The sequence below is a fragment of the Lonchura striata genome, chromosome 9 (genome assembly GCF_046129695.1).
Source record: "Lonchura striata isolate bLonStr1 chromosome 9, bLonStr1.mat, whole genome shotgun sequence".
NCBI lineage: Eukaryota > Metazoa > Chordata > Aves > Passeriformes > Estrildidae > Lonchura > Lonchura striata.
In genome coordinates this window covers 12,473,669-12,542,998 of record NC_134611.1, presented here as the reverse complement: position 1 = coordinate 12,542,998, position 69,330 = coordinate 12,473,669, and the positions used below count along the sequence as shown (strand labels likewise).

Here is a 69,330-nt window from a genome sequence, read left to right as displayed (position 1 = left end):
CATTCATTTGTTATAATGAACCAGTACTTAATTAACAGCTGGTACTACAGGAAAATGCCTTTAGTCCAGCCAAACACTTTAGAGATTTTTCATTCTTTCAAATAAATGTTTTTTTTTGCCCTGCAACTCTACAACCAAAAGAGTTTCTGGAGACACAGAAGGACAGTGGGCCTCAACCATTCAAGCAATGCTGAGGTGTTCTGCATACTGCAGGAATGCTTCTGTGCAGGGACGCTGTGGGCTCTGGGGCAGCTCACCCTGCCAGACAGAGCTCAGAGACTGGATGGACTGCTCTGGAGGGAATGGCCTGTGGACACATCAGGTCCAAGGTGAGTGTCTTCAAATTCTCATCTGTCCTTCTCCAGTCAGATTAGGATTATTACTCACAGGATAATGTTACCAGTAAAATCCACACTGTAAGTAAAATGAGAGCAAGTTTCTGTCTTAGCTGCAATTTTGTTGAAGCCCCTGAATTTTATTACCATCATCGTAACTCAGCGTTGAGGCAATATTTAACACACACACACACACTATTCAGAGCCTGGGGGGAAGGCAGTTACAGGCTTTCTCTTTTGCTGTAAAGAAAACTTGCAAACAAAGCCAAGATAAGAAGAAAAGGAACAATTACCATAAGTTTCACTTCATTCAGACCTGAAACGTCTTTCGTCTTGCTTCCTAACACTCCATATATGAACATGCCAAAATCCACTACCCAGACCTAACTCCCCTCTCATTCTAATCTTCTTCCCAGAGGAAGGAAGAATATATTTGGAAAACAAGCACGTGTGTGTAACAGGAAGCACTTGGAGAACACAGAAGAGATGTCTTTTTCTAGTATGAACAAAATACCTTGTTTGTGTGTTTGAACTCAGTGGAAGACAGCAGAGTTCAGGACAACCACCTGCTCCAAAACTGGGTCTTGCTTGAGCCAAGTTGTTCTGGAGCTGGAAAGAAACACCATCACATTACCACTCAGAAATCTTTAAAAAGTTTATCCACACATTTAGGTAGTACCCAGAGCCTGAAGACATTGCAAGGACCTGTTGTGCTGAGCTTCACTGTGAACACACAGCAAAATCACACCCCTACAATTTCACTGGAACAAAATGAAAACAGACTTCAGTCCAGTTTTCCTCCCAGCTCAGTGTCTCACATTGTTCCTGGACCCTTCCTCCTTCATCAACACTGATTTCTGTAGATGTGGCTCATAATGAAACTGGACACACTCAGCAGATGCTGATTCTGCAAAAACCATCCAGCTGCAGGAAGCTCAGAACCCAAGCTGCCTCTATAGAGTAGCTACATAGTGATTAATTGTATTTGTAATGTTACACAATGAATACTACACAGTGATTAAATATGTTTGTAACATTACACAAATTGTATTAAGACATACAATTTGAAGAGGAAGAATGTGCAATGATGTATGACAGTCCTGTGTCAAATCAGAGAAATTATTTTAGTCTCATTCTGTATTAAGTATATTAATTTCAAATTGTAAAAAGTGAATACTCTTACTTGATTTTTGCACTAGTTTTCCACAATCATTCTTAGCTGTCAGAGTCACCTTCTCATTCCACCTACAGTACAACTTTTAGTTTCATTTAATCTGAGTTATCCACGAAGGGAGAGGAACTTAAAAACATTCCATCATATTCTCAATAATATACAAGAGCATTAACATTTCCAAATGAACTGCCAAAAGTTCACAGGAAGCCCAAGCAATCCAATTTCATGAAAGAGCAAGTCTGACAAAAAATATTGATCCAGCCTTATCACAACATTACTGCAACAACCCACAGTGTCACAGCTGACACCACCTGCCTGAAACCCTTCATACTGGGGAAAAGGTTACAGCAACCTTTCTCTTTACATCCATGCTTCCCCCTGCCATGCCCTCTGTCACACTTCCAGAAGATCAGTGTCACACCACCTCCTGCTTGAGCAATTTGCAGAGTAACTTTTTGGTACTTTCACTTAACACTTCCTTTGCAAACTAAGAGGTGTTTTCTGAGGTTCCCAGTGAAACCCTCCAGCAATGGGTGGATCTCACTTTTCAGGACAGCACATCAAGTTATTTCAGATAGATTCCTCCCATCCCAATTTCTTACTCACCAGGATTACTGCTGGGGAAACAGGGAGAACCTTGTGGAGAGGGGAGCACACAGCTCTCCTTTCCCTCTTATGTTGGAGAAACAGCCTATTTTGACACACATACTGCAGATATGAGACTTGCTGAAATCAACCTGTGTTTCCCCAGGCACACATGCATTGCTTTAAAAGCATTAGTTATCATTCAGAATGACAGCAAAAGAACAGTTATCATCCCCACTGGAAAGACAAAGGCAAACAAGAGAAGTGTCCTGATCCAGCTAAAGGAGAACAAATTAGACTGCATGGGGCTTAAAAACACTATAATCTTTTTAATTTATTGTTCAAGGACAACATGTCTCCAAGGCAGCCACAAGGATGGGAGGATCTAATAGGGTGTATTTCACAGGACTAACACATAATTGTGAATGGTGAGCTCTCTCAGGAACAACATGGCACACATGCTGGTTATTGCACTGAAGAACATCCTCTGTCCTTCCACACCCAGCAGAACAGTCAAACAGAATATTTACTGCTACTGACCACTGGCAGAGAGCTCATATTTAAGGCTTGCCATCACAGGGCAGTAAAAACTTAGCAGCAAAGTTATTTTAAACTCCATCACACACATTCTAAATGAGAAAACTCCTAGCAATAGTGCATTGACTCAACTGCTTAAAGGTTCTCCAACCCCTAGAGCACTTTTAAATTAAGGAGATATCCAATATAAGTAAGTTCTGAGGACCCCTTACTAAATAGCAAGCTGTTTACTCTCGTCTACATCTGATGGCATGAACAACTCTCAGAAGACTGTCTCTGCATTACCAAGTAGTTCCTCTAATCTCCCTCAGCTCCCTTGCTAGTATAAACCAAAGAGGAAAACTTCTTAGAAGACAACTTTTCTCTTCATACAGATACAAGATAAACATTTCCTGCTCTTGCTCCACACCCTACAAATGATCAATCAGATAATCACATTTGTCACTGGAAAAAAAAGCTACACAACATACACCTACACCAGCAAGCAGCCTTGTTTGGAGAAGCTAATCTAACTTAATGTTTCTCTAAACCTTGAAGCAAGACTGATTTTTCTTTATCTTCCCTTCTCTGTCCTGTCAGCTCTAAAATTAAGACATTAAACTCCACTGCATTGTCACATTTGATGTCACATAAGATTTGTACCAGTGTTCTAACATTTGTTACCAGGAAGGTACTAGAAGAAGAGAGGAAATTCCTCACAGCAGTAAATACTTTTTTTTGAAAGCATTACAATACTGGTACCATGAAATAATATCATAGGTTGAAAAAGACCTTTAAAGAACCAAGAAAGATTCAGATGCACAAGGCACCCCACTTTACCTGGAAGGCTGACAATACAAAACACCTTTAGAACTGAAGTGAAAGAGGTTCAGCTCTGCAGGCGTGTTTTGCCTTGCTTCCATCCAGCATCTGGGAGGCATGAAGAGGAGCTCTGTTTAGGTAAAAAAAAAAAAAAAAAAAAAAAAGGCAAACAATAGTTCTTTGAAGTCATCAGAACATACACCAATCTTCCCAAACCCAATTGTGAGTCATAACATTGCATGATAGAGGCTTTTAGAAGACAACAGCTTGTAAATGAAAAAAAAAAAAAAAAAAAAAAAGAAAGAAAAAAAGAAAGAAAAAAAAGGGCAGTGGCTTATTTCTCAACACATCCGACACTCCACAGAGAAGTGCCAGCGGTGTCAGGCAATGGGCTGACTTTTGGCTATCACAAGTCCTGCTGATGCCAGCAGCCGAGCTGTCACCCAGGGCTGTCCCGCTGCTGCTCTCTCCTCAGAAGGTCACCCTGCTCGAACTAATGCCATAAAGCACCCATCAGGCAGATTTGCAGTGTTCCTGGGGGTTCACAGCTCTCGTTTTATGCCAGAGGAAAAACACAGGAACGAAAAGATTTCTCGTGATCACACCTAGAAGTTGGTTCGTTCGCCCTTGCCTGCTATTTTCCCGCTCCAGCAATGTCCTCAACAGAGAGCAGCCCCCGTGGGAGAGTACATACACACTTACCACTCTTTATTGAAAAACGCACTAGGTGCGAAACAAAGCACTTTAAACCTTCGGGGAATAAATTTCCAGCTCCAGACACGAGGCAGCTCCCGCGTTCCTTGGGGAGGGCCCCCAGACCCAAAGCTGCCGGCCGGAGGGGCTGAGGCACCTTCCAGCCGTCCCCGAGCAGCCCGAGCGCTCTGCCCGCCGCTCTCCCGGACGAGCCCCTGCGGGAGCCCCTGCGGGCACGGAGCGAGCCCCTGCGGGCACGGAGCGAGCCCCTGCGGGCACGCAGCGAGCCCCTGGGGACTCCCCTCCCCGGCCGAGCCCGGCAGAGCCCGCAGCCCCCCGCCCTCACCTCCATGGCGCCGCGGTCCCTCCTCGGCGGGGCGGCGCCGTCCGCCCCTTCCCCGAGCCCGGGGCAGCGGCGGGAGCGCGCCTGCGCGCGGCACCGCCCCTGCCGGGAGCGCGCGGGGCGGGGCCGCGGCTCCCTGAGGGGACGGAGCGGGGCACGGCAATGGGGCACGGCAATGGGGCACGGTCCTGACCCCCTGGCTCTGACCCCCCGGCTCTGACCCCCCGGCTGCGCTGGCTGCTTGCCGTCTTTCTCCTTGCCCCATGAGCCATATCACAGAATCCGAATGATCGCCGCGGCCGCTCTGTGAGGGAACGCCGCTCTGTCCGGGGAGCGCCGCGTCCCGCCCGTCCTTAAACTCCTCACCGCCTTTCCTTAAACACCTCCAGGCAGACTAAGAGCGGAAAGGAAAAGTAAAGCGGCAACAGCCAAGAGGTTGGATGAAGCTAGGGAGGCACAGCACGGAAACCCTGCTGCTGGACAAAGTGTCCGAAGGACTCCGGGAAGGTGGTGCTGAAAACCTCAGCAGCAGCTCCGTGTCCCACCCTCACTTGCTCTGTCCCCTTTGGGATAATCAGTGTCCTTCTGCACTTTTTCTACTCTTCCTTGGATAATTTAGAAGCAGCCTAGTTTTCTCCAGCTAATTCCTTACCTTCCCACAACTGATCTCTTTTTATATTAGCAGTGAAACATGTTCCCTTTGTGTCCCATACAGCCACAGAAGCGAGGCAGCACTGTAAGAGCAGCGGAAGAAAGGAAAACATGCCATTCAAATACTTCAAAAAATATTTTTTAACAACTACGATTGAATTAGGCTTTTAATTTGTCAGTTTTATCCCTTTTTAGGTTGGCATTGCCAGAATATATATTTGATTGGAAAAACAATCAGGTTTTCTTCTCAGCAAAGACACAAGGCACCTGCTTTGTACAATAGCTCCAAGAGAAAAAATACCAGAAACCTTACTTTGGAGTTTACAGATGAGTCCAGTCTCTCAGTTTTACAAAGAAAAGTTCTGATTATTTCACAGGTGTTAAAAAGGCTCAGGAAGAGACAGTTGTCAGTGTTATTTCCCACTGCTGGTTTGAGCAAGAAGGTGGAATCATTTGTGGAGAGGGTGGCAAGAAGTAGCTCATTTCCACATTAACTCAGATGGGCATTTTATAAGGTTATTCTCAGTTTGGGTGACATTTCAGCTCTCATTTTAGTAGAACAAATGAAAATATGTAAACTTGGTAAATTTAGAGTTTGTGCTAGAAGGAAGAGTAGATGAACTCCTGTGAGATACTACTCCCTGCCTCGTTTGTGATACAGATAATTTCCATAAGGATTTCAGACATCCATGGAGATGCTAGTTTGGAAGTGAAGATGGAGATGGAAGTGGGAGATGTTGATGCCTGGAGACTGCAAGCATTGCACTGTGTGGCAGCAGATATATGAGCAATAATGGGAAACTTTGAAGCAGAACCTGAGCATGCCTGGAAAAAAAAAATCCAAATAAATTGCAAGTTATCAAGTTATCAGGGCTTTGGAAATCATGTATAGATGTTCTAGCTCATTTTAGTTTCCATTTGTGAAGATCTGGGAATTTTCACACCGTGTTACCTCATTTCACCTGGGAGATGGAAAATGTCAAATAGAAAAAAGCCTGTAGGAAAATGGATGGCAAAGGGAAAGAGTCCTTTTTACCTATAGAGCACCAGAAACCATCTTGAAGGTCCCACAAAGTGAGAACAACTTCTTTCAGCTACCCTGGCCCAAACCTTACAACTCTGCTGCCCCATATGGGGTTAGTAACTTCTTGATAATAATGTTTTTCACCCAAAGCTCTTCAATTCCAGTAGTGTTTGCTGTTGTGTCACTGTCGAGGCAGGACAGGAATGAATAGACTTGACTCAGAAGGCTGCTGAGAGTAAAACTCCGATTTATTCAAAATACACTGCTCTTTTATACAGAGCTTCGCAAGGATCAAATCCTTTGGTTCTGAAGTGAAAACAACCCACACCATCAGTGCAGAGTGCTTGACACACAGTGATAGAACTTAACTATAAACAATGTGAAAAACAAGAGAGATAAAGAATTATTTACATTCTTTCCCAGCTCATTCGCAGGCCCCTGCCTGGCTAGAAACTCTCAGTTTCATTATTTGAATCTGAGACCCACACTGTTGTTGAAATGGCTCAGATTGAAACACAAAATCCAGATTAGTTAATGAATTACAGCCTCAACCCATGAGCATCACAGCACTGCAGTTTGTGGATATGCAGCTTGATATCCTCAACTCTAAAGCAAGTTCAGACATGTGTTCCCTGCTCTTGCTGCCTTCTCTGCCAAGGGAAGATGCAGCACAGTTTGACAGAGCTGCCAGTTCCTCGCCTGGCTTTGAAGGACACACTCGGAAGCAGAGCAGTGCCTGGGACAGCCAAAGCCTGCAGGTCCCAGGACGGGCTGGGGTTAGTGGCCAGCAGTGGTTCCTCTGTGGGATCCTCTCCCAGGATGAAAGCTTGCTTTGTTCTTGCCACCAAGCTGGCAGTATAAACAGCAGAAGCATTGAAGCCTGTTTTCTGAGGGGTGCACTCCTGCAAGTTGGTGCAGTATCTGACGTCTAAGAATGTGCAAGCCCAGGAATATGTCTCCACAGCCCAGCAGCTGCTCCCCACAGGGATGTCTGGTAGCCCATCCAGGATGAGGATGCTCCTGTTTCCCTCTCTCCCCTCAGGGAAGGGATTAGTAGGTTTTGCTCTCCACTAGCTGCCCACCTATTTCCACAACACCTCAAAACCTTTTATCCTTGAACGGGTCAGGACTCAGGTCTGTACAACTTGTCATGTTAATCTCCACTTGAACAGAAGTAAAGGGTAGACTGTGGGAGTAGCTCAAATCCAAGCAACCACATACAGACTCTCAACATCTAGAACAGTATCAATTCAGAGAAAGTAATGTTAAACTTCTGTAGAGTATTTACAAATTGAATTCATTGTGATTTTTGAGTCCCATTCATTGCTTCTCGTTCCACCTTTTTCTGCTGGGTTAAAGGATTCTTACACAAAACACCATCTTCTTACTGTGAGAGAAGATGTCTGTTCTCAAAGCAAGGTGTATATACTTGAGTTTTTGTTTTTTCTGTCCCTTTTATTCTTTGCAAGATATCCCAGCTGCATGACATTCTTAACCAGAGGGCAAATCTTATTTCAATCTAGTCTGTTATAAAGCGGGAGGGGAAAATAAAATAAAAAATAAAAAGTGTTTTGGATTTCATTTTGTTGTTTTTAATAGAATATGCATGGTATTTCTGGGAAATGTTTATGCTAATATTTCAGGGGTAAGTCCCATGTAAAGTGAAGAAGAAAGCTCCTCCTCAAATGGTATAATTAACTTATTAACTACAATAAGTCGTTATTCCATGTGACTTTTCCTTTTATTTTTTAATAGCTTTTCAAGTGCATGGCTGCTTTTTACCCATGCAGCATATGCAGCAGAGAAGAGAAGAAGCCATCTGTGTTGGCTGTTAGGCAAAATAAGAAGTAATTACCAAAGCTAGTTTTTATTTAGCAGTTTTACAAATGGATCACAGTACTCTGGCCTATGTTTTCCTGCTGAAATTATTTCAGGCCTTGACTAGAATTATTCTGCTCTTATCTGCCCACAGCTAAGCACCTGAATCTATATTTAAGCACCTGCAGTCTATGCTGATTTTCAGGACACACAGCATGTACTGTTCCCTCTGCTGTTTAAGGAATCTGTACAGGCTCAGTTTCTCTGAAAATTTAGGCAGTTAAACAGAAAGAGGTTTATGCAATCACATTTGCCAAGATCAAGCTTCTGTGTCATTCCTTTGTGTGAATGTCCCTCCTTCACCTCCACCCCCTAAAAAAACACCAGGAAAAAAGAGAGAAAGCACTGCTCCTTGGAGGAAACCTTATGATTCACATGAAGTGTATCAGTAGCGTGGGATATCTCTGCTCCTAGGGACCAGGTTCCAGTGTTCCATCTGCAAAGCTTTTCACATCAGGGGAAAAGGTAAAATTCTCAAAATGGGCACTAAAACTTTCCATGTGGATGTGAATGCCAGGCTGGAACCTGCTTTTCCTGTAGCCAAATCCCTAAGGAGTACCCATAGCTTCACACAGTGCCACCCCACTGCCCTCTGCGACAGAGACCTGAGCTGACTGTTTAATAGAGAGTAACACAGGACCTGGAAAACATGCAGCCTTCTGGAGAGCAGCAACTCAAACCTTTTGGACACAAGCAGCAAACAGCTTGTGTCCACTGTACAATCTGGTCATCAGAAGCTGTTACTGTGCAGCCTGACCTGCCCCATCTACCCCCAGCAGCTTCTCAGCAGCAGCAGGGACTTCTACCAGTCCAGACTGCATTTCATCCTCAACAGTTCCTCACAGGACAAAAGGCTTGAGATCCAGTGATGTTACAAGTGGTGTTTTGATGATATATTCCTATTAGCATGAGCAAGGCTAAACTGTCTCATGTCCTTGGGCTCCCTGGGATATTACCCAGATGAGTAATAACCTCTTTGGCCAATTTTTTCGGATGCTCTAGTTTTATCCCATGACACTGTATGTGCTGCATCTCTCTGATCTGTGCAGAGGTTTAGGCAGTATTTGTACATAGTTAAATTCTTGGGGCCAGGGACCAACAGTACAGAAAGTCAATTTGATAAGTGGGGGTTGATAACTTCATCCTACCCAAGTGTGTTCCTCAGATGTGAGAGATGCAGCTGCACAAGTGATCAGCACTGAAGAGGGAGGCTTTCAGAGTTTTCTTTTTTGTGCAGAAGGAGCTTCTTTAATCCTCCTATTGCTATGGGCTTGTTACAAGATAGTGTAATATAAAAGTATCTGTGAGCTTTAATGAATTTGTAAGTCATAACACAAAAAGGGTATCTTGGGGAGAAGATTGTTGTCGCTGCTGGAAACAGAAGTGGGAAAATTATTTTCCCTTCTGAGTGGTGACATTTTCAAATGCAGCATCCCAGTTTCATCTCATGTTCCTCATCTAATTAGGTATTTCTTTTTGCATCAGTGAGCAAGTAATACCCAGCAGATTGCTGCTGGAGGATTACCCAAATAGCAGTGAAGCTTCTCCTTCTAACACAGGGGATATGGATCCTCTCGCCTCAAGATTATTGTTCCTGGCAGCAGATTGTAAAATGCATAGAACCATTTGCTAAATATGGAGTAACCTTTGTCCAGCAGACAGCATCTGGACCCAGCTGTTCTGTAAGAAAAGCCCTTCAAACCAGGATTCCTACAAAGTCCCAAAATTGCTTTGAGCATCATTTGGGAGAACAAGTGCCAAATAAATTTAAAAACAGCAGTTGTGGAGCTGCTGTACTCAGTACCCCGTGGGTATTGCCTGAACAGAGCTATCCCAGTTATCCTGGCTGCTGCTGAGGAAGCTGTGGCTGACCCCACCGGTGAGCCAGCTTGGATGGGTGAAAGGTTGGGGGAGCTCAGGTGTTGGGAGAGACCAGAGATGATGGAGCAAAGATGATGGGGCAGTCAAAGCATGGCCAGCACTGAGTGACTACACAGGTCCTGCCCTGTGGGTGTCAGTAGCAGAGGACATCACCTGGAATCCCCAATGGATAAAAGTAAGGTAGCTTATTGGGGATGAATGGATTGTATTCCACTGAAACCTTCAAGAAATTTTCAGGCAGACCATGCTTCTGTTTCCCTCACAGCCACCTCTACAGCAAGAAATTCTCTTGTGTGAAAGACCTCATGGTTCTCTGTTCTCCATGCAGACATGGCATTTCAGGGTCTCTTCACAACAAGGACCTGGACACTGCACTCTTGCTTCAGGGTTTTCCTAACATTTATGAGTCGCTTGTCCTTCCCTGACCTGCATGAGGGAACCTGTCTGACCAGGCTGTGTTAGCAAAGTCATCACTCCCTAGAAAGTAAAAGTTGCACACATTCAAGAGAAGCACTCTTGTAGCTAGTTGTGAAAGTCTTTTGAGTCACGTTAGCCCGGTTCCAGAAGAGTGAGCAAGGAATTAGAAGTGTAGTAAGAGGAATTAACCTTACCTAGTGTTACTAACCCATCTCATCCCTTTCTGATTCTCAGTGGATTCATGGTCATCTTCCAGCATGGACAGATTTTGAACCCTTGGAAACCACAGATTCCAATTGTCTCCTTTTTCACTCTTCCCTAGACTTTTCTTACATTTGACAAACTTTTATCAGGAGAGAAATATCTCAGCCCAGATCTTCTCATGGTTATTGTATTTATCCAGGACTGTCCAGCCTCAGCTTGGGCAGGTTTAAACTCAGGAGCCACCACCCAGATCAGCAAACCCTCCACCACCACCCCATGTCCTGTCAGGGGAGGTCAGCCTTGATCCCTGCCTATGCCTGGCCATTTGCTTCACTGGCTGAGTCCAAGCCTTCTCCCTGCCACATCCCTGTGGCAACTAGGCCAGCAGCCATTATGTTCCACAAAGCCCTTTCTTTCCCATCCAAAGCTATTCCTAAATTCCTCAATGTCTGCAGATATTGCCTAGCACAATCTGTCCCATGCCAGACTCTACCTGACCTGCTGACCAGCATAACAGCCTTTTGATCAGTTCCAAAGGAAATGTTGGCTGCGGAGATGAAAACCAAAATCCTGGCAGTAGCACATCTGTCCTTCATCACATGAACCCAGGAATTCTGCACAGGGACAGATGAGTCCAAGCACCTGACAGGCAGCTGAGCAGATGAGTCATTTGAGGAGCTGGGGCTGGTATGTGCAAGTGATAAATGCATATTTAATGTATTCCAGGATTCCTGTCTGCTTTCAAATTGCTCAGGGATGTTTGTTGAGGCTCTGGGGATGCTGGAGCTTCACAGGCACAGTTGAGACTCCTAAAAGGAGCAGTTTGACTCCGATACTTATCTCAGCACTTTCTGCTCCAGAAATATCTCAGGCCTTAAAGTCTCCAGGCTGGGAGGCACTCGGATGAGGAGATGGGGAATTGTTCAGTGTCTTGGGGAGAAACAAAAAGATCTTTCTGGCAGTGAATGATCTCCCTGTCTCCTTTCCAAACTGCTTCCAGAGTTACTGAAGACAGTTGTCACAGCATAATCATGAGCTTTATTTCTTTGGGTAAACTAGATTAAAAAGGGAGAGAAATGAAAAAAAAAAAAAAAAAAAACAAAAACCACAAGACCTTTGAAATTCTTTGTAAATTGGTTGACCAACTCATAGGCTTGCGATGAGCCTATGAGTTGATCTTTAAAAATAGTGTTTTCTGTTCCACAGGAATCTATATGAGCTCCATGGTGCAGAGGAGATAAACCAAAGCAGTAAGGTTGAACTCCTCTGGCATGAGTTTGAAGTATACTTCCCTTTTGCAATTCATAGTAAATAAATTACTTGGTGGAACTCATTGCCTCAGGACCATGGACAAAAATAAAAGCAGGCTTCTGTGCTTTATTTATGGAAATTATTTACACCAAATCCTGTCTAACCAAGGAAGGTTAACACTTTCTCTCTGGGCACCTATTCGCTGACTGCACCATTCCCTTGGATTTTGTTTTCCACTCTCTAAACTGAACCTCCCAAGTTGCAAACTGTTGCTCTTGGTCACTGTCGCACAATATTTCTGTTGAGAAGAGCTTGACTTTGTCATCCTTGTACCTCAGCTGCAAGTAGCTGTAGGCTGCTATCAGCTCATGCCTTAGATCCTGCTGTTGAAACAGCTTCTCCATAATTCCCAACCTTCCCAGTTCCCAGAGGGTGCTGTGCATTGAGTCCAGCCAGGCTTCACTCCTCAGGAAAGCAGAAGCTTCTTGACAGAGCTGTTGTCGACTCGTGCCTCACAAACCATTTGTGCCTGCAGTTCTGATTTATGTGAAGAGGCAGGAACACAGATTCCAGGGCCTACATGCCTTTGCAAAAAATAGTGAGTAAAGCTCACCCCCATGAATGGCTGGGAAAATGCCTTCAGGGGAATTCTGATGCAAAGCCTGCAGGGGAGGATGCTGGCCAGCAACACTGGCCTCTGTTAAGCCACTCTCTGAGATGCAAGCTGAGGTCTCAGCGTGGCATTAAGATCCATCAGTGCTGCAGCTCTCAGGGAAAGACCACTCTTCAAAATATCCTTGTTCATTGGGCCTGTTTAATACAGATGGATCAGGGAAGAATAAAGTACAGCAGGCTTATTAATGTTTCTTTAATTAGTAACAGAACAAATATGTTTGGACTTTTACTGATTATTTTACACATTATTTTACAATATTGGAATGATGCATCAAGAGGTTTGGTGTCCATTTTCCTCTGTTTTATTAACATGTAAAAAAATACATCTGGTACACAAGATTTAAAAAAATATTTTCAGAACAAAATAAGTGCTTTGAGCACTAAAAGTTCACTTGTGCACTTTAACGTTGGCCTAAACATTTACATTTTCTAGCCACATCCCCTCCCTACCCCAAAAGTGGGCAAACCCCAGACTATAAATATTATCTGTGTCAGATACAGAAAACTTTCCCAGGAAAAGAACAAGAAACACAAACATAACAATTCTGTGGCTCAGAGAAATTGATTTTCACTCTCCCAAAACAATAAAAAAGGAAAAATAGAAGTATTTTTATCAAAATTAAAATGGCACAGGGAATACGACAGTAATTGTCAGACACTGCAAGCAAAAAGGGAGGAAATTTTGAGACATGATACCTTTCAGGGGAGTAATGGTACAGACCAGGAAGCAATAGTATGCTTGCAGATAGTCAGTTTCTTTTCACCAGTTTTTGAGACTTTCTCAGGTAGTCTGTGCTGATCACACTGAATAGTGACCTAGCTCACCTCCTTGGTCAAGGGGGCACTTGCCATTAGTCCAATCAGTATTGGTTTCTTCTTAGAACATCATCAAGTCCTCTCTTGCAAATGTGAAAAATCCCTTGAAGGGAAAAATGGTCCCTTTGGTAAAGCATGAATTAGGGCAGAAGGAGACATTCACAGCTCATGGTTAAAAACAACACATCAACAACTAACCACATGAAGGCAGTGGGATGAAATGCCACCAGCTTTGCAGCTGATCTCAGGTGTCACCACAAACCCACTGCCTGTGGGAAAGGTAACACCTGGTAGCCAAGGTCACACCTGCTCACAGGCATGAATTGCTAATAAAATATTTGGAGATCAATATAGCTGAGGGCAAAACAAGAGGGAAGGTTGCTGCAAATTTGATGTCAGACATGGGATTGAGTCTTAGAAATCAGAGTGTGCAAAAGTAAACCAGACTTGGCTCATTCTCCTGTGAGTCAGTGGCTTTCTAAAACAGGAACCATACAACAGAGATTTGGATCTGTTAGAAGAAGAAAAATCTGTCCAGAGGTTCTTGGAAAACTTAGGATTCAGTCGTGGCCTGAAGAGGCAGTTTTGCAGTGTTTGTAGGTCAGTGAGCTGGAATGCCCAGAGCAGGTCCTAGGGAAGAGGTCTCCCACCACAGGGTGTCTTGTCCCACCGGGCTCTGAGTGAGCCAGCTGAGTTCGTCTGCCAGAAGATTTCAGTGGCAAATTCGTTCTGTCATTTCTTTCTGCATTGAAGGGGGAGAGAAAAGAAAGAAACAGTAAGTGCAAAAGACAGGTTTGAGTAGCGTGATGTATCAGGCAGTTTGGGAGATGTCCAAAACCAACCCAGGGAAGCAACTGTGGGAGTCCTGGGGAGCCTTCTTCTGTTTCCCATGACAGCCCTCCTGGGAACTCGGCTGCCTCAGCAGCTCCATCCTGGCACTCTCCCTAGTCTCTGTGGCACAAGGTTATTTTGGCTGTGCCCTAGCCTTGAGAGCAGTCCAAGCAAAGAGATTTGGCTGAGATATTGAAAGATGAAGGTGCTGCTCCTGGGTCAGCTGCAAAGCAGCTGGACAAGGTGATGCCACCCTCAGAGCCCCTCTTTGCAGCCTTAGGAGATGGGATATGTAGCTGCTCCCTGCTGTCACTGCAGGAGCTAACCACAGTTCACCCAGAGGACCTGTGGTTTCAGCTAGGGATTCCACAGTCACACTGCAATGCAAATGAGTGCTAATAACAGGGCCACAGGAAACCTCCAGCTTTGTTTAGGATTACAGACTTTTCTTTAGCCAGAATAGCATCACGCCAGCCACATTAGGAAGGTGTCCAGCTTTCAGCTGGTGGAAGATGGTATTTGTCCTTGCCTTGAAAAGCTCAACTAGCATCTTGTAAATCCTGCAGTGAGAAAAATGTGATTATGGTTCATTGGGTTAATGGCTTGTGAATCTCTGTGCCCAGAGGTCCCCTCGTGCACCCCAAAGTAAGGTTTGCACATTAAAAGCTACTCCCGAAATAGGTTGGAAGTAGGACTGGTCCGTGGAGAAGGAAGAATGCAACTCTGAAAGAAGAAGAACTAGGAAAGGATGATGACCTTTGAGTAACCCTATAAAAGGCCCTTCAGTTATACAACCAAGGGAAGCAGAAGCAGCAAACTCTGATCTTCAGTGCTGAGAACTTTGTTTTTCAAATCCATTAGGGACAGTGGCAAAGAGACGGTTTTCCTGTAGAAGTAACATGCAAAATCACTTGAGTGCAGAACCTGGCCATCAAACGAAAAGTTAGTGCTCTGCCACAAAATCACATTGCAAACAGGAAATGTTTGCAAACATCTTGGAAGGAAAAGAAGAGGGTGAAAGGACTGTGCACATCCTCTTGCAACAGCATTGCACCCACCCCAGTAGCACAACAGCAGCCATGAACAGGGAGGACTGCAGTGACCAGTGGGCTGGTAAGTCACCAGTGAGCTCCTCAGACCAGCTCCAAATGTCCAAGGCTTTCCTCACATCCAGGAAATCCCCCCAGCTCTGCTTTAGTGTGTAACCAGTGGACCCCTGCCAGTGCTGCAGCCCTACATCATGAGCTGCCCTCATCAAGGAAGAAAGTGCATGGCTTCTCTCTGGCCCCATCTTCCTTGATTTACTGAGAGTGAATCACTGCCTTTTGCTAGTTCTGCCATCCAGAGGATCTCATTCTCAGTTCCCAAAATTTGCTGCTAAGAAATCACATCCCACAGAAGCTTGACAAAAAGGAAATTGAAGCAGCTAAGGGGGATTCAGCCAGAGGAAAGCTTAAAAGTCTGTCATGGGATTCATGGGGACAAACTAAATGCAAGGTTAGGACAGCTGTCTGGGCTGATGAGGCAGCCTGGCTGTAGGACACTCATACACACCTAAAGCAACTCACTGCCTGAGGGAAGGAGGCCCTTCCTCCTCCCTTGTGGTTGGGTCTGCTTGAGGTTTAGATGGCAGGCAGTGAGACACAGATAGACCATGGGCAGATGTATCCCATTTCCTTGCAGTTTGACAGTGGTTGCATCACAGGAAAAGAATCTGTTCACCAGAGATTTATGGAGACTCATCAGTCACCTCATGTTGCATGTGAGTCACTGGCATTGAAAGCCTGTTTAGCAAAGTCAGCCTCTGCTTTGGCTGGCAGGTGTTAATTATTTACATTACCAAGCAGCTGAGGGGATGACACTACTATGGACTGTATAGCAATGCTGAAGAGATTTGTCATGAGGAACAGTGACAGAAGACAGACTGATGCTGAGCTGCCATTTTCTGGACCTGAGGGCCATTGTGATAATATGTGTTACAACTGAATTCTACAAAATAATTGAAGTTAATGCTGTTGTCATTCAAGTCTCTCCTGATTAAATCATGATCTCTCCATCCCTCTAAATCATAATTAGAGCAGATAGGCAGAAAATTGACTGAGACAAATTAAAGCAGTAAAGTGCTTAGCACTTAGAGGCAGGGGCATCTCCCCCACCTCCAGATCCTAAGCAAGCAGCTGGGACTCTTCTCAGCTCATTCTCAGATTGTATCCTCTTGGTCTTCCCTAACTCTGCTTCAGAACATGGCCTTTTCTGCAACCCAACCCTTATCACAGCATGCAAACTGAGCTTCCTATTAATTATTTTCGCACTGCAATATCCTCCCTAGGTCAGACTACACTCAACCTTGTCTGTGACAAACTTGCTTCCTTTACAAAACCAACTATGTGCATTTTCTACTTTATGAGCCCTGGGCTGTCTGGCCTCTGCTTCACACAAATCCTGCTTTGTCAAGGGCTCTCACCTTCTGCCTGGCTAATTGCTTCCCAAGGGAGGCTGTAGGGAAACTGGGAGATCCATGAGGCCTCTCCAGCATGGCCATGACAGCTGCTGTCTGAAGCTGTGTGTCCTATCAGGGCTTGCCTTCCCTGCAGCCTCAGTGTAATTCACACTGGGATCTCAAGCAGGGAATGCTAAAAGAAAAACTGTGGAGAAGAGACTGGCTCAAATCTGACTCCTGAAAGCCATGTGGGCACAACGGGCTGGAAACAGTTTGATATGCAAATTGCATTAGAGCTACCAAGTCACTCTGGGGACACTGCTGTGTGGTGGTCCTAAGGGTACTGAAGTTCAATTCACAGACATGACAGCAGAGGCAAAAGTTAAGAAAGGATCAGTGGTTTCCTTGGTGCTGCTGGGAATTTCTCTCTCAGAGCACCAAGGCTGATGGTTCCAGGACAGAAAACATGACTGTGTGTCTGAGGCAGGGTGGCCAAAAGAGTCCAGAGAGGTTCAGCACTGGTGTGTCCAGCCCACACCACTCACCCTCCACCTCCCCATCCCCAGGGCAATCCTTACCAAAGGCTCCAGCTCCCGGTGGTCAATGAGGCTGAACTCCCTGATGAAATAGTAAAAGTGCTTGTAGCAGGTGTTGACATGAGCCTCAGCACCCATGTTGATGATGCTGTCAAAGTGGTGGATGTAGACATGGACAAAGACACGGAAGAGGCGGGTGAGGATCTTGGTGCAAACTTGCTGGAACTGCTTGGGGAAGGGAACACCTGCAAAGCAGAAGCAAATTGGAAGCCATTTGAACATAAAAAAAAAATAAACCAGTTAGCATTTAAATGTGTCTGCCATGCTTGACAGGCAGTCATAGATGACAAGGAAGGACATCCTTGGCTAATACTGAGACTGACACTGGGGCAGTGTGCCATTGAGCTCTTCCCACACATTCCCTCATTGCCCAGGTAGAAATTTCACATGGGCATGGGCTCAGGATTTGGAGAGTTGCTACAGGAGAGAAAAAAGAGTGGCTTTTTTTGAGGACACTGCACTCCACATCTGGCTCAATCCAGAGATCTGGTCCTCTCTCCCTGCCTTTCCCCTACAAGCCTGCCCAGGCACGTTGTAAGTCAAATTGTATTTACCCGGGTCCATGAACGAAGCCAAACCATCTGCCACCAGAAAAGATACCTTCCTCTGAACCCAAAAGTATGGCTTGTACTGTTTTCCTTCCTCCTCACACCCTCAAACATCACCTCTGATGCATCAGCAGAAATGGGTGGGTTTTCTACTGTTTTCCTGATCCTTATTTCAACAAAATGTCTCACTAAATCAGGAAGAAAACCACCCGTGTTAATGATGTTTGGGTTTCATTGTGCCTGTATAATCCTGAGATACCCTCATAGGATAAGGCCCACCACACCTGGCTCTATACTTTCAGCTTTGTCTCATGCAAGGACGCAGTGTGGGATATTTCCATCCTTTTCAAAATATGCTGCTATCACAATGAAAATTTCAGTGATACCATCAGTGCCTGTAACCTTGGGGTAAATCTCTAAAGGAAACATGGCTTTGAAACACAAAACTTTTTGTTTTGGTTGGTTTTTTTTGGTTGGGTGGTTTTTTTTTTTTTTGGTGAGGAGGAGAATGAAACAACTGATATTTGTTTTCCTGAGGCTTCTTCCTCTCCCCAGAGCAATTCAATGCAAATACACAAAGAACAAAATAAAAACCTCCCTTCCCACGGTTATACCAGCCTCCTCCCTTAGTTTCTTATTAATGCAGCACATAACCTCTTGAAAATCCTTCCAAACAAACTCTGCTCAACCATGGCCAGTTCACACATTTTGTGCACAGGAAAGCATCAGCAAATCTCTTAGCTAAAAAATTAAAAATGGTAATTTTATCTTTGAATCTTTCTCACCAGCCTTGCTAGGCAATTAAAACTGTTTATTTCCCCAAAGGCTCCTGGCAGTTTTGTTTCCCAGCAGCAGTGCTGAGCCCCTCTCCTCCGTGGGTGGCAAATGCAAAGGTTCTGTCCTTCCGACATCACGTGTGGAGCCTGTTTTCAGTCGCCAGGGTTGGGCAGGTGCTGGGTTTGGAACTCATAAGAGAAAATGAATTTTGGTTTAAAGCAGAGTCACCCTGAGCACAGGTCATGCTCCCTTTCCTGCATGCAGAGTGTTGGAGCCGAGGGCAGGGCTGAAGCGTCTGTGTTCGTGCCACATCTGGATGTCCCAGCCACCCCTCGGAGAAGGACACAGATCTTGGCTCAGCATCACACAGAGGTGGTTTTGAGACTGATGTGTGGCCACTGCTCTGCATAACCATGAGCACACTGCAGCCCCAGGGCTGCTCCTGCCACAGGGATTTCAGCATGACCTGTTTCACCTCCAGTTCTGACAGATCCCATTAGGATTTTTCAGGAAAGGTGTTCACATCTGGCAAAGTACAACCAAGCTGTCCCTATGCCAGCACCTTAGAGATGTGACTGCAGATCTGCTTCTGCCCAGCACCCTTGGCTACAGAGCTCTCCTTGCCTGCTAGTCTGACACAGGCAGGGATCAGAGAGCTCTCCATGCTCCCCTGCAGGCAGGAGGGACACAGCACTTTATGAATGGCTTCATTTGAGCTTTCTGCCCTGAGTGAGGATTTGCTGAGCAAATAAAAGCTGGAGTCACCCAGCTGGGGACTCAGACATGCCATTAGGGTGGGCCCTACAGACCAGCTTTGAAGAACTGGTTAAGAAACAATTTTTTTTTAATTTTTTTTTTTAAATAAAGCTCATTGCAGCTGATGAATGCACATTTCTGGGCAGTGGGCTGGGGAATACACACTGTCCTGGACAGCCTGTCATCTCCCTGGGACCAGAGGTAGCTGGGATCTCAGCAAGTGCCCAGGACCAGGCAGGAAGGCATTTGCTGCCTTCAGTTTCTCACCCATCCCAGTCACCAACTGCCTCCTCAGCCAAAGCAGGCAGTGAGGGAGAAATCCGACCTGACCATCCCTGGGAATTTATTGCCAAACTGCAAAGAGTGATAGCGAAGGAAAGCAGCAACCCTCAACCCGGTCCTGAGCTGAGAAGGAAATAAGCTCAGAGAGTGAACGGCAGATCAAAGAGATCTCAGGCTCCCAGGGCTGACAGCATCTATGGTGCAGATCCTGCTGTCAGATGGGCCACCTCCAGACATGGCAGATGGTGACAAGTGGCTTTCCACAGCTTTTGTCCTGAGGTTAGCCAGGAATTGTCTTATACATCTGTCACCAGCAAGTCCTCATGGACATGCTGGCAGCAGAGAGACTTAGAGAAGAGACATTCTGGTCTCTCAGAAGCAGCTTTTGCATCAGAGAACAGAGATGTAGCTTAAATTGCGGAATCAAAGAATAGTTTGAGTTACAAAGAATCTTCAGAGGTTAGCTAATTAAAAGCTCATGGTCATCAGCAACTATGGGAGTTGTTGAACTCCTAAACCTAATGATTTATAGAAAGATACCATCAGGCTGCCAGGACCTCCAGGCTCTCCTATGGACTACTCAGCCACGGTTTCACATGAACCAGGAGCATCGGAAGCTCTCCGGAGCCGAGGCGGAGCTGCCCTTCTTTGTGTCCATCACCAGGTGTCAGTGCGTGGCCGTCTCCTCCAGGCACGGCCAGGCTGTAGCGGTGGCTGCGTGTCACTAATGGATCTCTACAGCTCAGGACGCCCCTCTTTAGGTCCTTTGGGATGGCTCGGGTCCGGCTCTGACTCTTTCTCCACGAAACACCCTCGCTTGCACACCTGCCCAGGGAGGCAGAGCAGGGTCCTGATTCCTGTCCCCCTGCTGCAGCCATGTCTGTCCTGTGCCAGGACCCTCGGTTCAGGCTAGAGATGCTTGACTGGACCCCGAGTCTGTGCCAGCGGATCAGAGCACTTCCCCTCGGGAAGGAAGCAGGGCGGATATCTGACGTGCAGATTGCCTCTGCCAGCAGCGGTGCCTCGCTGCTGATCTCCAGCGACTTGGAAAGAAACCCACGGCAGCCCCAGCAGGCACCGGCCATGCTGGTGGGGAGCTGGAGAAACACCCCCTCCCCTTGGCCAGAGCTGAAAGAAGAGGCTCTGCAGCAGAGGCTGCATCCGAGAGCAGCAGATAAAGGCGGCTTGCCCTGGGTCAGCGCTGCTGGCGCAGCGGATGTCCGGCAGAGGACACAGGCGACATCCTCCCCGCACGGGAGGGGACACAGCCAGGACAGGCTGTGCCTCCTCCCTGCAGGGCACACACTGCAGCCAGCACGCCCCAGCCAGGGGACAGCCGTGGGACAGGGATCGCTGGCCACACGTGCCCCTCCTGCCCTCGCAGGCGCTCCGCCTTCACTGAGCTCGCTGCCAGTCCCACCGGGGCTGCAGGGAGGGGACACTGCAACAGCGCCTGCGGAGCCATGCGGCCCTTCCCCACCCGTGGAGGGGCAGCTGCTCCCCCAGGGCTCCACCTCCCTGCCAGGCTGGGCCCGGCGGGTCAGCCTCCCAGCACAGACACCGACCAGCGGCCAGTGCACTGATAAATGGCATCTGGGAGGGGGGCACTGGTGGCCTTTGCTTAGGGAACTTGCCCCATCTCGAAGGTGGCACATCGTGGCACAAACCAGAAACAGTAGCAGATGGATGAGACAGCGGGATGGCTCCGGAGGGACAGGCCCTGCATGGCTGAGATGTCCTCTTAGCAGAAATACAGCAGGCCAGGGGAAAGTCAGGGTGGACCTCCAGGTTTGACAAATCACCCCAACAACTGCTTGGGTTTGCTTCACCCTCCCCAGCCCTGCAGACCTGCAGGGACCAAAAAACACCATCCTAGTTCATCCCATTGATGGTGGTATAACTGCCCCAGGGGGACAGCAGAACATCACAAAACCCACCTGGGCTGATTTAAAAGCACTGAAATTACATTTACATTTAGTTCCCAGCAACCTTGGAGAAAGCAGCAGCAGCTCACAGTCTGGCAGGCAGCAGCCACCCTCTGACTCCTCTTGCATGATGTTTAGTTTAGATATTAGGAAGAATTTCTACTCCAAGCCAAGGCAAAAGCTGTAAGTACAGCAGGTACCATTTCACTCCAAGCAGAGTGACTCACGTCCCTGAAATGAATTGGCACCTTTAGTTTTTCTTGGACATTTTGCTTGAAAATCCCAATATATGATTTAAAGCTCCAAGGAATCTGTTTTCCCCACTCTGGACTGATTGATTCAAAACATAAGGAAACCACGTGGAAAAGGAAATTAAAATGAGAGTTAAAAAGTGCCTGTGCTTAGGGTAAGGGACTGCCAAAGGGTCCTGGATCTTTCCTGCCATCTCCTATTCCCAACACTTGTGCACCAGCCAATTTAATTTTTTCACGATGAATCAGTACTGGGAAACTATTTTGCTTCTTGGCAATTGTACTTTTTTTCCTCTGCAAATGCAGTAATTCAGTGAACTTCGTGATGAATTGTTGTTGTTATTTCTCAATTTCATTTTGGCCACCGTGGTGTTCAGTGATTCATTTTTCCTAAAAATAAGTGTTTAAAGCCCAGTTTAAAACTAATGGCATGATGGCAGCTGCAAGCTGGTGTGGAATTAATTTTGGAAGAAAAAAAGCTTGGGGGAAAAAGCCCAACAAATTATGTTAAAAAGAGCCAGCTGAGAGAACACCAATAATTAGCTGAATTCTGAACATTTTTCTCCTGTTGTTATGGCGAGAACGTATCGGATCATTTCGCAGCAGGTTTTCTCTGGTTTTGGGACTATGCTTGAACGACAGGCTTGAGTTTTGAAACGCTTTCCAAGAACTGTTATAAAACCTCCTGTGGCCAGTGCTCTGTCGAGCCACGGGCAGATCTGGCGGAGAGCGCGGGGTGCTTCCGGCGCTGGGGCTGCTCCAAACCCTGCGTCTGCACTCATCTAACAGCAGCGAGGCTTCAGCAGCACCACGGGGCTGGGGGGGGACACCTGGCCTTGTGCAACCAGCAGCCTGATGCTGGGCTGCCCACGGAGCCTGGAGACCCCACCCAGCCATCCTTCCTCCTCAGCACGGCACTGCCCAGCAGCAGCTCCCTGAGACCAGGCACCACATGGCAGAACGATTACTGGGAGGAGAGGATATTTTCCAGGTGGTAATTTGTTCATGGATTTCCACTCACTGAATAAATCTACTGATATAGTTTTACCAGCTGGTAAAAGTACACCTGTAGAATCATTTATATTTCTCCCTGCATGGGAAAAATGCTTAGTCTCAATTTAAATGTATTTTTCAGGACAGCTACATTGGTTGGAAGAGTGGAAACAAAGCACTAGCACATACCAAATGATACAGGTTGTCTGGGAAAACTGCTGTTTCTGTAGATTTATAGCCATCGGGCTGGCAGAGCTCACACCATGCCAGGATTTGTCTCATCCTAACAGGCTGACAAACAGGTTCCCACTGCAGAGAAAGGATGAGACAGTGGGATGGAGCCCTGCAGGTAGATTTCCCTGGGCATGGGGAAGACACAGTATCTCTCCCAACCCTTGCTGTAGAATGCAGGGGGCTTGGCAGCCCCCCCAGTCCTGCTAATTATCTCCACCATAGGGATTTTCTACTGGTGCCATCCGAGGGCTGCAGTCCTGCTGGTTAACTCTGCCAGGTCACAAACTGTCTGCTGGTGTCGGGCTCCCTTCCGGCCATGTCACATGCCACCTGTCCCTCTGGCCTCTCTGCAGAGCTGGCAAGAGCTCTGCATCACGCAGCCTGGCTAAACCAAAGGTGTTTGTCACTCTGCTGCCCTCCCACCTCTGACAGTGCTGGAGGGGCAGATGCTTCAATGTGCAAATCAGCCCAGCTCTGCTCTGGTCTCTGCAGCTGTGACCATTTACCCCAGCCAAGGTCTCCCCTTCGATGCCTAGGGACATCCCCTGAGCCCACAGGTCAGTGAACCATCTCTGCTCATTTCTAGCTGAGCTTGTTTCTCACCCCGGGGTGAAAGATTTCCCCTCTCTGACCCACAAGATACCTCTCAACTGCCAGGAGCCCACCAGCAAGCCCTGCTGAATCATGTGCTGCTTCAGGCTGCGTAGCTCTTGGATGGAGGAGGATGCTGAGGTTAGCCTCCAGCAATGTTTGTGAGTCTGGGGAACTCTTGCTGCTTCTAAGAAAAACAAATTTAAAAAAGAGAAAAGTCTGTTTTGTCTGCGGTCAGGTGGCCTTAGCCAGGGAAATCTTTGTCCTGGGGCAGCTTTACTGCACATGGCAAAAGAGGGGCCAGGAGGGAAAGCTGGGAATGCACACAGCTGATTAAACACCCGCTGAGACAGTCTGCAGCTGTGCCCAGGAACCACTCCAGCACAAGCAGGAGTGAAACAAACCTTCAAGCTAAATCCCATCTCTGCTACTAACATCCAAGAGTCTCACCACAACTCCAAAGCATGACATTTGCAATTTCTCCTCATCAAGCTCCTTTCCCCTCCTTAACACAGCTCACATTTCCTCTGTGTCCTCTCAGTGCCTTATTCCTCTTGTCCTGGGTCTTTTCCCAAGGGCTTGCTCTTTAGAATAGAGGTTAAGCACCTCTGTTTGGTCACCCTGGCCACTGTCCCTGAGCCCACATCCTGGCCAGCCTCCTCTGTCATCCAGTGCATTTCCCTTCAGCCAAACACTCCATCTTCTGAAATGCCAGAGCTGCCAAGCAATTGCCAGTGAAAAAGGCAGGCCAGTGAAAGGCAGATGATTGGGGACACACTGCTGACAAAGTGGCACCAGCTCCATCCTCCCTATGCCTCCCTCAACAGCCTTTCATGTGTTTTAGAGTGCAACCTCAGCTTGAGTTCCCTTTCACTCGTGTGAGGCCAAAACCACCACCAAGACATGCTGACACAGGGCCTGAAGTCATCCAGGGAACACAAGGGTCCCCACAACAAAAGGGCTTGGAAAATGGACCCCAGGAACAGCCTTGGAAGAGAAGAAAATGGATTTGACTCATGTTCACCTATAGTCATCCTGGATCTCACTCAGAATTGCCCCCAAACTGAAATGAAAGGAGAAATGGAAACTAGCCATCCCTCCCCACATCAGGATATGCTACAACTCAGAGGGAGAAGTGCCAGAAATGAAGTGAAAACCACCAGGACCATGACTGCACTTGGCTTTTGCACCTCAGAGAGAGAGAGGTGGGAAAGCAGAGGATGCTGCAGTGTCCCTCCCATGGCTGGTTGCTTTTTGAGGTGTTAATACTCCCTGTACACCTTTACTTCCCAGAGCAGTGTCAAGCAGCACCACACCCCAAATCCCATCTGAAAGTCTTGAAATTGGATCAGGACACACCTTTCTGGCTGGAGGGTAAACAGAGTAAATGCACATCTGTGCCTCTGCTTTTCATGGCATGTAGATCTTCTCCTTGGGGACAAGCCACCTCAGGAAGAGGAACACCTACCCTGCTCCTTGTGGCTGCTGTCTCAGCCCTCAGCAGCAGCAAGTCTGTGCAGCCAGAATGACCAGGGACTTTGCTGTCCCCAGCAGAGCTGGGACTGCTGACCCAGAGTGTCCTGCACTGACTCTGCCAGGCAGCCACACTTCCAGCCTCCTCCGTTCACTGGAGTGCTTGAACACCACTGTGCCCACGAGGGAAAGATGCCTCCACAGCACAGAGAATGCCCTGGTGAATCCCAGGGACTGCCTCTCCCACACACCCCAAAGGCACCCTGCCTGTCCCCCAGCATGGGCAGCTGGCACTGTGCTACCCTGCCTGTCCCCCAGCATGGGCAGCTGGCACTGTGCTACCCTGCCTGCCCCAGACCACCAGCAAGGGGAAGAAGGCAGTGAGTGCCTGCTGGTCTTGCTTGCAGGGACTTGTCCCACCCTAACTCCAGGCAAAGCCAGAGCAGCCAGCTCAGATCAGGGGTCTGGGGGAGTCACCGAGTCCCAAAGACACAATAGTTTGGCACAAGCAGGCTGCAGGCACTGCCTCCCCTCTTGCTTGCAGAGACCCATGACCCCTCTCAGACTCCAACGGCCGGAGACTTTCCTTAAAAAGACACACAACTACATGTACAGCACAGCCAAATGGGGCTACAACAGTGAGTAATGCTGGTAATCCCACACAGACCATTTTCTTCAATGTTTCCCAGCACATTAATGAAAATCTTGACCGTAAGCTGCACTGATTTCATAAAGCTCTGTCTGCTTGGCAAACAAAAGAGGTCAAGCAGACTTGCAAAGCTATGCCTTTCCCCCCCACCATGCTCCTTAAATATTTTTTTTACACTCAAGTAGCTTCATGTTCCATCTGAAAAATGACCTCTCCAAGGCATGACCTGAGACTCTGGAAGCCCCATCAGCCCCAGCCCTTGAACTCATGTCCCCAAATGACAAAAAGCATCTAAGCAGCAGCTAATATCAGCTTTGGAGTTGCTGAGCTTTGCAGGTCAGCAGCAGAGGGGTTAGTTTGAAAGCTGCGCTGCCTTTGGCAGCTGCTGCAAGCTCCTAAGGCCAAACTTTTTGAAAAGGTGTATCATACACCCTGGCAGTGGCAAGGCCACATCCTAGGGATGTCTCTGCTCAAGCAGTACCTCAGCTACGTAGCAAGGTGTGAGGTATAATCAAGGCTGAGATGGAAAGGGGCTGAGGAGTGAAGCAGCAAGGGTTGAATCTTGGGACCATGAACCTGTGTGGAAAACCAGAAACTGAGTTGATTAGTTGAGAGAAAAGCAGGGATGTGATGACCGCCTCTAACCAGCTCTGCAGTTCAGCCTCTTGAGGAAAAGTAAGGAAGCTAATGACCTACCAGCCTTCATTTCTCACAAACACAGAATAAGTTCAAGCACAGAAAAGGAGAACATTGTGTTCTCCTAGTAGTAGGATGAGAAATCCCAAACTCAGTTTGGAGCAAAAGGGTGTGGGACAGACACTGAGAAACACCTGGAAAGGGAAATGACATGAAGTTTTGAATCACAGAGTTCATCAACCCCGAGGTGCAGCTTGGGAACCTGCAGTAGTTACAAGCCTGGCGTTCCTGTGGGGAGCCAGAGCACACTCACCTGTCACTATTGGACACAAAATGAGTACACAGAAGCTTGGTGAGTTCAAGAAAGAAAAAGTCAATTTTACTTCTAGCCTTGTTATATATAGAATTCTAAAAGTGACAGTGGATTGGAGGATGAAATTGCCACCTCCCCAACCACACTAGTTAAACTAACAGTCTATCAATTCTCTCCTCCCACAAAAGAGAATGCAAAACAATCATTATTTACATGAACAGTACGTGAGAACTCCAGTAGAAATATGTAAACATTATCAGAAGGCTAAAGAAGTTTTATGAGAACTTTAAAAGTTTCAAAAGAACTATAAAAGAAAATTTAACACTTTTAAGATTCAGAGCAACACTCACCTATCCTGGTGGGGAAGATGTCCTCGTTGTTAATGAGCATCTCAATCCAGTCCATCAGCATGCACATGTACTGTGGGGCCGACAGCTTGGTCGGCTTCTTGTACTTGCAGTCGTCCTGCCACCTGTACTCGTACTTGAGCCCCCCGGACATGATGGGGCAGCTCCTCTCGGTGCAGTACTCCGACATGGTGCCGTAGATGAGGTTGATGCGGTTGAAGAAGTCCACCACGTGCACGGCGATCCAGTCGTTGATGCTCTCGCCGGGAGGCAGCTGCACCACTGCCTTCAGGTCCAGCCCGGACTTGAGCGAGGCCTGGGCTTTCTTGTACAGCTCAAAGCGTTGCGTGCCCGGCTCAAACTTCTTTCGGGGACGGAACGTTTTGTCTTTGTTGAAGACTTGCTTGAGACACAGGGCCATTTCGGGCAGGGCCAGCCAGGGTGAGGGCAGAGGCTCAGAGCAACATGAAACCCAGGGCTGGCGTCTTCAGGGATGGAGGTTTCTGGGAGGAGAAGGAGACACATTTCAGTCACACATGAAGACAGCTGCATGCGTGGACACACTTGCAGGGGTTCGCAGCAGAACACTGGCTGACCCAGCTGCTCTGACAGCACATGGGGACACAGATTTGGAGTGAGCTTCTGGCCCCTTCACACCCACCAGGGTGACCTGGAGCAGCTGCTGCCACCTCACACAGCAGCTCCTGGCACTGGAGAGGGTAAGCCCTGCCACACGTGCCCCATGCAAGGCTTGATGGAGGACAGAGCCTTTCCTCCCTCCTGAGCACCCCAGGAGTTCACCAGGCTCCAGCCAACTTCTTCCTTCCAGGCTTTTACCAACAAGTGCTGCAATAAGTGAGCCATGATATCAGCAGAGTTCACCAGTTCGGGCAGTCCCACTCTGGTGGCCTTTTCCTCTCCTGGCAAAGGGGAAGCACCTCTTTCCCAGGGACTTGTCAGCACAAACAACCCCTGGCCCTGCAGCAGCAGCTGGCAAGCGAGGCCCCGGGGACCACACTGCGACCGCAGCTGGCTGCTGGTTCATACAGCCCCAGCTCCTGGATCAATGGGAAAAGGGGGGGATTATTTCTGTTGTTCTGCCTGGTGTGTTTGTCCTAAAGAACAAAACCCACATCCGAAGAAGGGAAACAACATTGCCAGGATGCCGCCAGCTCTCCCGGCATGCACACAATGCACACGCAGCCCTTGGAGTGGTGCAGCTGATGCTCTGGGTGACTCCAGGGCCCAGCAGAGTGCTGAGCTCACCCCTTCCTGCCCAAGAGTAGCAGCACACATGAGGGCTGTATTTTCCTTTTCCTCTCTGAAATCCAGTGGAAATCCCATCCGCCCGAGGCTGTCCTGGACAGGCTGGAATTGTGTGTTTTGTTACCTGCATTAATCACCAGTGGTGTTAATGTGAGACCAAAGCCTCCTTGTGTTAAATGCCTTGCTGAGGCTTAGGGAGGAGAAAGTCCTACAATAACCTCCCCCTCATGGGGAGAGATGGAGAAGCAGTTAAGAAAAAGGAAGGAAAATATTCATGGAAAAGAGAAGTGACTGACTCAAAGTCCCAAGCAGGAGTTAACCTGGTGCTAACCTTGGATGAATATTCATTATTAAAAAGACAACTTTAGCCAAAAGCTTGCTATGTAAATTCTGTTTTCTAAACTCAGTCCTGAACCCAAGGCAGGTCCTATTAAGTGATCAGCTAAACATATCTCAAGTGAAACCCTCTGCCCCCTTCAGGTTCACCCCAGGACCATCACTGGGAGGCAGCAGAACCTAGTGATCATCCCAATGTTGCAGGATCTGCCTGGCAGGGATTTCAGGACTGCAGCCAGCACGTGTAAAACCCTCTCATGGATGCACACCCTGGTGAGGGTGTGAAGCCCAGCACGAATGCCATTAGTACACAACCACAACCTTTCTCACAGGCTGGAGCCAGAGCTTTGCCACCCTTACACAGTTCACAGCACAGTGAGAGCCCCACCACATTCTGCAGTAGCAGGTACAAAACCCCATGTGTTTTTAGGTGCTTTTTGCCCCACAGAGTGAGTTACAGCCATCACACAATGTTATGCAGTGTGACTTCAACATCAGGGTATTGGCAAACCTTCCCCAACTCATGTGGGTGGGTGGGATTTTAATGGTCACATCCTTGTCATCCTCATTTATTGGCTCAGGGCAATGACTGGGAGCTGTTTCTTTTTCTTCCCTGCTCCAAGCAACTGGCTCCAACCATGACAAAGAGCTTGTTTCCCACTTCAGAAAAGAGCATGATCTCTCCAAAATGCCAGCCAATGAAGCCAGCATGATGTCATGACTCCTATCTGTTCCTCAGAAATGGCCTGTGCTACTGCAGTCCTTACGGATCCCATGGGAGACCAGGGGACCCTGGGCACAGTGAGGCTCTAAATAAAAGCCCTTATCCAGGACTTCCTGGATTCCACATATTCAAGCACATCCTGTTGATAACACCCTCTAAAAAAAGCCTTCTGGGGAGTTTGCTAACACATAACGCTTTCAAAAACATGCATGCATACAAACATATATATTTATATATAACCACTGCAACAGGGTTCCTAATTTGGCAATGTAGGAAGTGCTGGGATACCCTCAGGATGAGGCACTTAGCAGGCTTTGCCCTTAGTGCAAAGTAGGAATGATGGAGCTGAGCAGTGCCTGGCCCTGCAGCCATGTTTCCCTGGAATTTCAGCAAGGGAAGTCATGCCAACAAACATTTCTCTATGTCACCATTTCTGCTGGCCTTGGCTCCATCTGCTCTGCTTCAGGAGCTGCTGTTGTTTGCAGACTCCTCCATGCAGAGATTGGGTTGTTCCATGCTGATGAGCAGCCACCCTGGCAGATGACAGCTCATCAAACATGTCACTTGCAGGGGCTGACAGCAGTGAGATCAGTTCTCTTTCAGTGCCCACACTGCAAGTTCTCCACAAATATTGAGCTACTGACTGGGAAACAAACATCTCATCTACTGAAGCCAGACCTGTAACTCATCTACAACTGCATCCCTGCATCATCCACAGCTGGATCTCTGTGTTACCCTGCAAGCTGCTCTCACTCATCAGGCAGGTGGGAATGTGCTTCATGGTTCAGCACCATGTGAATAAAACAGCAGTTCAAAAAAAAAGAGCAAAAAAATTGCTAAGTATCTGCCAGGTGTTTTTCCACCATGCATCTGTTTGAGTGGGAATGAGGACTAAACCCCATTGCTGCCCAAGTGCTTGGAGCTGACCTGTCCCTGAGCCTGCAGGATGCCAGCACAGCACTACAGCCTCTCTGCTCCCCAGGCAGCAGTTTTCTTTTCAGGATCCTCATCCTCATCACTACCAAACCACTAAGTTGTTTAAAGACCTTGTTAGTCTTTACTGGAGACAAATGTTCTTCAGAAATTACATTTAACATGAAGCCAAAAATACACCCTGAGATTTAGGACCTGAAGAAGCAGAAAGAGGCACTGAGCCAAAGAACACATTTGTTCTCTGCCTCACTTCAGAGCTTTCACTGCCCAGAAAGAGGTAAGTATGGGAGCAGTGGTGGCCAGGAGAAGGACTTGAGAACCCAGCTCTGGCCCTTGCAGATGGGGCACTGAGATGGGATTCACCAGCTTAGAGCAAACAAACTGCAAAGTCACCAGTGCCTCAGATTCCCCTCAGGCAGACTCAGCACTGTTTTCTGGGAAGAAAAGGAAAATCCTTTATGAATGGACTTGGACACATCCTGAGTCTAACTGGTGGAAAAGGGCCTCAGCCAATGCAAAATCAGATTTTCTTGGTTTCCATCTTTATGCATCTGACCCAAACGGTGCTCTTCCATCATTGACCAAGTATTTGGGCAGATCCACCCACGGAAAATGGGAGATCTTCCAAGGTTTCTGGTGCAAAGTTCAGCTGAGTCTGATGTTCAGGGCTGTCATGTTCCTAGAAATCATGCTGTGCTCCACTGGGGCTTGGGGTGGGGCAGGAGACCCAGCCAAGTCCTAATCTCTGCTCACACTGCCTGTTGTGGGAAATCCTAAGGGCAAAGTGTTATCCAACAAGCTTAGGCAGCAGCTTCCTACAACACGACCGTGCAGGTCCCGCCCTGGCCAGCGCGGCAGGGCTGGGGCCAGCGCCCTGGCAGCAGCTGCAGCTCCCTGCCTTCAGTTCCCACTGCAAAATCAAAGCTTTCCAAGAGGAACCTTGGCAAGGGCTGCAAACCCTCTTCCCCAGGCCACAGTTCCCATCACAGGGAGCTGCTGGCAGTCCAGGCATCCACAAATCCCTTTCTGAAGCCTCTGCAAACCCCCAGATCAAACCTCATCTTACTCTTGGGAGTGGACAAGGAGCGAAGCAGGTGGAGCTGGAGACTTGCCCTGCTGACATCCTGTGTCCCCACAGAGGGTGGTTGGAAGAGGATGAGTGAAGTTTCTGGGAGGAAAGAGATTGATATTTCCACGCAATGGTGTCCTTAGTGCTCACCCCCCACCCACACTCCCAAAATAGCCTTGGCTTTGAGGAGCTTGGCTACAAACCCAACTGAGTGGCCACAAATCCCATCCCTGTCCATGAAGACTGCTGGGCTTCAGTCCTACCCGTTTTTGCTGCTGGCTTCAGTCCTGCTGGTTTTAAAAGCAGCAGCAGAAGCAAAAATGAGTGGGGTTTAGCAAGAACCAGAAAAGCACAGGGTTAAGCTGTGCAAGGACAAGGCACAACCACTGCTGGGGAGGTAGCAGGCACAGACATGTGAAAAACTGATGTCTTAGATTGCTGGCAAGTCCAGAGATGAAAGGAAATTAACTGGATGGGAGGGATGCAAGTTCAGGGTCAGACTTAGGCGCTAATTTCAGGTTTGAGGGTTGGTTTTGTTTTTTATCTAATCTAGCTTTCTTTCTTTCTTATCACTTGAAAACCACAGAGGAACACAACAAGGGGAAGGCTTTGTTGTAAGTTAAAAACAACTCTGAAAGGTCTGTTTAGAAATGACAAAACAAAAGGGAAGAGCAGGCAGAGCTGTGGGAGTGTGGAGTGTGGGAGCTGTGTGCTGTGGGAGTGTGGCTTCTCCTCACAGTCCTGCAGGCATGGGGGCAAGATCACCAAAGAAAACTTTTGGCTTTGACCCCAAATAAGCTTTAGTTAGAAAACCAGCAGGAAGGATCAGACAGATGCACTGCCAGACTCCAGAGTGATGCTCACAGTCCTGCTCCCTGCATCAGTGTCCCAAATTTTAAAACTGATCTCCCTGCCCGGGCTCCCTTTATGGGCTGCAACAGCAAAGGCTTCAGGGGAAAAGGTGTCTGGGAAGGACTAACAACCATGAAGGATAAGGAGAGAGGAAAGCTCTGGCACCAGCACCTCCCATGCTCCAGTGCCAAGTGCATCTTCCCTGGATCCATCCCGAGACAGAAGCATCTGCCTGGAAACTGCTGCATTAGCAGCACACTCCAAGCCTCGTGGGCAGTGTGACCACTGGGGAGCACAACGAGGGGTACAGCACTGTGGGCAACCTGCAGAGAGACTCCAGCTCCCACTGCTTTGGGAAGAGGCCAAGGAGGCAGAGCACAGACCTGTCCAGCTTCAGGCACATTAGAGCAAAGTGTAGGTTAATTACTACCAGCTCTGCACATCCCCCTTGGGCTTCCCCAGGGAATCTTGCCTTTGGGGCACCCAGATATTTACTGTCTCTGTGTTTTAGGGGATTCCCTTCTCCCCACCACAGGCACTGTCAAAGTCCCACCCAGCCCTATCCCAGATGGAGGAGAAGGACAGCATCAGCTCAGCCCCATGTGCCAGAGCCCTGAGACAGCCAGCCAGCCACCAGATGGACAGTCTGCCCAGAAACCTGCAGGCCCCAGCTGGCTTTTCACTGCACTAGGAAGCCTCACTGCGTGGCTGAGGAGTCAGTAGCCCTGTCTCTGAGCTTCTCTTCAAGCCCCAAATAAGTCCAGATGCAGTTTGGTCTTCAGCCTGTCCTAGAGCATCTCTGCAACCAGGGCTGCTTCTTGGGATTCATGTCCCAAAGACTTCTCCCAGGCAACCCTGAACTGCAGACACTGCAGCCCTGAGCCAGGGAGGGACTGTGGGCAAATGGTGTTTCCAGGGAAGGCAGCATATTCCCTCTTTTTATAAGCCTTTCCAGCCTTGTAATAATCTAAGGAAGGGGGGCTGCAGAAGGAGGGTGCTGGGGAGCAGAGTCTGGGGCACTGGCCCCACTCCCTCTGTGCCTCTTGCTGGAGCCAAGCCCCAGCTGGGCTGTCCGTGAGAAACGGGGTTGTTGGCTGCTCATCCCAAATATAACCTAAACGATAGAAAATTCCAGGAAATGAGCCAAGACAAAATGCTGGGAGGGGGATCAAGAACCAGCACATAGGCTGGGGGAGCTTCAGAGAAGCCCTGGGCTCTCAGCAGAATCTCCCTGCCAAACCTTCCTTGTACAAACTCCCCTGGTGCCGCAGAGACCCTTGAGAGCATCCATGAGCACAAATCCCTGGAGCAGAGCAGGACTCAGGCTCCGACACTCCAGCTGGGGCCAGCTGCCAGCGGGAAGCTGTGCTGGAGCTTCCCCCAACTCACATGGTGCTTGGAAATCCCCAGCTCGTGAGAAATGGACCCAGATGGCTTCCAGGAACGGGACTGCTCACACCCGCCCTACAGATGTCCCCTGCTGTCCCCCTGCTCTGTCCTGCTCCTTGCCCTGCCTCCCTGCCACACCACCAGCACAGCAGCAGCTCTGGCCCAAAGGCAACAAAAAAGGTTTTCCTGTATCACACAAGACACACCCAAGCAGAAAAGCAAAGCAGCATCTCTCCAGGTTAGAGGCAGCATGTCCTTTTCATTTTAGCCATGATATCCAGAGGGGCTGGGGGCTTTTTGGGGGTACCTCATTCCTGGGAGCTGAGACCTCACTGCTACTAGCAGTAACTTGCTGCGAGCCCTGAAGTGTCCAATGGCCTCAGTGGTGTCCAAGAGCTCTGATTCAGTCCCAAGGGTGATTACTCTGTTGTCAGGCCATAATTCCAAACACCGGGTGCTCCAGGCCTGCGAGCTCAAGGAAGAAGGCGAGAGGAGATAAGAAAACCCATCTCCACCGCTTGTTCTCACCCAGTCCCTCCGCCCACAACTTTCCACCTTCCCTCCGACACCGGCGAAGCCGCTGCGGGCGCTGTCCCGTTCGGGAAACGCGTGTGCTGCCTTCCCCTGCCTGTCCCCCTTCCCTGCCCGGAGGGACCCCCTTTCCCTTTCCCTGCGCACCGCCGGTCATTCGCACGGATCCCTACCCCCCGAACAGGGGATCTCTGGTATTTACACACTGGCTGCTGAGCCGGGACGCCCCAGAGGAAGGGGAAGAGCCTTCTGCAGGCGTCCATGGCCCGGCTGGGTGAAGAATTGCTCTTTTCTAGGCTAATGCCAACCCAGGTCTTGCCCGTCCCGCGCTTAAAAGCACCCCAGGAGCATCCTCAGGAGTGCGGTGCTGGCTTTTTACCCCCCAGGACTCACCTCATCCCCCGGCACGGTGGCTTCCAGTCTCAAATCCCTCCTCTGCACTCTCTGCTCTTATTCAGGAAAAAGGAAAAATAAAATTTAAAAGATACAAAGTCCAAGCCAGGCTCTCTGTCGGGACTATTGTCAGTTTGGAGATGGCAGCAGCAAGAGCGGCAGGGAGAACTGCCTCGCTCCAGCGCTCACGGGGGTTTCGTTAGAGAAGCCGGGGCCGAGGGTTTTTCTCCGGTCAGTGATGTCACATCCTGACCCTGCCGGCAGCTCCAGCTGTCCCTGGAAAACCCGCCTGGAAGCGGGCCTGCCAGCCCCCACCATCGGCCGCCGTGGCTCGCAGGCTCCTGGGTGGGCACTCACTCACACCCGCACCCACGCTCCATTCCTGGATGCTGAGATCCTTCTTGGCGTGCAGTCCCGTGCCGCTGGCTGGCTCCGGCTTTCACAGGACAGCGGGGAGCTGGGGAAAGGAGATGAAATCCCGGAGTCTTTTCCCCTCCTCCCCCCATCTTTTCACAGTCCCTCTCCCTTTATCCTTCCCCGCTCTGCACACCCACAAAAACAGCCGGGGGTTTCCATGCCAGGCTAAGCTGGATGCCATCCAAAACAGAAATGCCGGAGAAAGGAAAAGAAAGAGAAAAACTTTCTCTGCCCAGAGCACTTACTTTCCGTTTCTGTCGGAGGTGGGGTGAGTTCTGAAGCGCGCTGCGGTATTTAAATCCTGCTCAGCAAAGGCAAGCCCGAGCCAGCACGCTCGGCGCCGGCAGGAGCGGCCAGCCAGCGTGGGATGGCTTGGCAGGAGCCGGGATGTGCTCTGGGGTCGGAGTCCCGGGTGGGGCTGGAACACCGGCGTGCACCCCACGGGGGATGCCGGCGGGTGTCGCAGCAGGCGGAGGCAGAGCGTGGCCCTGTCACTCACGGTCCCTTCCTGGCTCGGTGACGTGTCGCTCCCAGGGGATGACATGTGTGATGCTCTGGCCTTAGTGAAACGTCTGCAAATTGTTTGGCAGCAGGACAGTTCTAGTGAGGGAAACGTTTCTAGTCTTTCGTACACGCGTGTTAAACCCGGGTCAAGCCAAGCGTTTGCAGGTGATGGGGCGAGCTGGGGAGTGCGGCACAGGGCAAGCAGGATGTGGCTGATGGACACGTTGGCATAAAGCTGGAGGGTTCAGGATGAGGGGCTGAGTCCCTGAACCCTGCCTGGCAGCAGGATGCATCTCTGCAGGATCCAGACTCCTTCCCCCAGAACACAGCTTCTCAGCTGCAGGTGATGCCAGGGTTTGCTTTTAAGGCACAATGTTCAGAGGCAGTCTTTAAAAATAAATTGATCCAGCAGCCTCCCAGACCAGCCAGCTACAAGGGAGTTCAGCCCAGCCCTGCAAGGCATTTACTCTCCTTTCCTCCCTTTCTCTGTGAGGTTGGTTTGGTGCAGGTACAATAGGAACTCTTTGGCACTGTAGGGCCCATTTATTTGGGCAGCAGCCATTGGTGGATCAGTTTTGACTGGAGCTGAAAGGAGTTGGAGCTTGCACACCCGAGAAGCCCCTTGCTTTTCTGCCTGTCCCCACTTGGGACATGGCTGAGGGCCAGGTCCTGAACCAGGTGACAGGAGAAGGACACACCAAGGACATGCAGGATTCTGTGCTCTGCATCCACTACAGCATGAGATGGCTGAGGTGTCTCATATTTGTAGAAAAGGTAAAACCGTGAGGTTAAGTGCCCTGCACAGCTCTTGAGGCAGGAGGGAAGCACAAGCTGTGAAATTCATCTGTCCAGCTGCTTCCCACCACCACTGTCACCAGCTAAGCCAGTACAACAGCCATAACCTCAGAGCTCAGCTCTGTGTGTGCATCCTCCCTGGACCTGCAGGCTGAGCCTTTTCCACACCAGCCTTGTCCTGCTCATGAGTGAATTTCTCACAGCCATTGCAGGTAGCCTCAGGTCCAAGTAACATCCCTAAAATCAGGATCAAGCTCAAGTAATCCAGCAGACTCTTCCTGGTTACCACCAAACCAGCCACATTCCTGACTCCAGCAGGTTCAGGCAAAGTCTTTTCTCATCCCCAGTGCTGGATGCTCATTACAGCCACCCCAAGTCCCAGCAAGGGCTGAGCAATGCTGCTGTCCTCCATCCTGGGGACTTGGGATGCAGGAAACAACAAAATGCCCTGAGACCTTGTGAGCGGGAAGTGGAGGTCTGTGAAGTAGATGTAACTCCCAACAGCAAATGCCAAGCCAGGAGGAAACTTTCAGCTGAAATCACTGCAGAAAATGGGAAGAAATCCAAAAGTAAGGGGGCTTGGCTGAATAGCAAAGATCCCAAAGGCAACTCATAGCCAGGATTTACATCCAGGCAAGATGGAGCCAAAATCCATGCAAGATGGGGTCCTCCCACCCTCAGCAGTCTGGAGCCAAAAGAGAGGGGCCAGGAAAGCAGCAGGAGGGCTGGAGTTACATCAGCTGCAGCCCCACAAGTCCACAGGGGTGAGCAGCACCTCCTGCTCAGGGACTTGCTCCCTCACGTGAGGTTTTGGAAACCTCAAAAAGCCCAGTCCCAGAGCTACCCAGTATCCCAGCTGTGGGGAGGGGAAGCAGGAGTCCCTTGGGAGAGAGGAAAAGGTATGAGGAACAGCTTTGGGGAAGGAGGGATGTGTTATTGTGACGAGGGCATTTGTCTTCCCTGGAGGAAGGAAGAGGGGAATGCTGGCCTCGCTCCTGAAGGCAGGTGCATGGCTGGATTTATCCGGGGAAGGAAGCAGGGCGGAAGCGAGCCCGGAGCACTGGCGGCTCCAGCGGAGCTCAGGGGCAGGCACGGGAAGGGGCCCAGGGCAGTGAAGCAGCTTTGCGAGGCTCGTCAGGACACGGAGGGGGAGCCCCTGCCAGCCCCACCGCTGCGCTGGGCTCTCACACAATGCCCTGCACGGCACCTCATGGGCACTGCCGCTCCAGCAGCTGGGGAGATGCTTGTTCCCAGACTGGGCTGGAAGGCTGTGAATGCCTGTGCAGACCAGAAGACAAAGCAAAGGCAGCAGTGGGTTTGCTCTGGTTATTCCCAGAGAGAAACAGGACGTGTCCAGAAAACAGCTATGCAGCGTTGGGAACAGTCAGTTCCCCTGCTCTGCTCTGCTCCACCATGTCCTGCGCAAACTCAGAGAAAGGGAGTGAGAACAGCCGTGGGTCAGAGGGCACTGGAGTCTTGCCATTTTCTAAGGCACAGGGAAAAAAGCCAGGCACAGATGAAAAAGCACTGGAGTCATCATTTTAAGGGAGGGTAAGAACTTAATCTATCAATCTGCACTTCCTTGATTGCTTTGACTGCCACCTCCTCCCTTGGGAGCCGTACTGACTCTGGCTTTATCTCCCCAGGGTGATGGGGGCAGGTAGGCAAGCCAGAGGTTTGGGATGCTGGTAACAATGAGCCTTTGCCTGCAAAACTTGCACCACCACTCCCAGCAGGAATTCCTGCCACATCCCATCCTGGGCTCTCCTCCAGCTGGAGACAGACCACAGCACTGAGGGGGCTCCTACAGCACCTCGCTGCAGGATGCTGCAGGGGCTGAAGCTTACACGGGGCCACTGGGAGTCTTGGGCTTCTTCGCCCTGAACGTGCCCATTTGACGGCTAGTAAAACCAGCCACATCCATCTTGGGATGGTGCTGGCCCAAAAAAGACTGGCAATCAGCAAAACATGCTGCGAAACTACTGCAGAATGTTTGCCCTCCCGAGGCAGCTCAGGTAGGATCTAGGACATGGGTCTGGTGGAACCGTGAGCTGAACTCAGCGCAGCCCAGCTCGTTATGGACCATACAGAAGCAGCCTGAGCATCTGTATGGTTCTCGGCACACAACTCACAAAGTTTACGAAACTGAGCAGACAGGCCGAAACAAGCTGTGTGTGTGCCCAGAGCTCAGAATCAGGAGACAACCCTTCCCTCTAGTGGCTGGATGGCACATGAATCCCACAGCCACCTTCTCCCTCTGTTACCTCTCTCCCCATGATCAGCACAGATCCTAAGGGCATCAAATCTTACAAATTCTATGTGACTTTTTAGTGGGTTAAAACAGGTGCAGCTGCTGATTTGCACAAAGCCAGACAGCCCCGGGGGTCTGTGTCCACTCTGCAGCTTGTAGTGCCCATCCATGCCCATGGTCAGCCTGTGCCATGGCTGTGCCAGGCAGCACAGCTCATGCACAAATGCATCCCAGGCACTGGAGAAGCCACACATCACCGCTGGTTTCTGCAGCAAGGGTGGCTTGTAGGGCCAGTTCTTCAGCTGGGTTACTCCTCGTTGCAGCAGTCATTCAGTGGGACAGAGGATTAGATTCTGCTGGACCTTTTTATCATCCCAGTTTTAAGCTCGTCACTGGCCATTTCTGCCTTTTTTAAAACCCTGGAGAAGTTCTTATTTTAGGAAAAAAATTACATGATGGGTTTAGGAAAAAAACACCACTCAAAACTACAGGTAGATCACTACAGCCTTATACCTGAGAATTTGATCTTTTATGCTCAGAAAGAGGCTGAGGTGTAGATTTGGAAGCCTTATATTTCACTCTCGGGGATGTTACATTATAGCTAGATTAAAAATGAATGCAGCAACTTTGACTTTTTCAAAGTAGGAAGTGAATTATTAATCAAAACAGCCCTTCTATCAGCTAAGGAAAAATGATAAATGGAGCATGAAGGCCATAAACCAGAAGTAGAAATGCCTTTTAATAAAGGTGATTTGCTGTTCAGATTATCACAGTTCTATGCAAGCCTCCCATGATTCATTATTCACCTGCTCTGCACACACTCAGTGAACAGTAGCCAAAAGACATTACCAGGGACCAAGGACATCTCCTCTCAGCCAGGCCCCAAGAGAAGCTCTGCCTCTTCTAGAAACATCCTCTGCCATTCCTAAATGGACAGGACTTCACACCTAAGAGTTGGTGGTAAAACAGAGCTCAACAAAAAAACTGCACTGTGTAGCTTTAGTGCTCAGCTGAAGTGTTCATGTCATAAAATCAGAGAATGGGCTGGGTTGGAAGGGACTTTCAAAGGTCATGTAATGCAAAGAAGGGGCTGAGAATTACAGCGTGACAGTGGGCATTACAGCAACGGGCTCCTACAACTACACAGCAAAAAGATGCTGTAAGAAACCTTCATAACTCATCACAGCTTCTTATCAGGTTGTGGTTAATGAAGAAAATTGACACCAGCCACACCCTCCTACAGAGAGACAAACTGCAGATCCTTCTTTCCCCCCTTTCTCTGGCAAAGGAGGGAATGAATGCTTGCAGCTCCAGCAGGCTGACAAGGCTGACAAGGTGGCCCAGAGATAATCAGTGCTAAGGATGAGTTAGTGCTGGGGGTCTGATGTAGGCATGGGAAGTATTTCAGAGTGGCTCCTGGAAGCTCCTGGCTGTCCTGTGTCCCCCCGTACAGTGGTGGCAGTGCTGTAACCCCACAGGCTGCACATCACACTGCTGCAGTGTCCTTGTCCATGCATGTGCTGCTGCCTCTCCTGGGAATGAACACAAGAGAAGCTCAAAGCATCAGTCTTGGGATTCTTTTGCTTGGGGCAGGTTTAAAACCCCCAACCTGCTGCAGTCATGCTCTTACCATCACTGCTGTGTTAAAGTGGCTCTGCATTTTCATACCAAGACTTTTTTTTCACTTGACAAACAAGAAGCTGGCTAGTGAATCTCTCTGTCACTATGCCAGTCCATCTTTCCTTTATTATGGATAGTGTCTTTCCTGAATTGGGAACAAGAGTTATTTTTTTTTCTTCAAATGCCATTTGTGAGTTGGCAGCCTGAGAAAAAATAATCCTGTAAAACAGGCAATGATTCCTCTACACTATTAAAAATATAACCATGTTCATACTGCTCAAAAACAACATTTCAAAGACAGAAACATCACAACAGGATACAATTAATAAATCAATTACGAAGCAGAAAGTTCCCAGAACAAATCTAGTGACTGGTTTTTTAATCCTGAGAAAAGCCCAGACCACAATATATATCTGTGTAAGAAACCTCACAAAGAAACAAAGAGATGTCTGTCTTAGACCATTGCTCCTATTCTTTCTTCTTGATGGACAAGCTTGTATGAATTCCACACAGATTAAAAAGCACTGAACCATGCAATTATAATGATGGAGGGCATTTAAAATACATTTACTGAGAATACACATTGGTTGTCATCTCTTTCCTGATGTCAGTACAGCCCGTTACATAGTCCCATTTTGTCACTTTATTTCAGATTTCCACAATCCAGCAGGCAGCAGGAAGTTACAAGACACGGAAAATGGCTCTTTCTGATGAAGTTACACTGAAGTACTGGGCTCCATTTTTTAGCAATTAGTTACTGTTGTTCAAATGGCCCAAGTCCTCATCTTGCATCAGTGCCAGACAGGCTTGACTGTCATTCTCCCAGGATGTCTGCAGACTCCTTCTGTGGTCAAACCCAAGCGGTAATACAGAAGCCACTGGACCATCCCTCCAAGCCCCCCTGCTTCTGCTGGCTCCTTTCACCACAGGCCAGGCTCTATGACTTGTCAGAAGCCTGCTCAGGTCTCGGTTCTCTTCCAAGCCCACTTTGCTCAAGCTCTGCTATAACTGACATGTATTTGAATTCACTGGATCTGTGGTTGAAGGTCTCCACTAATCCGTAGATCTCGGAGCGATCCGTGGCATAGAACAGCTGCACCTGGCTGGCCAAGCACTGGGCATCGTGGACCCCCTGGGAGTGAGAACAGAGCTGTCACCATCAGGGTGGGACTGTGCCAGTGTCCCACTGCAGAAGAAATGCCACACTCCTACTCCCCATGTGGCTCAACTCTGAGTCACTCAGTTCAGCAAATCTCTTAAGAAACCACCTCCCTGGGGCTCCTGACCTACTTAAACACTTCAGCACCGTGTGTGTTTTAGCAACTCTCCTGCTGTGCATCTGCCTCAGAGGCCAAGTGTGTCTTTTGTGATCCCTGCCCACTGCAAGATGCACCAAGTCTTCATTTTTCCCTTCTTACAGCTGACCTACTTGCAAAGATTGATTGTTTGCTCTGAGATCCAACAGGGAAAAAGAAAAGCATTACCAATTACTCCACTCATTGACTTAGAAGGGGAGTCAGGAGGTCAGCCAGAGGAGGGATATTTTAATAATTCTGTTCCACCACTAGAGTGCCCAGTACCACCAGTCCAGGCACTGGTACTGTTATGCCAATAATAGTGTGTCTCTTTCCCACACAGAGGGAAAGAGTACAGTGTGCACAAACTGAACACACAACTCTGGAGTCTCCTGCTTTGACCAACAGGATTAAGCTTCAAACACTGTTTTAACTTGTTTGCAGGTAGCAACAGTTTTCCTTTAAATTTGCTTCTGTTAGTAAGAAAAACAGAAGCTTTGTTCTTTTACAACTATCAACTATAATACCCAAATAAAAAAAATAAGAATACATGAACTGAAATCACCAAAGACTGATGATTCCCTTCTGGCTTTTCCTAGCCTTAAGTACACTAGTTTAAAGTAAGACAGTGAGACTATTCTTTGGCAAAGGGTCTTTGAAAGGCTTCACTGTAATTTGATTTTAGTTAAAACTGTAAGAGGAGTTGCAGCATAAAATGAAGGAAGCCAATGAGCAGACTTGTCTTACCAAGAACTTGGAGTCCATTTCTGCTGTCATTAGTACTATCCCTTTGTCCTTCTGCAGATCAGGATAATGGTACAAGACCAACTGGCTTGGAGCACCTTCACCTTGGGTCTGAAGGAGAGAAAGAAACCTGTCAGTATCCCTTAAAAACCTTCACCCCACTGCAGATTTGGGTGCTTGATTACAAAACTTTGAGCATTATCTGCCACAGAGGCAGTTACTTCCCAGGGCTTAAGGGCCAGTTCTAATTAGAAATTCATTATTCTTGGTATTTACAGAAAACAAGGGATTTGCAGTGTTAGGTTGTTTTTTAACATGACTAAAGACCATTCTGCATTCAAAAGAGCCCACAATTTTTTGGAAGATATTTAATCTTACAGCATCTACTGCTATTCTAAGTACCTTGCACAAACAGTTCTAAAAAGCTTGGCTCTTGCTCATGTTTTGAGTCTACTGAATTTCTACTTCATTATCCTCTACACTACAGAGACACTTAATACCCATAACTTTACTAATTTAACTGTAACTAATGTACAATTAAACCATAATTAATAACAGCTATTACCATGATATTTCTCTTCAGGTTAAGCTAGACCAGTTTAACCTGTTGGCTAAACTACTTATTAAGTACCATATATTGCAATATGCTGATACTATCTATTTCTGGATCCTAGGTCAATTTTGAACTTCTTATCTCAAACACTCACCTGAACATTTATCAGGGAAGTGAAGTGTAATTCTGTTCCAGACCACTGCCCCACAAAGAACTCATAGCCTTCTTTTCTTGGCAAAGCATACAGAAACTGCAGAGAAATTATAAAAAAACCAAATTAATTTTCTCTTACACAGAACAGAATTATGTCTGTGTCACACTGGCCTCCAGCATTAATGCTTTAGTGAGAGAACCACAACAGAATAAAGAGTTTCTTTGTCCCATCATAAGTGACAGGACAACAAAAATCAGACTTCAAAACACACAATGAAGCACAATTACCCTATCAATACTAATTCATTAGCAAATATCTTGACAAATACTTTTGTCAGTATTTCGAGACATAAAAGGGAAGGAGAGTGGAGAACATTCAGCCTCTGACCTTTTTGTTCACACCTAGAAAACTAACAGCAGAAATGGTCAAAAATAAGGTAAGGAGCAGAGTATTTAATCCAGTCATTTTATCAGCTGCTCCAGAACGGGCAGCAAGCATGTTCTGTCTGGACATTTACAGCCTATCAATACAGCTCCACAGGCTACAGACTTGCTCGTTTTCCCACGCCAAGGGAAGGACAACACGGGAACAGAAAATCTCACAGGACAGCTGACTGAATGCCAGTGCAGTGTACAGAAATGCACTTTAGGCTATAAATAACCACCCAATCTCCAAGCAGCTTAGGAAGCCAGATACATTTGATCTTGCTCTTGGCAAGTGAAGTAGGTAGGACTAATCCATCAACCCAGTAAGGTCTCCACTCCCTGGGAGATTCTGTGCTGCTGCTCTCTCAACCCTCCATCTCTTCTATCCAGATCAAACTGTTTCATACAAATTAATAGGCTCTGCTTTATCTGAGCACCAGGACAATAGTTTGAACACCTGGATTTTACCTCAGGCTGCTACAATGAATATGAACACAAGAGGGTTAAAAGTTAATGGATCAGGCTCTGAAGAGAAGTGTTACAGCTCTACAACCACTCACTGCTGTACGTACCGATGGACACTTCTGGGCTCTCTTCCACATCAAATCAAACTTGTCTGCCTTTGGGGAAGGAGAAAGAGAAGTTCAATTTTCATACCACAAACGTGGATGCAGAGCTGCTCACAATCACCTCATTAACCTTTACAGGGTACAGCTTCCATCTAGAGAAGGTCCCACTGTGGGGCCAGATGGCAATGAGTGCTTGGAAAGCTGCATTTAGTTCTTATTTACCTAAAAGTCATCAGCATCCTGTTTTAACAAGGTTATCTCTAAGATGCAGCAGCAAAATCCTTGGATCCAGAGCCTCATTCCTTGGATTTGGGGGCCCCAAGCCTGAGGCTTACATCCTCTTTCAGTAATTGCTCCACTGCATAATGTAGTGTCAACAGCTGAGCGAGACAACACATCCCTGGCTCCAAATTGTGAATTTACATCATTGTCATCTGTTCTTCAATATAAAAATGCAGCCCATCTATACACTCAATCACATACTTATTGTTTAGGTTTAAATTAAAACCACAACCCTATTTCAGCCCTGATGAAGCCTGGCAATTTCATTCGTATGTTCTCTGTGTTTCCCCAGATCTTTTGCCTAATATTTTTTTTTTTGCTTCCCAGCACTGTATTAATATCTACTCTTAGGTGTTCAGGAAAGAAAACATATGCCATTCATCAAGAAGAAATTCCTTCGTGTGTACTTTTGAGCATGGGAGAATTATGCAAGGCCTTTCTTTCAGCCAACAAAAAGCTTCTGGCAAAAGACAAAGGGGTTTTTTCCCCCTCGATGACACCATGAACTGCTTCCTAATGTGCCTGGGATCTGGTTTGCATTGCAGCCTTAAAAAGCTTCCAACACTCCTCCTAGAACAGTGCACCAAAGCACAGTGCCAGCCCCACTAATGAAAGACCTACATTTTAATTGCACTCCCTGGCTTTGGCCCTCTGCTACAGTAAAAGTGCAAGTCAAACTATTTTCACAACATCCACACGCTGGGAAAACCAAAACATGCGGCTGCTTGACTTCAAATCGCACACTTCCACTTTCAGAGCGTATAGCACATCACACATCTAGAATACTGCCTCCCACTGAATTCAGCTGCAGCTCAAAGGGCCAAATACAATTACAAATCAGACCCCAGATCTAAATGAGGTTTCAAGAACTCAAGGAACACACAGTTGTGAAAAGACAGATTTAAGAGATGCAATCACAGAATGACCCTGAAGAAAAGAATAAAGAGAAATCCCCAAAGTGAAAAAAGTCTCCTTCAGCCTAATGCAAACTAAGAACAATTAACATCTGGAAAAGTTATCAGGAGTAAGAAGTATGATCTTATCTCAGGAAACACCCTGCAATCTCAAGAAAGACAGTGCTGCCAATAATTGTAAATGTATGAAAGTAAGTTCTAAGTGATTAGCCACATGCACGTTACCAGCCAAGTGCTCTTGGATTGCCACATAAACCTTGAGGCAGCTGCCTGTGCTGCAGGGAAGAGGGCAAAGAAACCAGCAACTCCGAGAAAAATAACTCTAAAAATACAAATGCTACTTAATAAACACTAGGGACTTGCAAAAAGTGCTGAATGCTTGTATTAAAGTAAGCCTGGAAATTCTAGCCAGGTGTGCAGAAAAAAGTCCTTGATTCATTGAGACTCCTCTGAGTGAGAAAAAAAGGGAAATGCATTTCTGAAAACAAGAGCCTTTGTTTGGGGCAATAAAACCACTCAGGCCAGAAAGTAAGCTTGTTCTTGAAACCTCACTTTCGTTTAATGACTGCTTTTAAAAACAGCAGAATCTCAGTTGGAAAGCAAAGTTTTGCATGCTGGCTTTTCAAGTGCAGAACTATAGAGGAAGTACTTACAGGAATAACAGCATAAACTGTGTCTTTTGCAGAAAAATACTGATTCCAAATCTGCAGAAAACAAAGATGATGAGATTCAGTTAAAGTCCAGCATTTAGCAATAATATTAAATGCTTTAAAAATCAACTAACCTTTGTAAGCACTTTGGGAAGTCATTTTTCAATCAAGCCTGACAGACTTTCCTGCTAATGCAACATACTTCTGCAAAGGTTCCAGATTTACCAAAGGCAGATTCCAGCCAGGTAACAGAAATCAGCAGTGGGCTCAGAGGTGGCTCAGTATTTATTAACCATCAGAAGTGCTTCTCACATTTTTCCCAACAGTCACACTAATGACTTTTGGTTGGCTTTTTTGGTGGTGGTGGTTTTTTTAATAAAGATCATATAAAACATTTTCAACAGAAAGCAAATCTTTGCATGATGCTCCTCTGTGTTAAGTCTTTCTTCACCACAGCAGGATGGCAATACCCAGTGTACCGTACCTCCTAGCACATCTTAGGAGGACTTACCTAGATGGAGAAAAATTTATCTTCTCCTATGGATACCCATGTGAATATGCTTTTTGTAAATATACTTCCAGGCTGTGTTTTATTCTTCAGTCTGAGTAAAATTTCCATCCTTACACATAGATTACTATTAAGCACAGATGTGAAGCAAAGTTTATTCAATTTAAATCCATCACCTGTGTTATCTCCTCTGCTGTTTTTTCTTTCACCATCTCAACATTAAGAATTGAATCAAGTGTCTGCAAGAGAAAGCATAAAGAATCCGGCATGATGGCAATTCCCTGACCTTGTAAGAATCCAGAATGAATGGATGCAATTACAGAGAACAAAATCAACCTAGAGGAGCTTGATTCAATTTACAGTGTTACTTAATCCCTTTAATTGCCAAATAAAATCCAGCAGCAACACACTGAGAAGTGGATTCACACACCGAGGCAGAATAGATTCTTTCAGGACACAGCACATGCTTTGCTTCAGCTGTGCAGATCTCTACTGAAGCTGCAAGAGAAGCTGCAGCATTTTGCATTCAGTCATCTCAAAGATGTGCTCTTTGGCAGATTTACACTGAAGATTTACTGAAATAAAAGAATGTGAAATAGAATTCTCTTGTCCCTGGGCTGGCTGATCACTGCAAATGTATTTCCATGCTGTAAAAGGAGCTTAACCCTTTCCATTTAATGTCAGAATAGATGCCCCAACTGGAAGGCATTTCTAGGGTGTCACAGAAAAAGGACAGGGCAATAAAAAAAAAAGTGTCCAGAGTGCCAGGAGTTTTAAGGCTGAACAGGATCCCAACAGTAAACCAAGATCTTATGTGCAGCATAAGGAACACCAGATTTATGTTCTTGACTGAAACTGGCTGTGGCAATGCAAGTTAATCCACACCCTTGCCTTGCCACCATGTCCCCTCCTAGCACATGGGCTCATTTCTCTTACCTTATCCTTTGTGAATCCTCCCTTTGATGTCTTGCTGCCCAAGCGTTCTGCCTGCAAGAAAACATTCCTCTTTAGTTTTACAGCTAATGACATAACACCATGGACTTGCCTTCCCTGCCACACATAACCTGCCTGCTGACAAAAACTCGAGTGGGAGCTCAAGATTCTTGAAAATCACTGCAGTGTATTTTTAATAAAATAAGTAATTGATTAGATGAAGTAAATAAGATTAGTAAGTTAATGTGTATTATGAATTTCATGGCCACAAATGATTAGTCAAAAGGAAACTATTATGCATTTTGGATCCAATATTATTGAACAGTTTTCTTGCTTTCACTAAAAAAATGATAAATGCAGGATTCTGTCACTCCTCTGGCCAAAATAATCTGGAACTAATTAAACTTAAACTAATTAAACTTAAGCAGAGAATTCACAGTCTAAAAAATAATATAGAGGAGTACAGAAAAATGCTTTTAGCCATCACACAGTGAAATTTCAGAGCTCCTACTGATAGGGATACTTCAAGTTTGTAGCATTATGCTGATCCCATAAAAATAACATCAGAGCATCAATGTATGTGATTTACAAAGAAAATTGGCCTTGCCTTTTCCTCCATGCATCTGATAAACTCTCCTTGTTTGGAATGTCCCACGGGCTGCTTTTTCACTTCACTTCTTTTTTCCATACGGGATTCAAACACATCTGGGTTGGACCTGAATTGGAACAGGGACTGTTAACAGTACAACAGAGCAACAGAACAGCTCGAGTTGGAAGAGACCCGTAAGTGCAAGTACAACTCCCTGCTCCTTGTCCAACTGGACATAAATTCATAGAATTAAAACATTCCAGTTTGCTTTAAATAATCTTAAGTTTTTAATTATGACAATAAACAGGAAAAATCAATGCACAGTTAAGAAACTGTGAAGGCTGCTGCACAATATCTCCTATGACCCAAGGCTTTGGATTTGTTTTTGGCACTGCATTCCAACAAGACCAGGTTGGATGGGGCTCTGAGCAACCTGTCCTAGTGGAAGTTGTCCCTGCCCATGGCAGGGGCGTTGGAAGTGGTTCATCTCTAAGGTGCTTTCCAACCCAAGCCATTCCACGGTTCTGTAAGTGAGTCTATGAAGTCTTTTGCTTCATTAATTTATATTGCTAACTAAGGTAATCCATCTTTATCAGGATAATTCAAAACCATGATTCTTCCATAGGCTGTTTTATTGTGGTCTTGCCAGAAGATGGACTTACTCCTAGAATAAGACTCAACTTCTGCCTACTCACTTTCTGTTCAAATCCTTCTTTATAATAAGATGGAAGACTGTAAGTTGGAATACTCTTTGCCTGCTCTAATGGTTTCCAAAGCTGGAGTAGTCTTGGCCTGTTCCAAAGATTTACAAAGGTGGAAAGCATTGCTGGGTGATGAACGTCACTTGGCCTTTTAAAAAGTTTACTATGATATTTATTCATGTTCTTAACTTAAAATTTTCATTTAATCTTCGCAAAACTGTCTCTCATCAATCTGACCACGTCGGGAGACGATCCTGGTGATCGACTACATGTGAATTTCATGTAGTGAATACTGATGAAATACACTGACCTGGTGTCGACTACATGTGAATTTCAAGGCAATTGGCCTAAACTAATGAAAAAGCTCAGACAGAACATCCCCTTCCAGGAGAGCGCTCCGCAGGCACGCCCGTCCGCACGCCCAGCGCGGCCCGCCCCGGCCTCCCTCAGGCGCACCTCCGCAGCTCCTGGATCTTGTGCCGGTACTTCCCGTAGAAGGGGTTCTCCTCCAGCGCCGCCTCTCCCGACCCCGCTGCCGGCCCCAGCACGCCCCGAGCCGGCGGTGCCAGCAGCCCGAGCGGCCGGAGCGCGGCGCGGCTCCGCAGGGCGGCCCCCAGGCCCCAGCCTTGGCACAGCGGGCCCGCCATGGCTCCGCTGCCCTCAGCCCGGCCCGCGCTCCGCCCCGCTCCCCTCAGCCCGCTCCGCCCTCAGCCCGGCCTGCCCTCCGCTCCACTCTGCGCCGCTGCCCTCAGCCCGCTCCGCGCTCCGCCCTCCGCTCCCCTCAGCCCGCTCCGCGCTCCGCCTTCAGCCCGGCCCGCGCTCCGCCTCGCTCCCCTCAGCCCGCTCCGCGCTCCGCCCTCCGTTCCCCTCAGCCCGCTCCGCGCCCCGCTCCCCTCAGCCCGGCCCGCGCTCTGCCCTCAGCCCGGCCTGCCCTCCGCCCCGCTCCCCTCAGCCCGGCCCGCGCTCCGCCCTCCGCTCCCCTCAGCCCGCTCCGCCCTCAGCCCGGCCTGCCCTCCGCTCCACTCTGCTCCGCTCCCCTCAGCCCGCTCCGCGCTCCGCTCCCCTCATTCCCTCCGCGCTCCGCTCCGCTGCCCTCAGCCCGCCCCGCGCCCCGCTGCGTCCCCCTTGCCCTGCCAGGAACCGGCCGGAGCCGCACGCTGTTTAAGGAGCTTTTATTGCGAGCAAAGCCGCGATACATGACGGAGCGAACAAGCGCGGCGCGCACGGCCCCGCTCCCCGCGCAGGTCGGTACCCGCAGCGGGAGGGACACAGTGGCGGTCACCCAAACCCACAGGTACAGCCCGAAAGCGAACCCAGGAATCACGGCACAGCAGCAAGGCCGGGCAGGGCAGAACTCTTTTCCTGTTGCTGTTTGTTCTCACTTCATTGCTTTTGATGTCACTCGGTTATCGCCTTTTCCTCAAGGAGTCGCTACCCAAAGCATCCTGCCGCCCCTCTGGTACCCCGCCAGCAGCTGCAGTTAGGGCAGGGAGGCGATCCGGACGAGTGTATTTATTACTGCACTCACGGCTTCTCCCCTGCACTGTGAATAAACAGGGAGAGCCCTGGCCACGCCTGCCATCACGGCTTTGGGAGCGTGCGGGATGGAGAGCAGCACAAACCCCGCTGGGATGGGACCGGTGCTCCCAGCTGCAGCACAAACAGACCACTGTACTTAGGGATGCTCGGGTTTTGTCTAATTGACAGCACAAGCCCATCCTACAAGTGACCACAGCAATCAGCCATCGACTGTGCCTTCGACATGCAAGTTAAGAAGCAGCCCTGGGAAGCTGTGTCCCAGCTGAGCTCCCTGGGCACAGGCAGTGGAACGGCACATATCAGGTTTAGCTGGCATTTCCACTACTGCTGCTTTCTGGAAAGCCTTCCAGAAGTAAAGCAGTCTGCAACAAAACAAAACACTGAAAGATTAACAAGGCGGTACTATAATCTTTTAAATTTTAAGGTAAAGTTAAATTTCATACAAATAAACTTCCAAAAATATTTTGCAAACTCTGGCATATGGCTATGATACAGTATGTACAAATAAAATATCAGAATGGTTACATTTTATTGCTTTTTTTCTTTATTTGGTAAAGGATTTATACAGTAATGTATAAAAAGGTATGGGAAGTGGCAAGAAGCAAGTGTTGGCTTCTTGTCCTCTCTGAAACCAAGATTGGTTGGTTTTGTTTTGTTTTTAAATACGGTGTTTTCAAATGTCACATCAAAAGCATTTTGGTACTGGGTGGTATCTGCATTACCCAAACAGGATGGAAGAGCAACAGTGAAAGAAGCCTAGGAAATGGGTAACAGGGTTCCATTTTGTACATTCCTTTGCTGATTCATTCTTCCAAAATATAATTATTGATAGATCATCCAGTCTAAAGTTATATAAAAGTCAACAATTATGAACAATTATGAACTGACTTCCTCATAAGGATGTTTCAGCGAGGTGGGCAATTTCAACTCACTAATCATGCAAAAAAACTCTTAACAAGATCAATGATATTTGTGAGCAAAATCACCCAACTTGGCCCTGATCTAGCCTGAAAGAGAGAATCCCCTCTGCAAAAGTCATTTTTCTATGTTCCAGAAGGTAATAAATACAACTCTGTGTTCAAATCCACTACTATGAACAAATCTTTTAAGTTCCTCTAGTAAGGAAACCTCACAAACCACGTGTCAGTAGAGAATGATGATGCAATTGCACATGCCTACACAGCTTTTTACATCCTGCTGGCAAGGACACAAAAAATAAAGGTACCAAGAAGGGATCAGGGTCACAATAATCAGGAAAAAGCTCACAAGGGTTCTCTGGGCCTTCCCACCCTCTCACACTCCTAGAGTGTAGCAGAGCACCGCTGAGATGGGAACTGCTCAGGTGCTGCTCAGCAGGCTGCACTGTAGGCTTTTACCTCTTAAGCATCTGTTAAAGCTATTAAATGTGTTCATTTAAAAAAAATAAATAGGCTCATCTCACAAAATATAATCTGAATGCAACACACCAAAGCTTAAACAACGCTGAAGTGAAAACTCAAGCACTCGGCAAGTTAATTGCTCCTGTAGGCTCGTGATATAAAAACACTTTCAACTCTTCCCTTTAAAAATACATCCTGCTATAGATGGGCATGACTGATCCCTCCTGCTTTGCTCTGAGGCCAAATTTTTTCATGGATATACTTAGCAAAAATCAGAAATTTAGGTGAATCTGTTAAACTTCCATTCCAAGCTCAGTCTCTCATTAGAAACAGCTTACTACCAACACAGTCCCTGACACAACTTGTCCTTAAATATCCATAATTTACTCTATCTCAAATATTTACAAGCAGAAGCAGCCCATCTCCACAAGACAGATTTTCCTTCTGCTCTACATAAAGTGCAGCTCTCTAATTTAAGGCAAATTTCAGTGAAATATAAAACCATAGTTTTATTTTAGTATGTACACATTTTAAATTATAAGCAATAACTTCCTTTGAAAAGGAAATAACGAGAGGAAAATGTTTCCAAGTTTGGGAATTTCCTGGATTTTAACAAAGTCCCAATATTATGTCCTACTGACATATAAATTTGTAAATTTCTTTTCAATAAATGCAGCTGAAACAAAGAGGTGGCAATGTGTACAGTAATTTAGCTCCAAAGATTAGTATAACACTGGGAAGGTGCAGCTGTAGTTTTTCATGTCCTGTAGCTTCTTTTAGCTACAGTGACATCCACCAGTATCACATTTCTAAACATGCACCCTATACACCTAATGCTAATCTCAGTTCTTTTAGTGTGTATTTCTCATCTCCATCTGTGTCAAACTCCTTAAAGCTCTGTGATTCTTGGGCTGTGGAGCCAAACAGCTTTTGAAGATCTTTGTATGAGAGTTTTCCATCAGCATCAGCAGGTGCTTTTTCAAACAGTTTCTGAAGATCTGCAAAGAGAACAAGGATTGAGAAACAGCTCCTTTAGGTACAGAGGAACATCCCATAAGCTGCTTTCCCAGTTTTACAGCACTGACTCTTAGTACCCAGTAATTACATACAGCAACACTGAGTGAGGAGTTTGCTCCTGTGTTGTCACAAGCTGCTGGTAACAGTTTAGGAGAAAAAAGCATGAACATTTCTGGATTAAATGACACTAAATCTGGACAAAGTAATCCCTTTTTCTGGCTACAACTAACAGCCCATTTTACAACCACTGACTGCATACAGATGCAGCGATCCCCCACAAAAGCAAGCTCTGAATGACTGTTGCTATACCAACAGGACAGATGATATAAAGGGAAGTGTCTATTCACTTCCTGATGCAAAGAGTTGCCCTTTCAGGAGCTGAAGAGACTGAACAGCAAGATCCAGAAACTATTCATCTGACCAGGCAGTGTTCTCTCAGAAAAAAAAAGGAAAATACAGAACAGAAAGAAGCCCCAGAACATACACACTCATAGCTACTTCTTTTTCCTTCAGCATCTTAATTCTGCCCTTGACTTCTCTCCCAGGCTCTGGGGCACTCAATGTAATACTTTCATACTCAAAACAATTATAATTCACTAACAATGCACACTCCTGCTTAAATATCATTTTATTTTCTTTTACATGCTCTTCTTTCAGTTTTTTTCTTAATTGCCTTTTCTTTTTTTTTTTTTTTTTTAACCAATAGTTGTCAAGCTTTTTAATCTGACCTCGCACCTCCCAGAATGTTTATTCCTAAACATTTACATGAAATATTCAGAAGAAAAGGTCAGCCTAAAACGGACATACCTTCAATGCTGGAAATTCCTGGTAAGGACAGATGGCTCAGCTGCCCATTCCTCTCTGTGTTGTCACCAGCTGACCTTGAAGCCACCCTTGAAAGGTCTGTGGGCTTTGCTGTAGTACTCTGACTACTTTCAACTGTTACAAAACAATTTCTATTAGTCTTACTAATTCTACAGAACTACAGCTATCAAAACCAAACAAAAATCCAATACAACTGATTTGTTTTTCACAGTAGCTGTATGGGATAAGAAGCTGCAATATTTCAGAATGTAGCAGTGTTGTTCCTTTTTACCTTAATTGAAAGAACAGTTTTGAGACAGTCACACAGCTTTAATCTTTCATTCTACACTAGGAGGTGTGTATTTATAAACTCCCATACAAAGAATGACTTGGAAGTGTTTTCTGCTCCCCACTCTGAGGTCTAATTATCCACCTTAATTAGCAATTCTTTGAATTACACAGGGAACCTCCAAGTTTATGGATTACTGTTACAAGACATTCTTACCATTCCTTGATGCCTCATTGGGTCTGTCATTTTCTGACTTGCCTGTGAGAGCACTGATCAGCTGAAGAGTCTCTTTTAGTTTTGATACCTGAGGATCTCTAGTTGCTGCTTCCTGCATATGTACCCAAAATAAAAAAAAAAAAAATCTTAAATGCACCCCTTCAGCAGATGGAGAAGACTAGAAAAGGTAATTATTTAAAATCTATCAGCACTTCTGACTGACTTTGAGGTATCCAGCCTGATGAAGTTTAAAATTATAAACACAATTTAAAAACAATAAATAAATAAATAATCTATTGGAAGAGACAATAAATTCACATGGTCTACAGGAAAACAACAGAATCAGTACTTCAACCTGAAAAACAGGCAATTATTTTGCATACACTAATTTCAAAAGAATCTGATATTTACTTTCTGTATTTCCCACAGAAAAGAGCAAGACACCAGAAAGTTGTAATATAAAACAGTCAAGCATACTTGGAGTGAACACTTACACATTAACTAAACTGCTTCATTGTTCCAAAGGTTTGTCTGCAGTAGTGAATACCTTTGTGCAGGAGCCACTGCATCTCTGCTAAAGTAAAATCCCCAGATTTTTTAATCTGCAGCTCCCTTACTCTATTCATTGGTATATTCCCAACGATAGGTCAAGTTCACATCAGTACAAGCCCAGAACTGACAGTGCAGCCTGTTCACCCACCCACCTTCTTTCCAGCAGATGGCAACTGAACTCAGCAGCATCCCCTCCTATCCCAGCCCACGGTCTGGCCATTCAGTTATACTCACTGCCAGCCAGTCATGGACCATTACTGAGAGGGGCTTTCAGCAAGTCCTTGACTCCACTAGTGCCTCTCTGCAGACCTTTCCTCAATTAAGGTCCATTTAAAACATCTTTAGAAAGACAATTACATGCTCTACTAATCCAGTGTAACTTGTATTTTCTTACTTTACCTTCAGTTCTTCATTTGACTGAGTTTCACTATCTAGTTGATCTTCATTTTTCACTTTTAGAGAGGTAGTTGCATTATTCCCCTAGCAAAAAGACACCACAGAGTTTATTCATGTGCTTTTCAATTTCTATAAAAGAGTTTCTTTCCTTCAAATTTGGCAGACATTAAGCAGAGATAATCCAGGGCAGATACATTATAGAATAAATATGAAGCCACAAAAATGGGTTATATAGTTTACCACAGCAATGTCAGCATGTCTCTTTGTTGTTAAACATACAGAACATGCTCTCACAGACTGACCCCAGTGTGCCAAGCAGAAAACACTGGAAGAATGTATGAACTTATTCAGGAGGCTTTTTTTATTATTGTTTTTTTTTTCAGAATTTAACCACTGTTGAACAAAGGTAGAGTTCCACTTAGCCCCTCAGTGGGTCTTAAGACACCTATGTCAGAGTGATTCCTAAAGCTCAGCTCAGTCTGTGAATCTTGCCTCATAAAACAATCACCCAACTCTTAAATATCACAGTGTTTTGGACACCTTCCTGGAAAGTAATGAATACTGAGACACTCTTAATACTGGTTATCTGTTCAGGAACAAATTCCAGCCTTTTATAAATGAACTCCTAAATAGCTCAAGTTTAACTCTGACATTTTGAAGTGTATCTTCCCTTACACTGCAGATACAAAGCTGTATCTGCAGGGTAAGGGAAATGGTAGCCTGAGGAGACACCCTGAGTCATCAAACACTTACCACGATGGTGGATGAGTTCTCTCTTTTGTCTGGATTTTTCACAACCAGGGGAGAGTTTTCCAACAGCGCAACTTTCCGGCTGAGGTTGCCAATGGCTGAATCCATATTTAGAAGCTTGATGCCATTCAACTTTTGGTACACCACTACAGTATTATTTAGCTGTTCCAAAGCTGCATGCAGTGCCTGGCTTTCCTGAAATATAAACAGAGCATGTGTCAGTTTACCCAACCTCTGTAGCAACTCCTGCTATTAACAACATGACTGACCCAGTTTAACTGGGCAGACTTTGGGCTGGCTCTCCACTGACACCACTGAAAACATCCAACTGGAAGCTTCCAGAAAGCTATTCCAACTTTCTGAAAGTTTGAAACGGAGATTCTTCCCCGGGGCTAACCTTTTTGTGGCTAATATAATCACTTCAGCTGTGCAGTGAACACAGAAAGTCTATTCATCTAATTTTCCAGGTCAAGCTTTGTAAGCACAACAATGATTATTCCCAAGAAAGCATGTACTGGGCATATTTATATACAGGATTCATTTTTGAGGAAGATATTGACTGTGTTAAATGTAATCATTCTGTTCCAACCCATTCAGCTAAACACCTACACATTAACCTTTTTCTTTTTTTTTGGTTGCTGAATTATTGTTTTCCCTACCTCATTACAGTGAAGAGTGACTCAGTACATGCCACTCCCAAGTTCGTTCAGATTAGCAAGTACCTGCCATAAAATCCACTCTACTAAGAGCCTTATTTTCATTTACTTTAGCAAAGCACACCTACAATCTGTCAGATATTGGTTTCACTCTTTTTACTCCTCACTCAGTCAGAACACAAAAAAACCCCACTTTCAGACCAGGGCACCTTCCTGTTTGCACATACACAGGAACACACTAGAGCAAAATTACCTTATTATTTGCTTTAAAGCATGCTATCTACATTGTCTTGATAAAAAACATACTTTTTGCACACTACAACACTGCAAAACACACGGGTAAGTTACATATCCATGACAATTGTACCAAAATTCCTTATGCAAGGGAGAAAAATACCTTTTTGCAGTATTCTGTCTGATTTCCCTCAGTCCTTGGCACAACAGTGGAGGGAACTGAAGGCAGCTGTTTTAATTCCTTCTAAGGAAAGAAGTAGAAAATTGTGTTACAAAATCCCTGTGAATAAGTGTTTAATAACTGGCAGACTGTAGCTAAGGATGTTTTGTTACAAGTACAGTCACTCAGGTCTTAGTGTGCATGCAGTATCTTAACTAGGTTAATAGTTTTCTCTTTCAAACACATAAGGTCCAAATTTATTTTTATTAAAGCCTCCTAATTAACTCTTCCCCATTTGATGAAGTAATATGATACACATTTCACTGCTTCCATACACGCTGCCATATCTGCAATGTTTTTAGAGCACCCACTGACTCAATCAAGCTTAATTATGTGTCTAATTTAGATTTTATCTGCAAGTATTCTTGTATTGCAGTTTAGCTGAAAAACTGTAATTATCAGTTCAGTTTGTTAATCCCAAGTGAGAGGTCAGGATAAATACAGTGAGTAGTTTCTTCTGAAGACATTCAGTCATTTCATCCTTATGTAGATTCTTAATTCAACCAACAAACTGTATTGATAGTCTGACATCCCCAAACTTAAAGCATTTCTTTAACTTGCTTCATATTAAGCAGTGTTAAAGCAGTGCATTTTTCTTACCACATCATTCTGGAGAATTTCTATGGATTTCTTGTATTCCTCAATAACTGTCTGTATATTTTCAACATCATGAGCCACACTGGTAAGGGTGCTACCTATGTTGGCTACAGTCTGCAATAAAAAAGATGACAGAAAACTCAGCCTTCCCCAAACTGCACTGTCCCAAAATACCAACCAGCTAAACACAATGTTTTGTTAGTGAAAAAACAGAAGGCAGAATGCCACAAAATCAGGCACATGACTTTGAAGAATTGGGAAGTTTTTTTGCACTCAAAACTGCAAACTCCACCCAATGCAATTTGTGCCCTGGAGGACCTCAAGAACAAAAGCCACTGCCCAAGAGGAATTCCCTCAGTAATCCTTACAGGATTTTAACACCAGCAGGCATCCTTATTTCCAGGAATGGTACCTGGAAGGAAAAAGGCTCAAGAAAACCAAATCCCACATAAGAAAGGCAATCTTGTCATAGGATCACTTAGGTTGGCAAGGACCCCTAAGACTGAGTCCAGCTGTTAACTCAGCAATGCCAAGTCTACCATTAATCCACGTCACTAAGCTCTTTAAATACCTTCAGGGCAACTGCAGCAGCTCCACTGTTTGACAACACATTCAGCAAAGAAATTTTTCCTGTTATCCAATCTAAACCTCCACTGGCACAGAGGTTATTTCCTCTTGTCCTATCACTTGTCACTTGAGAGAACAGCTTGACCCCCCACCTGACTACAACCTCCTTCCAAGGAGTTGTGGAGAGTGATAAGGTCCCCCCTGAGCCTCCTTTTTTCCAGGCTAAACACCCCCCAGCTGCTCCTCCTCAGATTTGGGCTCCAGACCCTTCCCCAGCTCCACTGCCCTTCTCTGGACACTCTCCAGCCCCTCAATGTCCTTCCTGAAATGAGGGGCCCAGACCTGGGCACAGGATTTGAGGTGTGGCCTCACCAGGGCCCAGTACAGGAGGACAATCACTGCCCAGGTCCTGCTGCCACACCCCTGATAACAACACCCCTTCAGAATTGCTTCTGACCAGGACACAGTGAAAATCCAGCCTGCTTGTAGCAGCAAATAAGGAGCTTAGGAAACAGCTTTGTACTCCTCCCAGAAAAAGAAATCCTGGCAGCTCCATCAGCCAAACCACACTCATTGCTTTGCATATCAATAGCTTGTTGATTATACATTAATTTCGTAGGGATAGGAAATGAGATGTGGAAACCCATAATGCTAGAAAGACTGGACTAACATTAGCTGTTAGCCCAACATAAATGTTTATTGCTAAATAAATAGAACTGCCATGGAATAACCAGGTACATTTCAAGAAGCCATTCTTTTAACCTAAATAAACAGGACAGTTCTTTGTAAAGAATGCTCAGTAAGGCACACAGTAAGATATTGTATTAACAGAAAGCAATACATTTCATTTTCCAATTAAAAAATCTAAACAAACCACATACTTGCATGCAGTTTTCCAAGTGTCTCACATGATATTAAGATTAGCAACTTGAAGGAAAGTAACCAGAAAGATCAGCTCCAAAGTACACAAGAGACAGCAGAATACAAACAAATGCATCTCCAAAAGGGATAAATAAGCAAGGCCTTTAATTTTTTTTACCTACCACACATTATTACAGGACCATACAATTTATGAAGTCAAATTTTAAAGACAAGAAAAGCAAATACTCCTTGCAACTCCAGTAGCTCCTGCTGTCAGTGCTATCCCCAAGAGCCCAGCTGCAGCTTAACTCACAGAACACATTTAGTGATAGCCACGTTTACAGTACTTACCTTCTGAAGTTTCTCTACTGTGAGGGGAAGAGAAATCAGGTCAGCAGCAGATTTTATATTGTTTTTGAGATGATTTACTGTTGAGGTCAATACTGATATCTAAAACCAAAAAAGGAGTACTTAAAATTAGGCAGCACAAACCTGATTCTGACCTCCCCCAGTACTGACGGCTTAATGTAAAACATTAAAACATAAGGCAATACAAAATTATACATGTACACACAAAACCTACCCCTGTCTCTAGGTTAGAAATCCTGCCTAGGCTACATTAAAGATATTCTGCCTCTTGCAAAAAGCATGTTTTTTTTACTATTGTTTAAAACCAAATGAAAGCCACAGAAACCCCTCCTTTTCAGTAAGGTACCTCTGCCAGTTTTACAGTCATCCTCTTAGGGACAGGCTGTTGCCCAAGAAAGACTTAAAATTGTGCAAGAAATCTTCATGTGGAGGAAACCATCACCCACCTCTGTATTTAGCAATGACACCTGTCTGGCAAAACCCAGCAAAGCCATGCAACCTCTCCAGCTGAGTGATGGGCAAAGTTGCACCTATCATCCAAACCCGCTGCTAGACAAGTGGAAAAGAGACTAAAACTCACTTTCTTCTGGTTAAAGAACAATGCTGTTTTGCAAGTTGAGGAAAAGATCCTAATTTTGCATTAGGTCAATGTTAACCAGCTGGCATGCAGACTCTGTAGCTCACAGCTGTGAACACTGGCTGAGATTCCTCCCAGCAGCACATCCCAGCAATTCACGGATAAAAAACAGCAAGAAAATTTTGATCCCCTGAAGACTTGACACAGATTCTAACCAGACCCTGAAGTAACCTGAGGGCCTGCAAGAACCACATGCCAGTGTCTTTAAGTCAGGTGCAGATAAGAGCATTTTAAGTCTCATGAAGAGCCTGAATAACTGTGGCTACAACAGCGAGATGCTAAAGAAAGCAAATCAAATTTTCAGATGTGCCCCAGTAAGCACTTAACCACCACATGGGACTGAAGAAAAATCAATCTAAGCAGGCACCTCAGTACTCTAACAAATTAAACCAGAGCACCTGGGTCAAGAAGAGTTCCCCACACACACCTCTTGATATGATTCACTGTGAACAGCTCTGAACTTTTACCCTCCAGGGCAGAAATTTCAGTAAAAGCCTTGCTGGATGCTTCATTTGAAGAGTGAGTTAATAGAGCAGCTGAGCAAAGAGCTCTCTGGTAAGTGGCTTAGTTCTAGCCCCATCAACAGAGCCAACATTTACATCAGCTCAGAGGCTGAGTGTGTGTGAGCAGGTTTTATATTCACAGGACACCAGGCCATAGTCTGTAGCAGTTACCTGTGTCAGGTAACTCTTTCCACACCCACAAAATGATCTCAAGAATTTGAAATGTCAAATCTCTCATCAGAAGCATCACAACTATTTGGCAGGAAAATTAAGAACTGCACAGTTCCTGGTTCTTTCAAATTCTGCCTGAACTCCCTCCACCAGTTATGCAATTTCTCTTTTTGTGATCAGTCTCCAGCCCAGCTGGATGCTCAAGATGTTTCTTGCTTGTTTATAATGAGGTTTATACTCTATTTGAACTTTAAAAATAAAAGCTACGTATTTGGCCACAGAAGTCCTTAGATAAAATTAATTTCCATTAAAAATAACTGAATGGAATATTTTATTTTTTTGAAAACCAAGGACTGATTCCCTCTCACCTGTTTATTGATCTCTGTGATATTTATCCAAATTTTACTCAGCCCCAGTTCTCCAGTCTCAATTTGTTCTAGCTGCTTTTGGTTCTGCACCAAATCTTCATTCAGTTTAGGAATTTCTTGGAATGATGTCTTTTGATTAGATTCCACTAAAAAAATGAAAAATAATTAAAGGCAAACCAAAACAAAAATCCAAGTAAACAACACTAAAAGGTGTAAAACAAATTACAAACAGCAACATCCACAACAGTGAGATAAGGCAGTAAGAGTTTCTACATACAGGTTTTATTGCCAGTCTGAATTCAGTGTTTGCTCAGAATGACAGCTCTTTTTTGTTTTAAGAGTACCAATATCTGCAGAGAGAACCCAGAGAGACTGTACTAAATTTAACGCTTTGCAAAGTCCTGTCATTCTGGCAAACCTCAGTAGGTCTTTATTTAGTGCAGTTATTTTGCATTACCTCCACAGGGGAATAGGAAACAGTAATGGGCCTGTGAATAAAGAGTTGCCAACAGTCCCAGGGTAAAGGAGGCAGGTGAAATAAACCTCAGTGTCCTTTTCAAGCCTGCAGAGGGGCTGCTGAGGATGAAGTGAATTCCAAGGAGACTAATGTAATTAGTTGCTCTGTGTGACAGAAAGACAACTGCAAAAATAATGTGTAAGCCTAGGCCTAGCCTGTTGGTAAACAAATCCGTAAACAAGGTCCCTGGAAATTAAGTCAGTTACTACTGCAATTAATACTACAGGAAGGGGGAAACATGCAGCTCAAAGCAATTCCATTGAGCCTCAGAAATGCAGCTCTTCCAGATCTGCAGTGACTAAGCTGTTTAGCTGTGCTGTGAGACAATCCTAAACCCCTAGGACTGAGAAACAAATAAGCAAAGGTTTTGAGATGAAGATGACAAGAGTCCCCCAAAATCCATATCCACCCTGTAAGGCAGCTCTGAAGGCCCCACAACAGCCATGGTTCAGAGCAGACTGCCAAGAGCAGTGGGACCTCTGTGATGTGTAGCTGGCAGATCCCAGAACAAATTTCCAAGTGTGACCCATCCAGTCAAATAGGAGAAGCCTGTAGAGTGTGCCCAAAGACACCAAATTAGAAAGCTGTGCATATGCAGAAACCTACCTCACTTCTCTTTAAGCAAGTTCTAAAAATACCTTCCAGGTGCAAAGAAATCCACTGGATCACCCAGGTCCAAACAATGCTTCTGGGTAAGTAAGATCTTAAAAGGCGTATGTTAGCCAAAACAGACTGAGAACTAATTTGTGCATTTGATACAAGCAGCTCACACTGAATCTCATGTTTTCATAGGCCCTTGTAGCAAAATTATTTTCCATTTTGTCACTCTCACAGTGAACAGTGGCACTCCACTTGAAGTTTTTTGCAGCACTAGGAAGGTTAAATGCCACATGTTCTTAGCATCATTGCTGACAACTGAAGGGAAAACACTACATGACTTCCTCCTATTTCAAAGACACTTGATGCAAAGACGTCTTGTTTATAAAAAGCACTCATCCCACACTCACTTTGTGCAAAGAATGGCAGAACATACCAATACTGTCACAAACATCTGCTCTTATGGGGAAAAAAGTCTGGATGAAGATTCAGAGAAAGGTTCCTTTTCCAAACTTGCTGTACAACAGATGGGTCACATGCCTTTGTTTCTCTGTTCACCCACACATTTCACCAAGACAAAATGTTACGTTTGGGAACCAGGTTGTTCTTGCTGCCTGCTTTTTTTTGTTGTTGTATTTAAATGCTGTGCCTCATTATGAGGCTCCCATCCAGCTTCTAGGCATGGTATTATGATGGCAAGGAAATCTGACACGTTTATCACCAGGCAAAGTATTAAATGCACAGCTTTTCTATCAAAGCTATTAAGAGGAAAACAAGGCCATCTGTAATTGCCAAACAGGGAGAACACACTCAGGGAGAACAGCTGCTTTAACAAAGAGCTCTGTGTTGAACAGGAATGATGAAATTTAACTACACCAAAGCCAACAAACGCTGTCCTCCTGCAAAACTTTTACCACCAGCACACCCTTAAAGGGGAGCAGTCCATGAGGGGCAGCAGCTGCTGACCCAGAACACAGGAACAGCCACTGCTGGGAACTCTCCCAGCCACAAAGCAGCACCTGCAACTGAAGGTATCCTGCAGAACCGGTGGACAGCAACTGCAGCTAACTTTTAGAGTTCAGTATCACTTAACACAAAAGCACATCTATCAGCAATTCTTTCACAATCAGCCACCCTGTTCCACCTTGGCAGTCAACTCCTCACCTCACATGCCTGAACAGGAACACCTCAACACCAACACCAAGAACTTCTCCACACATTTCCTCAATGCCTCTTTTATCACGACCAAGGCAACACCTTTGCTTACCTTTTTCAATCTACACAGGATTTTAAACACTCCTAATATAAGGCACCAGAACACATCTTGTACCCAGGGGTGAGGTACAGTGAGCCAAGGGCATACCTTACATGCACATATCCCCATTTGTTATACCTCAGCCTATAGAAGTTATTACAGTGAAAATCTTGGCATGGAAATCTTGACATGGACGGACAAAACCTGAGCTTTACAAGCAAAACACTTCAAAGTATTAAACATATTAACTCTACACCACACATAACCTGATGTAAAAGCTGAACAAGAACATGTCAGTGCAAGCAAAATAAACATGCATACAGAGAGAAAATATATTACTGAAGCAACATTCCAATTGCCGTAATTCCATAGCAAGTATCAGAGGTTTTAAGAGTTCAAGACAACATAATTTTTCTTGATTTTTTTTTTTCAAAATTCCCTAGACTGCTTTGACAGGTCTGATCAGAACTTTTTAAACAGGGTCTTTCTTTGGAAGAGAGCACTTTGAAGACCAAAATCAGGAATTTTAGAAATGTTTATACAAGCAACTACAGGCCCAGCCAGTCCAGTGTCCCTGCTCCTCAAAAGATACAGAGCAGGCAAGAATATATAACATTCACCTTGGATTCCCCAAGTCTCTGTGTTCATGGCTCAGAGCACTCCTCAATTCAGATGTTGTCTACTCTATTTTCAGACTTTGAGCAGGCAAGCAACTAAAACTCTTCATACTGCCCAAATAAAATGTGAAATAGTAGTTACATTCATACTTACTAGTTCGAAACTTCTCCTTTATTGCATCCAAATCATCCTTGAGAGCCACCTGCATCCAGACCAAGCCAACACAGGCGACCACACAAGCAGCAAGAATGACGAACGCACACAGAGGGTAACAGAACCTGCAGCATCGCAGGTAATCTCCCCTGCAGAAAACAAATAACAGCTTGTGAATGTACAGCAGTGCATGGAAAAGTGTTATTTTAAATGCTGTTCCAGCAAAGTAAGGGACAGTGTTGTAACAACACACATTTTGGCTGACAAGGGGCTAACAAAGAGCATTTTCAGGAACAAATAAAGTCAGGCCAGGGCTGTTACTCTCTACTCAGTTTATCCTCAGTAGGCACATCTAGCATATTTAAAAGCAGCTGTCAGGTTTCCTTTACTGAAATATTCTGCTCTACTGACATAAACTTATGTCAGGCACATCTGCTTGATAGCTTGAAAAACACACTTCAAGACAAGGTATTACCATAATGTTACAGGCAAGTACTTCTAGAGCATTCTAAATTGTGAAAGCTCAGATTTCCCCGAGACATGCCTACTTTAAGGTATGCACAGATGCCCATTATTAATGCTGTTACTTAACAGAAAAGCTTATTTATTGGCACGTTCCCGAGAAAACCAGCTCGCAGGACAGTGCCACGATACGCACGCACACAGGGATAACTGCACCCAGCATCTCCAGGAGCTGTCCCCAAATTTAGTCCACAGGGACTTGTGCTGCGACGAGCACAAAACAGAAAAAAACAAAATAATAAAAAGCCAGAGGATGGTCCAGCGGGAGCTGCCCCTGGGGGTGGCTGGGGGGGGGTGGAACTAGGTGATCTTTAAGGAAGGGATCTTTCAAGGTCCCTTCCAAGCCAAGCCGTTCTGCGACTCGATGATGCTTCAATCCCCTGACAGGCGAGCTGCGGGGTCGGACGCGCTCAGCGCGGCTCCGGGTGTGCCCGGGCCGTCCCCGGGCTCGCACAGCCCCTTCCAGCCCCGCTGCGCACCCGGGCCCGCTCCGCCCGGCACTCACTTCCCGCAGCGGCCCCGCGCCCCTGCGAACTCCTCCTCCTCCTCGGAGCTGGACTCGGAGTCGGAGGCGGGCGGCTCGGTGCGCAGCAGCCGGTGCCCCGAGCCCTTCTTGGCGGGTTTCTTCCTGCGGCCGTCGGCGGCCAGGCCGATCAGGGCGTTCAGCTCCTTCCGCTTCTTCATCCTCTTGTGGGGCGGCGGCGCGGCCGGCGGCTGGCTCCCGCCTGCCTCCTCCTCCTCCTTCTCCTTCTCCTCGGCCGCCGCCAGCGCGCCCCGGCTGGCCAGCCTGCGGCCCGGCGGCGGCTACAGGCGCTCCGCGGGGCCGCGGCTGTTGCTCCCCCGCCGGCCCCGCGGCGGCTCGCCCGGCCCCGCGGCCGCCGCCCGCCCCGCCCGCGCCATGGCCGCTCGGGCCGCGCCGCGCCCGCCTGCCAGCAAGCCGCGCTCCCACTGGCCGCCGCGGGACCGCCCCGCGCGGGCCGCCGGGCGCGGGCAGCGCCGCGGGTTCGAGCCCCGCCGCCGGCGGGCGGGACCGGCGGGGAAGGGGCGGTGAGGCGCGGCGGCGCACGGCCCGGTTCGGCTGCTGCCGTCTGCCGCGGCTTCCCTCCGACCCCTCGCCCGCCCGGCTCGGCGATAGCGGTGGCAGGGTGTTGCCCGGCAGCTGCCTGCTCTCTACCTGCCGCGGTGGCCGGCCCTCGGCTGACGCCCGGCATCGCCGGCCCGGCGCGGTGCGGCATTCCCCGCGCTCGCTGCCGGGAGATGCTGTCCCGGCCGGCGCTGGGATGCGGCTCACAGCGGGGAGGGCGACGGGGAAGGAGAGCGGGAGCTGTCAGCCGGGATGCGGGATGGGAATGCGTGGAGATGAAGGTGAAACCTCGTGAGGCAGGAATAGGTGATGAAGACCTCGGGAAGAGGAATCTCAGAGTACGGTCTTTCCCGCTCTCTCCAGCCTGGGGTCCCGGCGCGGAGCCGGCCGGTGCCAGCGGCGGGGACTCGGGGCGGGCAGCAGCTCGCAGCCGGTGCGGCGGCAAGCAGAGCGTTCCCGCGGGATGCTCCCCTTCCCTTCTTTTCCCTCCCCTCCCAACAAGCGCTGCCGTGATTTGGCAGCGGCTCAGACCCTGGACCTGCCTCTCCGCCCCGCATTGGCTGCCGCGGCCGGTGCCGCCGGGGCGCTGGAGGACACCGGGGGCAGTGGCTGGCGGCTCTCACCGAGAAGATGAAGCTCCTGTGGCTGGGCGTGGATGTCTCCAGGGTTCTGCACCTGGCCGCCGTGTTCTGCCTGACCTGCGTGCTGCTGAAAGTCATCCAGCTGTTCCACCGGCGGCGGGAGCTGCTCCGGGCGCTGGCCGACTTCCCCGGGCACCCGACCCACTGGCTCTTCGGCCACGTCCACGAGGTGGGGGAGAGCCGGCTCTGCGCTGCCGGGAGCGGGGGGATGCGGGGAGCAGCTTTCCCGAGGGGCGTGTGGGAATGATGCTGCTGGCACTTGTCCCCGTGGTCCGGGAGAATTGCTGGGTGGGCGAGAGGCGGGCATCCCTTTTCCCATCCAAACCAATGTGCTTTCCCTGTCTGTGATGCTTGGCGAGAGCGTGGCTCACGCAGAGCTCCGCAGGCTGCTGCGGACTGCGCGCTGGAAAAGGGTGGTGGCTGTTTCGCAAGTAGAGAGCGGTAGCGCAGCATAGGCAGGGTCATGCCTGGATGTGAGCTGGACGGAGCAGAGCCGTGCTGCTCTGTCCCGGGGCAGCCTCCACTGTCACCTCTCCGCTCCTCTGACAGCCAGGGCCGCTGCAGCTCTCCCTGCTGATGGATGCTGAGCAGATGCTCGCTGCTCCGGCTATCCAGAGGCACTTTCTCTCCCCTGCCAGCTTGTGTCGGCCTCGTGGCCAGGTGAACCTGACAATGGATCGTTCTGAGCCACTTTTCAGCCAAAAAACACATCCCAGGCATTGCACCCAGCTCAGGGGCCGTGGGTCTTCTTACTACTGCTTTAAAATCATGAGTTATTAAACCCACGTACATAGGCGAACCTTGTTCTGGTCGCTGGTGTCGCGGATGATTATTCCCCGAGGTATGCACTTGCCCACACATATCACCATGGATGCCTTGGCAAACAAATTTTGACAACTCATCAGGGGGTAACTGAGCTTGCCTGATGCAAAAGGTTTTTCCATATGTGCTAAAGGCTGTTTAAAATCACCTTGCCCTCTACTGGACTCTGCTGGTGTCCTGCCATGGCCACCTCTGTGGCACATTAAATAAGTGGCACCCTGAAAAGTGGAAAATCAGGAGGAGACCTCACAGGGCTGTCTCTGTGCTGTGGCAGTGCCAGTTTTACTGTGCTGGACAGGACAAGCAGTCTTTTGGCAATGTAAGCGTGAAGATGGGCCAGTTCAGAGCTTTGTTACACTGCCAGTTAGACTTTAAAACTGCAGTTAAATAAAGTATGTTCTTCTGTTAGTTGTGACTATTTATCCTGGAAGGAAATGTAACCATTTGTGCCAATCACTTGCTGTCATCATGCTTAGGTTGTTCATGCCTCAACTTTTATCTCGGACAATGTTTGTATGAGAATTCCTTTTTAGAAGATTTAATAATTTGCTGATTAATGCTGCTGAATTCCCCAAAGCCTAACAGTTCACCAAGCCAGCAAAGAAACTGGCAATGTTCTGGGCACACACTGAATGCAAAGTTTGCACACACCTCCAGAAGGACCTGTGAGCTGTATTAGGGAGAGCACTGACATTTCCTGTTCTGCTGATTTAACTGATTGTTTCCTAGTTTTGATCCACTTTAGAATCTCAAACCTATTTGTCATGCTCTGGGTGGATCTCCGGGGAATATATCACTTTGTTTTAATGCATTCTCTGGGTATTAGTGTCTGCTTATCCAAATCACTCAGAAGAAATTACATTAAAATATCAGGAAGAGGTTGTGTAGAGCTGTTCAGTCTCACTGCAGCAGCACAATTTCGTTAAAGCCCAGACTGCCAGCCCTGAGCTGACCAAACTGACTCCCCATGGCCGGGTTTGGTGGGAAGCAGAGGAGAGCAGGGTCACTGTCCTGCTGGCCCAGGGAGGGTGTCAGTCCCTCAGCCCTTTGTCTACTTCTGCTCTGTCTGGGGAGAAGCCAGCCCCCTCTGGCTGCATGCAGCACAGCCTCATGCTCAGATTTCAGCTCCTGTTTCCTCTTTCTCCTGTGTTTTTTTCTTTCTTTGCTATCAGAGTGTAGTCATTAAAAGTGCCCTTAAGCCTCTTCCCAGATGCTTTTAGTGTTGGATCCATTTCAAAACTTGCATTTCAGCATGAGATCAGGCAATTGCCTTTCTTTTTTAGACCCAAGTGGGGTTTATACTTTTCTTTTCAAGCCACCAAGGGAAGAAGAAGTAGAAGTAATGGTCTTTTATGCAGAGCTGGGTAGCTGGAGCCGTGATTAAGGCATGAGAGCTTTCTATTCCTCTGCAGCTCACAGAACTTTACACCCTCTGCTCCAGGTGTGCTTGGTGCAACAGGTTTCCTTGAGGGCAACCACTCCTCTCAAATAAACCCATTCAACCCTCTGCCAGCACAGGGAGGGTTCTTGATAGCACAAGCCAAGCGTGCTGCTCTAACACAAGGTTGGAGGCAAAGGCTTCTAGGATTAGGACTTCTGCCAGCGAGACTTGATCAGCCTCTCCCAGTTACTTTTCATTATGTTTTTTGTGATCCACAACAGGAGAAGCAGGCGGCTGTATCAAAGGGACTTTCACATGTTCAGGGGTCACATAGGTAAAGGCATTGTGCCAAGCACTGCTTCTGCTGGCATTTGCTGAAGAGGTGGGTGCTGAGGAGGGCTGCCTGCTTTTGCCCCAAAACTAGATCCCTGAAGTCAGAGAGATTGATGGTTCTATTTATTAAGTTCAAAATCTTGAGTAAGTGAAGTTGAGCTTTCTGTAATAACTGGTTGTAGTTCATCATTCTGCTGAATGTGGGAGGCACATGGGATGTGCTGCAGGGACACCCCAGCTTGTGAGGAAGGGGGGGCTCAGTCTTGGAGCTGAACCTGGATGTGCCCCTGGCAGACACCCCATGGCTCACGAGTATCCTCTCCAAGATAAGCCACAGGTGGCTGATCATTTCAGTATGAGCCATGTCCTAGATTGAGAAACACCAGCCAGAAACACCACGCTGAAAGCTGAGCTAACTCAGCACTAAAGCAACTGAACAAATATTCACTTGATACAGCAACAGGGTGGCTTTGAGGCTGGTTTCTGCACCAGTATGCTGATTTAATTAATCTTCAAGCTTCAAGGTCAAAGCAGCAGCAGCAGCTATGTCAGACCTAGCTCACCAAAATCTTTCCCCCTGCATATTGGCCCAGAGTAGTTTCTCTTCAAAGGAAAAAGAATCTTACGTGGTTTTGTCTCTGTGATTTTTTTCCCCTGCCTGTGATTGTGGGTCTTTCCATTAGTTCTTTGTCTATTTCCTGTACATAACAACACCAGCTGTAAAGCAATAAAGCAGTGATTACTTTGGAGTGAACCTGCCACTGCTGCTGATATGAAAGCTGGTGCTCATGCTGCTCCTCAGATTGCAGCTTCCAAGGATAGGAGATAAATCTTTCTAGGGGAGCACCTGCTCTTCATTGCCTGTAAAATTCAATACCCTGAAATCAATTAATTCTTAATGTAATGTTATTAATCAGTGTTCCATTGTCTGGAGTGATCCATTGGTGACTTTAGACTAATTCTGTTCAATTTTTCCTG

The 69,330-nt window shown here is 47.0% G+C and overlaps 5 protein-coding genes across 10 annotated transcripts in view; 1 reads left to right on the top strand and 4 right to left on the bottom strand.

The window, feature by feature from the left end:
• MKNK1 (MAPK interacting serine/threonine kinase 1) overlaps window positions 1-950 on the bottom strand; it is an 18,817-nt gene extending 17,867 nt beyond the window's left edge. For both annotated transcript variants that reach the window (XM_021528904.2, XM_021528921.2), the window contains exon 1: window positions 850-950. The gene's annotated coding sequence lies outside the window, so the exon portion shown is untranslated. The remainder of the gene's footprint in view (window positions 1-849) is intronic.
• Window positions 951-12,728: 11,778 nt separating this feature from the next.
• Window positions 12,729-35,075, bottom strand: MOB3C (MOB kinase activator 3C). Of its 4 annotated transcripts, XM_021528951.3 has the most exons (7): window positions 35,063-35,075; window positions 34,770-34,857; window positions 34,401-34,451; window positions 33,784-33,941; window positions 26,911-27,410; window positions 17,115-17,317; window positions 12,729-14,007 (listed from the first exon to the last, which is right to left on the bottom strand). In XM_021528951.3, exons 5-7 carry the CDS (start codon window positions 27,326-27,328, stop codon window positions 13,978-13,980), a joined length of 651 nt encoding a protein of 216 aa, XP_021384626.1. In that variant the 5' UTR covers window positions 27,329-27,410; window positions 33,784-33,941; window positions 34,401-34,451; window positions 34,770-34,857; window positions 35,063-35,075; the 3' UTR covers window positions 12,729-13,977. The 4 variants fall into 4 exon arrangements, with proteins under 4 accessions (XP_021384626.1, XP_031361416.1, XP_077641486.1 ...); XM_031505556.2 differs by lacking the exons at window positions 34,770-34,857; window positions 35,063-35,075 and having other exon boundaries at window positions 33,784-33,948; window positions 34,401-34,635; XM_077785360.1 differs by lacking the exons at window positions 34,770-34,857; window positions 35,063-35,075 and having other exon boundaries at window positions 34,401-34,635.
• Window positions 35,076-40,336: 5,261 nt separating this feature from the next.
• Window positions 40,337-48,984, bottom strand: ATPAF1 (ATP synthase mitochondrial F1 complex assembly factor 1). The gene is made up of 9 exons (XM_021528932.3): window positions 48,761-48,984; window positions 47,622-47,730; window positions 47,018-47,068; window positions 46,258-46,320; window positions 45,577-45,627; window positions 43,731-43,778; window positions 42,734-42,829; window positions 42,030-42,137; window positions 40,337-41,119 (listed from the first exon to the last, which is right to left on the bottom strand). Exons 1-9 carry the CDS (start codon window positions 48,949-48,951, stop codon window positions 40,925-40,927), a joined length of 912 nt encoding a protein of 303 aa, XP_021384607.2. The 5' UTR covers window positions 48,952-48,984; the 3' UTR covers window positions 40,337-40,924.
• Window positions 48,985-49,460: 476 nt separating this feature from the next.
• EFCAB14 (EF-hand calcium binding domain 14) lies at window positions 49,461-64,922 on the bottom strand. Of its 2 annotated transcripts, none has more exons than XM_021528989.2 (11): window positions 64,597-64,922; window positions 63,570-63,718; window positions 60,430-60,575; window positions 58,733-58,831; window positions 56,957-57,067; window positions 56,300-56,377; window positions 55,250-55,441; window positions 54,500-54,580; window positions 53,549-53,660; window positions 53,047-53,178; window positions 49,461-52,220 (listed from the first exon to the last, which is right to left on the bottom strand). In XM_021528989.2, exons 1-11 carry the CDS (start codon window positions 64,773-64,775, stop codon window positions 52,045-52,047), a joined length of 1,455 nt encoding a protein of 484 aa, XP_021384664.1. In that variant the 5' UTR covers window positions 64,776-64,922; the 3' UTR covers window positions 49,461-52,044. The 2 variants fall into 2 exon arrangements, with proteins under 2 accessions (XP_021384664.1, XP_021384656.1); XM_021528981.2 differs by having other exon boundaries at window positions 56,300-56,380; window positions 64,597-64,919.
• Window positions 64,923-65,746: 824 nt separating this feature from the next.
• LOC110469847 (cytochrome P450 4B1) overlaps window positions 65,747-69,330 on the top strand; it is an 11,404-nt gene continuing 7,820 nt past the window's right edge. The window contains exon 1 of the mRNA XM_021529002.2: window positions 65,747-65,985. Coding sequence (XP_021384677.1) covers window positions 65,806-65,985 — 180 coding nt within the window. The 5' untranslated portion in view covers window positions 65,747-65,805. The remainder of the gene's footprint in view (window positions 65,986-69,330) is intronic.

Coding starts and splice junctions, on each gene's coding strand:
- EFCAB14 (XM_021528981.2), bottom strand. CDS start 64,775: ATGAAGAAGCGGAAGGAGCTGAACGCCCTGATCGGCCTGGCCGCCGAC. Junction 53,661..54,499: donor AGTCAAATGAAGAACTGAAG/GTAAAGTAAGAA, acceptor GTACATATGCAG/GAAGCAGCAACTAGAGATCC. Junction 53,179..53,548: donor CAATGAGGCATCAAGGAATG/GTAAGAATGTCT, acceptor GTTTTGTAACAG/TTGAAAGTAGTCAGAGTACT.
- MOB3C (XM_021528951.3), bottom strand. CDS start 27,328: ATGGCCCTGTGTCTCAAGCAAGTCTTCAACAAAGACAAAACGTTCCGT. Junction 17,318..26,910: donor CATCTTCCCCACCAGGATAG/GTGAGTGTTGCT, acceptor TCTGCTTTGCAG/GTGTTCCCTTCCCCAAGCAG. Junction 14,008..17,114: donor ACCGGGAGCTGGAGCCTTTG/GTAAGGATTGCC, acceptor CCTTCAATGCAG/AAAGAAATGACAGAACGAAT.
- ATPAF1 (XM_021528932.3), bottom strand. CDS start 48,951: ATGGCGGGCCCGCTGTGCCAAGGCTGGGGCCTGGGGGCCGCCCTGCGG. Junction 46,321..47,017: donor GAGGATTCACAAAGGATAAG/GTAAGAGAAATG, acceptor TTTCTCTTGCAG/ACACTTGATTCAATTCTTAA. Junction 42,830..43,730: donor GAGCCCAGAAGTGTCCATCG/GTACGTACAGCA, acceptor ATTTCTCTGCAG/TTTCTGTATGCTTTGCCAAG.